Here is a 51,858-nt window from a genome sequence, read left to right on the forward strand (position 1 = left end):
AATCTCAATCTTGGAATGAATGGAGCTTGGGGAAGCTTAACAGAAACCTCTTGATTGACATTTGTGCTAAAGGAATGAGAGACAAGGGGAGTGTGGGCTGTAGACAAACCCAGGGTGCAGGGTCTGGTTCTCTGGTTCTCTCGCAGGCTGCAGCAGGAACCCTCAGTGCTGCCGAGAGCCAGCAACTCCCCACCCTTCTGGACTCCACCTTTATTTGCAGAAAGGGATCTCCTCTGGCCTGGTCTGTCTCAGGACCAAAGATTCCTTGCCATCTATCATGGGATCTGAGGAGCCTTCTTGGTCAAGTGCCTGCCATTGGTCCTGGACTAGTCAGCTATGCTATGGGGACATGGTTACATAGCATTGTAACTGTACGGTGTGTGGAGGGTGGGGACAGAAGAGGGAGAGAGTCAGAGACAGAGAGACAAGGAGAGAGACAGAGAAAGACAGAGACACAGAAAGATAGAGACAGATGCACAGACGAAAAGAGGCAGGGGAGGAAGGAGAAAGGGGGGAGAGAGAGAGAGAGAGAGAGAGAGAGAGAGAGAGAGAGAGAGAGAGAGAGAGAGAATCTTAACTAATACAAGGCCAGATGACTGAACTTCCTGGTATGGAGAGTTAAAAATGTTGCAGACAGAGCCAAATTATCTTGTGCTATTTTTAGTCCCCTTGAAAGCTATTCATTGGGCTGGAGAGATGGCTCAGCGGTAAACAGCACTGACTGTTCCAGAGGTACTGAGGTCAATTCCCAACAACCACATGGAGGTTCACAACCATCTATAATGGGATCTGACGCCCTCTTCTGGTGTGTCTGAAGACAGCTACAGTGTACTCAAATACATAAAATAAATATATAAATCTTTTTTTAAAAAAAAGAAAGAAAGCCATTCACTGTCTACCCCTATGTCTGACCCAGTCTTGTGACTATTCAAACCTTAAAAATGTATTCTTAGCTACATACTAGCTTCCACCAACCCAAAAGCTAAGAATGTCACCAGATGGCTGTAAGGCCTATGACAGATTTCCCCACTGTGCTGTACTCACCCACCTGATGTTTCCACCCCCATAGTGTGTGTGTGTGTGTGTGTGTGTGTGTGTGTGTGTGTGTGTGTGTGTGTGTGTGCATGCACGTGGGTGTTTTACCTGCATGCATATCTGTGGAGCCCAGAAGTCATTAGATCCCCTGAGTCTAGAGTCACAGAGGATTCTGAACCTCCATGTGCGTGCTAGGAATCAAATCTGGATCATGGAGGAGCAGTGAGTACTCTTAACTGGCAAGGAACCTCTCTAGCCCCTCCACCAATATACTTTAAAGCTGTCTTAACTTAAAGGCTGGGGTTATAAATCAGTTGGTAGAGTGTTTGCCTAGCATGCATGAAGCCCTGTGCTCAGTCCTGACCACTACATAAATAAGGAATGCTTTTACAAACCTATAATCCCATCACTCAGAAAACCGACTCCTACAAATTGCCCTCTGACTCCCACGTGTGTGCTGTGCCATGAACATACAAATTAAACAAATAAAATGTAAAACGTTTTTATCTTTGAGATATTTTTAAAGTGACCCTGGTTGGTCTGAGACTCGCTATGTAAATCAGGCTGGCCTCAAATTCACAGAGGACTGCTGCCTCTGCTTCCCCAGTGCGGTGGTTAAAATCTGCCACCATACCGAGTGAATTAGGACCAGAGAAAAGGTTCAGTGGTGAAGAGCACTTGTTGCTCTTGCAGAGGACCCAGGTCTAAGTCCCAGCATCCACAAGGTGACTCACAGGGTATCTGATCTCCACTTCTAGCTTCCAAAACCACTGCATGCACTTGCACGCATAGACACACACACACACACACACACACACACAAATAAAAATAAGCAAATCTTTTGTTGATGTTGGTTTTGAGGCAGGGTTTTTCTGTGTAGCCCTGGCTGTCCTATAACTCACTCTGTAGACCAGGCTGGCCTCAAACTCAGAGATCCCCCTGCCTCTGCTCCAGAATGCTGGAATTAAAATCATCTGCTGCCACCACTGTGACCTGGCAAGTAAATCTTTAAAAAGTAAAACAACTGTAAACAGATCTACCACATGGCCTGCTCTACCACCTCTCGAACTCTGTGCTGACTCAGTGCAGATGTGTGCCGGTTGTCTTTGCGGCAGCACTGTTCGTAACAACTGTCACCAGCACAGGAGCCCAGGAACAGAGGAATAGATGAAGAAAGTGGTACACACACAAAGGGATTTTTTAAACTTTACTGAAAAAAAAAAAGATTATGTCATTTTAGGGAAAATAAATGCAAGAAGCAATATCAAGTAAATTAATATATTTTTTCTTATGCAGTTTCTACATTTTCTTTTTTCTTTTAAAGATTTTGTGTATATGTGTACACTATAGCTGTCTTCAGACTCACCAGAAGAGGGCATTGAATCCCTTTACAGATGGTTGTGAGTCACCATGTAGTTGCTGGGAATTGAACTCGGGACCTCTGGGAGAGCAGTCGGTGCTCTTAACCTCTGAGCCATCTCTCCAGTCCCTCTAGATTTTCTTTAGACATATAAAAATCATGTATGGGCCTATGACAGAAAGGAATGAAGCTGTCCAGGGGAAGAAAGGGGACGACCGAGGGAAGAGGTGACAAGGAGGCTGACTGGCGGACATGCGTTCAGTGTGATATGTGCCTATGTGAATCCGTCATGCAGTGTAGTGCCATGTGCAATGAGCTCACATGTAGTTTTTTTTAAGTTTTTTGAGACAAGGTCTCATGTAGCAGAGGCTGTTCTAGGATGACCTTGAACTCCCTGTATTCCTGCTTCCACTTCCCAAATTCTGGGATTATAGATGTGGCACGTCATAGGAAATGACAATCTAAAAATAAAGTAAATGGCTGGGTGTGGTGGCACACAGCTTTAGTCTTAGCACGCAGGAGGCAGAGGCAGGAGGATCTCTGTCTGTTCTAGGCCAGCCTTGTCTACATAGGAAACTCTAGGACAGTCAGGACTACATAGAGAGACCTTGTATCTGCCCACTCTGTCACACACACACACACACACACACACACACACACACACACACACACAAAAAGGGGAGAGGAAGAGAGGGAGAGGAGAGGGAAGAGGGAGGGGAGAGGGAGAGGGAGAGGGAGAGGGAGGGAGAGGGAGGGGAGGGGAGGGGGGGAGAGGGAGGGGGAGAGAGGGAGGGAGAGGGAGAGGGAGAGAGAGAGGGAGGGAGGGAGAGGGAGAGGGAGAGGGAGAGGGAGGGGAGAGGAGGGAGGGGAGAGGCTCAGGTTTCGCTGGGAGTACAGCCTCCCTGTGGCGCTCTGAGGACTTCCCAGTAAGCTTGTCTTAAGTAAATCCAGCGAATCTCTAAGCTGGAGGCTGGTGTGTGTTGAATCAGCCGAGCTCTCTGGAAATGAAGGTGAGACTGACAGGCCGACTTCTGGCCTGCCTTTGTTCTCCAAGCCAAATGCCACTGCTTTTGCGCTTTCATGAGTGGAGGCCAATGAAGGGAAATAAAAGCCAAGAGCAACATAAGGTCTAGAAAACAAATTCACTGTCGGGGAGGTATGAAGTCTGGGACTGGGTTCTACAGGGGAGAGGACTGAGAGGACTGGTTTCTCCCCTAGCACTAGCAGTGTGTGGACACTTGGTCAAAGGCTTTGTAAATGTTATATTTAATTCATTTTTTAAAAAATGGCCTCAGCATGTCACCTACGCCAAGTTCATGTGCCCATGTGCCAAAGCACACAGGACATACTCAAGTTCTTTATTCTCTCTCTCTCTCTCTCTCTCTCTCTCTCCTCTCTCCTCCCTCCTCCTTCCCCCCCCTTTTCCCTCTTCCTCCCCCTTTCCCCTTTCCCTCCCCCTCCCTTTCCCCCTCCCCCCTCCCCTTTCCCCCTCCCACTTCCTCTCCCTTCCCCCTCTGACAGAGACTCAGCAAACTAATTGAGGCTGACCTTGAACTTTCAATCTTCCTGCCTCCATCTCCCAAGTGCTGTGGGGCTTACCACGTGTGCCATCATCACACCTGGCCTCTTTCCCCTTACACATGTTCTTATGCTGTCACTGTCTAACCCAAGCTGGCCTTACCTGCAGTAGTTCTCCTGCCTCAGTTTCCCGAGTGCTGAGAATACATGTTGAATGAGCAGACCTTCTGGCCCTTGACTGACTTCTGGAACCTTAGCCTCTCCGTTTCTCCCATACTACCTGCAAACATGTCTGCTCATCTTGTTTTGTGTTCCTTCCTCCTATCTTTTTTTTTTTTTTAATTATTCAAACAGTTTTATTATAAAACTAAATTCTGAAGGTGTCTACAGAGTTGGCTTTTCTTTTTTAATTATTCAAACAGTTTTATTATAAAACTAAACTCTGGTTGGGGATTTAGCTCAGTGGTAGAGCGCTTGCCTAGGAAGCGCAAGGCCCTGGGTTCGGTCCCCAGCTCTGAAAAAAAAAAAAAAAAAAAAAAAAAAAAAAATTTTTAATTTTTTTTTTTTTTAAAAATTTTTTTTTTTTTTTTTTTTTTTTTTTTTTTTTTTAATTTTTTTTTTTTTTTTTGTCCTTCCTCCTATCTTGAGACCAACCTCACACAGAGGAAAAGTGTAAAGGTCAGAACACGTGTGCCACTCATGGCGTGGATCTGAGGCCTCTCCGTGGGAGAATGTGAGCCAAGGTATGTGTAATCTCTTAGGTGTGCCAGGATGATACACCAACTATACAAACACTGAGGCAGCTGCAGGCACTGGCCACTGTCCCAACCCTGACTCCCTCCAGTGCCAGCCAGGATGCAGGCCTTCCACCTCTGCTTGTGATTGAAGTTGACTTTCTGCACGGAGTATTGCTTCCTTTCAGTCATTATGCACCCTCTGGCCACTCGAGGTTGGATATCTTATAGCTTCAGCTTTTGTGTTAAACCAAACTCAACCTGCCCTGGAGCCCTCCAGCACAGCTCACACCAGCAATAAGTTAGAGGTAGGGACTACACCAGGGGAGGAGGGATGAGCTCTTCCTGCTCATCTCTGGGTACCAAGGAGTAAGAGAGAGAGAAGAGATTGCTTGTCAAAAAGGAAGAGGGAGTCAGCTGCTAACGGCAGTCCCGCCCTCCATCACCAGCTCCTGTGGCCACTCAGAATTCAGGGATTCAGAGTCAGGGACAGCCATGGGGACGGCAATACCTAAGACTCAAGCACAGAGGCTAGGCACAGAGAAGTTGCACCAAGAACTAAGAACACCGATAGGAGGAGGATGTGACAGTGCCCTGAGGAGTTGGGGATTTAGCTCAGTGGTAGAGCACTTGCCTAGCAAGTGCAAGGCCCTGGGTTCAGTCCCCAGCCCCGGAAAAAAAAAAAAAAAAGAAAAGAAAAGAAAAGAAAAGACAGTGCCCTGAACTGGTTGCTGAGATGGAAGACAGCAAGGCCAATAATATTTTTATTGGATTTTTTTAAATTTACATTTCAAAAGTTATCAGTTATCCCCCTTTCCCCCCTGAGCAAGAGAAACTACCCCAGACCCTTTCTAGAATTGGGGGTCAATTTCTAGAAGAGGCCAAACCAAATGGCAGTGACATCCCTCTCATTTCCCTCCCAGTCATTGTGCACTGTGACTCTCTGATTCTCTCTCTCTCTCTCTCTCTCTCTCTCTCTCTCTCTCTCTCTCTCTCTCTCCTTTCCTTCCTTCTTTTCTTCCTCCCTTCTTTTTCTTTCTTCCTTTCTTCCTTTCTTCTTTCCTTTCTTTTCTTCCTTTCTTCTTTTCTTTCAAAACAAAGACTTTCCTTATATATCTCTGGCTGTCCTAGAACTCCCCAAATAGACCAGGCTACCCTCGAACTCCTAGAGTTCCACATGACTGTGCCTCGAGTGCTAGGATCAAAGATTGCACCACCGTGTCAAGCCACTGCAGCTCTTGACTCCCGTGGCCAGGGGCTTCTTACCCTTCATCTGCTCCTTTCTTACCATGTCCTACTCTTGTTTGTTTGGTTTTCTTGTTTTCCAAGGCAGGGTTTCTCTGTGCACCCCTGGCTGTCCTAAAACTCACTCTGTAGACCAGACTGGCCTCAAACTCATAGAGATCTGCCTGCCTCTGCCTCCTGAGTGCAGATTTCCTACGGTTTCCTACTTTAAAAAAAAATATTTATGTATCTTAGATATATGAGTACACTGTAGCTGTCTTCAAACACACCAGAAGAGGGCATCAGATCCCATTACATATGTTTGTGAGCCACCATGTGGTTGCTGGGAATTGAACTTAGGACTGCTGGGAAAAGCAGTCAGTGCTCTTAACCACTGAGCCATCTCTACAGCCCTATTTCCTACTCTGTCTGAACAAAAACAGAACTTTCTACTTTTTAGCAGTTTACTGCAGAACTGAAAGCCCAGAAGTGGAAAAGACAAGGCCAGCAGAGTGAGTGAAAGCACCCTTAACAATAATTGTGATTTATACCACACCAGCTGGCTTGCCTGCTCCACACATGCTGAACTCTTACCCTTAAAGTTCCAAGGGGCTCATGCACCCTGGCACTCCTAGAAAACCCATCCACTTGGCAAGGCCCTTCCTCATCTTTCACGACTGAGAGGAAATGTCAGGCATAGTCACTTCAAGATGTGTACTGAGCACACAGGGGAAGTGGAGGAGAGTACCTTGTTTGTATTATTTTATTTTGGAGTGTTTTTGAGATGGAATGATGTGTTCTAGACTGGCCTTGAATCCATTCCCCTGCCAATCTTCAAGAACTAGGATTAGATGCTCAACAGAAACGTATGTAAGTTTGCTTGCTGATTTTTTTACACTTGATTATATAATGTATGTGGGACAGGGCTCCAGACCTTAGTAGGCCTTGAGACCTTCACACAACTGAATCTATGATGGAAGTATCATCCATCCAGGGTGTAAAACCCAGCATGTGGACAGCACCACCTGCCAAACTAAAACAAGCACCTAGTCCATCAAAGTCCATGGCTCTGGGGAACTCTCCAAATGACTAACCTTGCTTTTTAGCTTCTGCTTCTGGCTAACTGTTCTTGTTAATTGAACTATATCAGCCCAGGATGTGGCTTAGCTTTTGTGTGTGTGTGTGTGTGTGTGTGTGTGTGTGTGTGTGCGCGCGCGCGCGCACGCGCGCGCGTGCGTGAGCACATGTGTGTTTAAATAAAGCTCACTTTGAGAAAGGTTCAGTGCTTCACTGGGATCCCAAACACTCAGTACAGTTGTTTGCCAGCTAATGAAGACTTTCTATTGGTTTGAACCCATGTATGAGCAGTCTCCTCTGGAGAATTCCACACTACAGCATGCATTTTCCTAAGTCATTAGAACTCCTTTAAGGGTGGGGCTAGAGAGATGGTCCAGCAGTTAGAGCACGCACTCATCTTGTAAAGGGCTGGAGTTCAGTGCCCAGCCCGTATGGAGGGCATTTCACACTCAAGTGCAGATACCCAATTGCATTCACATTAAAAATACTGATATAGGCTGGGTGGTGGTGGCACATACCTTTAATCTTAATCCTAACACTCAGGCAACAGAACCAGGTGGTAGACAAGGCCAGTCTGGTCTACAGAGCGGGTTCCAGGACAACCAGGGCTACACACAGAGAAACGCTGTCTCTAAAAAAAAACCCCTCACAATAATCAATAATAGTAAAAATATTATACCTGGGCAGTGGTGGCCCATGCCTTTGTTCCCAGCCCTCAGGAGGAAGAGCCAAGAGGATTTCTGTACGTTTGTAGCCTGCCTTCTCTCTATGAGTCCAGGGTTACACAGAGAAACCAACCAACCAACCAACCAACCAACCAAACCTTACTGGGCATGGTCCCACACAACGTTAATTCCAGCACTCAGGAGGCAGCAGTCGACAGATCTCTGTGAGTTCAAGGCCAGGCTGGTGTACGTAATGAGTTCCAATCCATACAGAGCTACATAGGGAGACTGTGTTTCAAAAGCAGATGAACAGATGCTGACAGATGGTGCAACGATCAAAGAGCATGCCCTGTTCTTGCAGAGGACCTGAGTTCCATTCCACCACCTCTAACTCCAGCTCCAGGGAAATCCAGTGCCTCAAGCTCCTGAGGGGATCTACACTCACACACACACACACACACACACACACACACACACACACAGACACACACACACACAACCCAACTCCTTTAAATGGTATGTTGCAAATCTGGCCAAGAAAACCCATGGTCTAAGAACTCATAGGTTTGGGGTTGGGAATTTAGCTCAGTGGTAGAGCACTTGCCTAGCAAGCGCAAGGCCCTGGGTTCAGTCCCCAGCTCCGAAAAAAAAGAAAGGGAAAAAAAAAAGAAGAACTCATAGGCCTTAAGGGAGAGACTACTAATATTGCTATGGACAATATCAAAATGCCTTTATATACCTAACTCTACTCACAGACTAATGCAGATCTCAGTCCTCATCACAGAAGCATCTTGGTGCAGTGGATACTAGACACACAGCTAGTCAAAGTGCAGTTGGTCTGTGGAGGTGTTCAGCCAAAAGTGGGAGATCCATGTCATTCTGTTAGGCTCAGAAAATTTCAGAGAGAAGTGGGGGCAGAAAAAATTTAAGAACCAGAGGCCAAAGACGACTGGGACAAAACAGTGTCTTCTGACTCACGGGACCTTTGCACACACATTAGAGTTTCCAGCGGCTTCAGTTGCCTGCATCAGATCAAGGCAGCCAACAACATTCCAGCATGGGTGGGGGAGGGGTACATGAGGCCCCACTACTAGCTGAAGATTTTTGGTGAGGGGAGAGGATATTGAAACATGGTTTTCTCTATGCAGCCCTGGCTGTCCTGGAATTTGCTCTATAAAGCAAGCTGGCTTTGAACTAAGATCCACCTGCTTTTGTCTCCAGAGTGCTGGGACTAAAAGCATGTATTATCATGTCTATCTCGAGGCTGAAGAGCTATTGACAATTGATAACTTCTCAGAGTCAGTTCTCTTCAACAGTGTGGCAACTGATATATTCCATGCTGCATCAGATGACCCCACACCCGTGCACATATGGTCAGCACTAACTGAACTCAATGGATTAAAAATGAGAGCGAGAGAAAGAAACAAAGAATATGAAGTTGGAGGGGAACTGGCAGGGTAGATCCAGGAGGATCTGGAGGTAGGTGCAAGAGTAAATTAAAAAAAATGTCAGGGGATGGAGACATGACTCAGAGGTTAAGAGCACTGACTGTTCTCCCAGAGGTCCTGAGTTCAATTCCCAGCAACTACACAGTGGCTCACAACCATCTGTAGTGGAATCTGATGCCCTCTTTAATTTAAAATAAATATTTAAAAAAGATGATCAAGATGCATTGTGTGGAATTCTTATGGAGTTAATTTTCAAATTAAAAACAAAAAACCGGGGTTGGGGATTTAGCTCAGCGGTAGAGCACTTGCCTAGTAAGCGCAAGGCCCTGGGTTCGGTCCCCAGCTCCGGAAAAAAAAAAAAAAAAACCTCCTTTAAAGAAACGAGCGTACCCAGAAAGATTTCCACCCCCTTGCTGAGAAAGGTAGCGGTGGGCCTGTGCAGCATCCCTCCCTGCACATTGCTTCCAGGAGCGCCATCCTCCGTTCCCGCGGTGGCTCCTGTGGTGACTCCTATTGATGGCACAATTTCCAGCTGCAGAGAGGGCTTCCAATTGGGATTCCTCTCTGACTTCCAAGTTTGTTTTCCACAAGGATCCCTCTTCTGGTCATGCTCACAGGACTTGCTTTGCCTTGTGCTGAGTGCTTCAACCCAAAATTCTAAGTCTGAATCCTGACAGTACAGCTGTGTAACTTAGACAGACATCCATCTTAGCTGTTGTGGATCGCTGTGACTTTTGTCTAGGATGGTGACTTGTCACCGAGTTCTATGAGGAAAGTACTTGTCAAACACTGCATGGTAGCTGTTGAGATGATCACAACAGATTCCCCTCTAGCTCACAGCCCTCCCGCTTACTTTGCCTTTCCTTACCTATGCTTCTTAAAAACGACGTGGACCTGTCTCTATTTGATTGGTTTCTCTCTACACCCAGCCTACTGCCTGCAGTGCTGGCCCATCAAAGACCTAATAAACTTTAGTGTTTTCTTAGACCTTTGGGTCATTTCTGAATTGTATTACTCAATTTCTCCTTCCAATTTTTGTGGTCTGCAACACTAATTGGCTTCTGGTTTTCCTAATTCTCGGATTGTTCCTTCCTTATTAACACTCACACATCCAGAGAAAGCACAGCAATATCCAAGTTAGAATTCTCTCTACTTATTTAGTTTCTATCCCTAAATGATTTGAACCTCCATATATTTAAACTTTTAATGTATATGTGTGTGGTTTTTCTGCTTGTCTATGTAAGTGTCCAAGGAGGCCAATAGGGGGCATCAGAGCCCCTGGAGCTCTACAGGTCACCAGCCACCCAATGTTGCGCTGGGAACCAAACTTGAGTCCCCTTAACTGCTGAGCTATCTCTTCAGCCTGAGCCTCTATACTTTTGCCGTCACAAAGGTGACCCCTTCATGAAAATCATCCACAATTATCACACCCTGAACCCATTTCATGCCACAGGATGTCAGCACTCAAAACAGATACATGCTCTTTGAAATATTTATTAGCTATATAAAACTAAACAATACAGCGTCTGTTTCTTCAAGGTAATTTTCTTTGAAGGCTGGAATGGCTGAGGTCTCCCAGACGCTTAGCTTAATGATGTTTTGACAGAACATGTCATCTTTTCCTGGTAAATCTTCCTAGAGCATACAGTTATTTCTCCTCACTCCACAGACCTTTGAACTGCATTGAAAATTAGGAACATCTGCCACACACAGAAAAAAAGAAGAAGAAGAAGAAGTTCAAAGATGTTCAGAGGAGTGCTTCTCCAAAGTTGTTGATGCTAAATGTTGGGAGAGGGACAGTTCCAATGATGCCATCATCTTCCATTTATATATTTATTTTAAAACTAGAAATCGACTGATTTTAAGAAACTTCTCTAAGAGTGCTACCAGGTTTGAGGGAAAAGACCCACTCACTCTGTAAATCATTTTAATGGTGCTAGTCCCAGGCTTCACTTAAGATTATCACAATATCCAAAAACACTTCCAAAACCTTTCTCAAGAATCCTCTTCCTCAATGGCTTTAACTCATTCACAAATTGCTTGGAAAGTTCACACTCACAGGCCAGGTGAAAGTGGCAGCACGCACCTTTAGTCTTAGCACGTGGGAGGCAGAGGCAGGCAGATCTCTGAGTTCTAGAGCAGCCCTGGTTTACAGAGTGAGTTCCAGGACAGCCAGGGCTACAGAGAAACCCTGTCTGGGTGGGGAGCAGGGGGAGGTGCGGGGGGGGGAGTTTATAATTAGAGGTTAGAGAGATTAAGAACATGTCCTATTTAGAGAGGACTCAAGTTCAGTTCTTAACACTACATCCACATGAGGTGTCTCACAACTCTAACTCCAGTGCCCAGCTATCTCATCACCTTGTTGCCACCTCAGATCCTTCACTTATCTATGCAGAGACATAGGCACATTAAAACTGTTAAAGATTTTAGCTTTAGTTTGGGGTGGGTTTTGGTGTTTTTTTTTTTTTCCAAAGATTTTATTTATATGAGGACACTGTAGCTGTCTTCAGAAACACTAGAAGAAGGCATCAGATTTCCTTACAGATGGTTGTGAGTCACCATGTGGTTGCTGGGAATTGAACTCAGGACCTCTGGAAGAGCAGTCAGTGCTCTTAACTGCTGAGCCATCTCTCCAGCCCCTGGTTTGTTTGTTTGTTTTTAAAGATATAATTCATTTCTGTTGCCCAGAGACAAGAAGAGTCAGATCCCAGGACACTGGAGTTAGAGGCAGTTGGGAGCCACCTGCTATGAGTACTAGAATTGAACTCAGGTCCTCTGCAAGTGCAGCACAAGATCTCAATCACTGGGACATCTTCTGGTACTCCTGATATGTAGGTCCCCTCTCTCTGTGTGTATCTCTGTGCGTGTGTGTTTGCGCACACATGTGTGCATGTTGCAATGAGACAATGTGAACTGTCATTTCTTTGGTAACATTGACCATGATTTTGAAGATGGACGTTTCTCATTGGTCTGGAGAGTTCTAAGACACCAAGGCAAGCTTAGCCAGTAAGCCCCAAGAACACATCACCACATTTGGCTTTTTTTTAATAAGAGTTCTGGGATTGAACTCAGGTCTTTGATCCAGCCTGGGAACCTTGCTAATTCCATAATTTCTTGACCTCTGGAACAAAACATACTTTTTAAAAAAAAATCAAAGCTAGAAAATTGTTTTTTCTGGGGCTGGTTCAGTGGGTAAAGGAACCTGGAGACCTGAGAGTAATTTCCAGAAGCCACATGGTAGAGGAAGGATGCTTGCTGACTCCTGCAGGCAGCACTTTGACCTCCACAGGCATAAACATCATGGTACATGAGTATCTCCCCCATCCCACAAAATAAATAATCAAAAAGTATAAAGACATTAGCTCAAAACGAAAGGGGTACAACTCATAATTTAGCATCAGTCTTTTTTTCTGGTAAGAAAAAGCAACAGTTTTAATTGAATTGTGTTGATTCCTTCTACTTTTGGTTTTTATTAAAGTCAGCTTTCAAAAGTTTTATCAATGGTAAATATCTGCCTCAAACAATAATAGAACTTTGTATCTTACACCCTGGACATCCTGGATCTTGCTCTGTGGACCAGGCTGGCCTTGAACTCACATAGATCCACCTGGCCCTGCTTCCCCAGTGCTGTAATTAAAGGCATGCACCACCACTCCTGCTGGCTAACAAAAACTATTTTTCCCCCAATTTTTGGGGAGCTAGAAACATGGGTTTAGTTAAGAACATCTGTTGCTCTTACAGAGGGCCTGGGTTTGATTCCCAGCGCTACACATGATAGTTCACAACCATCTGCAACGTGTAATCAAAATAAAAACAAGGGGGGTTGGGGATTTAGCTCAGTGGTAGAGCGCTTCCCTAGGAAGCGCAAGGCCCTGGGTTCGAACCCCAGCTCCGAAAAAAAAAAAAAAAAGAACCAAAAAAAATAAATAAATAAAAAAAAAAAAACAAGGGCTGGAGAGAGGGCTCAGTGGTTAAGAGCACTGACTGCTCTTCCAGAGGTCCTGAGTTCAAAGCCCCAGCAACCACATGGTGGCTCACAACCATCTGTAATGGGATCTGATGCCCTCTTCTAGTGTGTCTGAAGAAAGTAACAGTGTACTTATATATAAAGATAGGGGGTTGGGGATTTAGCTCAGTGGTAGAGCGCTTGCCTAGAAAGCGCAAGGCCCTGGGTTCAGTCCCCGGCTCCAAAAAAAAAAAAAAGAAAAAAAAAAAAAAAAAAGATAGATAAATAGACCTTTAAAAAAAAAAAAACCAAGCCCAAAAACTAAAATAAAAAATTTATTAATGAGTGCTCTGCTTACACATAGGTAATCTCTCCTAGCACATACTTAACCGGTTATCTTTAAAATCACATTTATCTCTTTGTGTGTATGCCTGTGGTGGTTCGTATATGCTTGGTCCAGGGAGTGGCACTGTTGGGAGGTGTGACCTTGTTTGGAGTGGGTGGGGCCTTGTGGGTATGGGCTTACCCTTGTCCTAGCTGCCTAGGGATCAAGTATTCTACTAGTGGCCTTCAGATGTACCATGCCTGCCTGGATGCTGCCATGTTCCTGTCTTGATAACGGACTGAACCTCTGAACCCAGCAGCCAGCCCAATTGAACGTTGTCCTTCTAAGAGTTGCCTTGGTCATGGTGTCTCTTCACAGCAGTAAAACCATACTAAGACTGACAGGCTGTGCAGGTGACTTCTCTTCTACCATGTGGATCTGAGGGATTGAACTAAGGTCACCGCACTTGGGTGCAAACACTATATGCTGAGCAATCTTGCCTGTTCCCCAAACCACTCTGTTAACAGATTAAAATGACTCAACAAAAAAAAAACTTCCAGATGGTTCAAGATTTCTCTTCAAATTTTAGCTTTTTGAGGGACAGGATTTCATTGGCTGTCCTAGAACTCTCTGTGTAGACCATGCTGGTCTCAAACTTAGAGATCTGCCTGCCTTGACTCCTGAGTGCTAGGGTTAAAGCTAATTTTTTTTTTTAATTTTAAGATTTATTTTTATTTTATGTGCATTGGTGTTTGACTGCATGTATGTCTGTGTGAGGGTGTATGGAGTTCCAGTTGTAAACTGCCATGTGGGTGTGGGGATCGAATCCAGGTCCTCTGGAAGAGCCATCAGATAACTGTTGAGTCATCTCACCAGAGCCCTCCAAATAAGTTTTTTCTTGAATATCAAAAATAGCTGGAGAGATGACTCAGCAATTAAGACCACTTACTGCTCTTGCAGAGGACCCATGTTCTGTTTCGTGAAGCAACGTGGTAGCTCACAATCACAGGGAATTCCAGGCCAGGAATCGGATGCCCTCTTCTGATCACCACCGTACCAGGAACATACATGGTACACAGACACATGGAGGCATAATGTAATACAAATAAATCTTTAGTAGATTGGGTTGGATGTCTCGAGGAGCACTTGGCAAGGCCCTGGGTTGTCTTGTGTAATAAATGTACACATGAGGCAGCCTCCTAACATAGCGAGCTTTGCTGTGACTCAGACTAGTTAGAAAGCTGAGTTGCATATTTTATTCACTTAACCTGAACCTTTAAAATTATACCTCATTTCTAGTGTCATGTGTATAAACATGTGATTATGCTTAAATGTATTATTTAGATTGATAAAAACAATCCAAACTTTCATGGGCTCTCAAGATGTAACTAACATGTACGAAAGCACATCATCAAAGTCCCACATGGCATCATAGGTCCTGGAGTTCTAAGTTGAGCACTGGATGGTAAAGGAGGCAGCTAAGTTTCAGGCCACCCTGGAAGGTGAGATCCTATCTCAAAGAGCCAGCAGCAAAGAGGAAGTGCACTCTGCTCTCAGCAAGTCATATATATTTATCCACATTCTGTAATGAGCAGTGAGGGGATGCAAAGTAGAAAACAGGCACCGTGAAGATTTAGACAATTAAGGTAAGCACAGAATGACTTTTAATACGCCAGATAATGTTAATAAGACACAAGTCAAACAGACAAGTGCAAATGTGTTTCAGACCAAAGTTAATAGAAAAACAAATGAGACATTTCCCCCTACTTTTGGAGGGCAACATCTACTAGCCAAACACTGTTAGTCAAATGGCTAATCACAGGTAAAATGTATTTTGTGAAAAACTTGAATAGTCAGAAGTCATTCTGGTATTTTAAACAGCTATGTACAGTATTACCAAGATCAGTTTATATACACAAATATTGAAGAGAAACTGGGCAAAACATTTAAAAATAGGCTAACCATACAACCAAGTACAAGACTTGACAGGAGGAAGGAAACATGTTTTAAAGTCAGAGGACATTATAAGAAAAATTTACAAAACCAGTAATAATTATACTACATTAATACAGCATTCGAACAGGGAAGGGGTAGGTGCACTTTTTCAATGCACTAGCTTCAAAGTCCAAAGAAAAGGAGGCAAAGCTGCTTTTCATGAAGAGCAGCTACATATTTCACATAATTGTTTTGAAAGAAAGCCTATTAACAACAATGATTGTTTAATGCTAGTTTTACAGCAAGAGGAAACTAAAATAGCAGCAAATTCACAAGGCAAGGCTTCCACAGAATGACCATCCCATGGTGCACATGATGCCTAAAGTGCTCCCAGTTGGATATACAAGTATAATTCACAATAGAAAAAAAGAAACGTTAAGATTGACACAGGTACATTGGAGGCTGAGTAGTACTGAGTCTCTGAGCATTTCCCTTTTTGAAGGGAGAGGATGATCGCAGTAAAGCCCTTGAGTCCTTTCCACAGTCAAAACAAGGAAAGACACCTTTCATCACACGGCAACAGTGAATGAGAAGCAGCACACCACCACAGTGGCTCACCCCGCAAAGGGTCGTGGAACATCCAACAGTGACTGACATCCTACATGAAACAGACGGGAAGATGAGACAAAAGCCTGACAGAGCCAAGTCAGAATACAGCTCTCAACTGTAATTCACAAAGTCACAAAAGGCATTTTAGGAAAACTACTGACACCAATGGCAAAGTAATTGCAAAGTGGATTCTAGCAGTGATTTCAACCTAGCTTCCTCTTGTCACAGTTTTTTTTGTCCTTTGAGGGGGAAGGGCTGGGGAATGTAAGCAGTTCAGTATATAGTAAGGCTGACAGAGCGGTTCATTTTCTTTCCAATAAGTCGAGAAGTTCTATTACTCTGGGTGGTAGATCTAGTGGCCATCCGATCTGTGAGGAGTGCCCGTTCCTCAGCTGCAACTTTGGCTGCCATTTGGGCTTTCTTGAGTTCTCTACAAAAATAAAAAAAAGAAAGCAAGACTTTAATTTACCTACTGCATTAATTCTATGAAAAGAGTCTAAGAGGCCAAATACAAACTGAATTGTTGCGCTGGCTAGTTTTATATCAATTTGACACAAACTAGGATCATCAGAGAGGAGGAGCTATAATTGAAAAAATGCCTCTACAAGGTCAGGCTGCAGGGAAACCTGTTTCTTTTTTTTTTTTTTTTTTTTTGGTTCTTTTTTTCGGAGCTGGGGACCAAACCCAGGGCCTTGCGCTTCCTAGGTAAGCGCTCTACCACTGAGCTAAATCCCCAGCCCCGAAACCTGTTTCTTAATTACTGGAGTATGGGGCCAACCCATTGTCAAGATGATTCTGGGATGCATCATGATGGGTACATGACACACCTGGGGCTGGTGGTTAAGATTCATCAGCGAGAACACCTGCCACCAAGCTTGACAACCTCAGTTTGATGTCAAAATTCATACCCTAATAAGATCAAATCATGGCATGTGCACATAAACCCAAAAAATAAGTGAAATGTAATTTAAAAAAAAAATAAACAAAATAGGAATGAGAAGATAGCTTAATGGGTAAAATGCTTGCTGCACAAGTATGAGGACCCCCAGCATCCACCCAAAAAGCAGGGTGGGGGTTGAGGATTTAGCTCAGTAGCAGAGCCGTAGATAAGGTCTTCAGCTATGAGGGTGAGCCGTAGTATGGGCGTGACAGCACATGCCTGTAATCTTGGGGTTGGGTAGCAGATAGGAAATCCTGAGGGCTCTCCCAGACAGCCAATCTAGCTGAACTGGCAAGATGCAGAGACCCTATCTAGAAAATTAAGACTGGTACTGTGGTGCACACATTTGATCAGAGCCAGAGGCAGGCAGATCTCTGAGGCCAGCCTGGTCCACAGAGAGAATCCTTGTCTTGAAGAAGAAGAAGAAAAAAAATTTGAATAGAAACATTAAGGTGGAGAGAGGAAAACCACCTGATATTCACCCTGAGTCCCTGTACACGTGTACATATATGCACGCCACGCATACAAATAAACTTTTTTGATCAACTTTATCTTCCCAACCAGCTCTCTGAAACTGCCAAGTCCCTCGTCCTTAGATCAAATACAAGAATCATTTACAAGAGCTAAGCGCTCTACCACTGAGCTAAATCCCCAACCCACACTATTTAAGACAGTATCGCTGACTAAATTTGGAGCACCATGATTCAGCTGAGCTGGTAGGAAACCACCTATTTCTGCCTTGCCAGCACTGAGACCATAGACCCGCCTCTGTGCCCAGTGTTGTACAAGTGGCCGGGGTCCAGTCCTCCTAAGTCACTGCCTCACTTTGGTTCTCTCGCACAAAATTACAAAGTTTAACAAAAACCCTAAATGATCTCTTAAAATCTGAGAATCAATGAGAAAGGCAGAGTAAAAACGATAAACCCTTACTTCTGCAAAAGAGAATTTTTGAATTTTTCAGCATTCAATTCTATTCGTAACTGCTCTGCGCTCTTTCTAGAGGCAGACAGCAACACTGAATGCTTCACCAGCACCATTGCTGAAGGTCTTCTCTCTGGATCAGGATGAATCATAACCTAAAAAACAAAAGGAAAATAAAATAGTGGTTAAAAACTACTTAGAACCCTATGTGATGGGACATATGGCTCTGGAGGCACAGCCCAGCCTGGTCTACAGAGCAAGTTCTCAGAACAGCCAGAACTACATAGAGAACTTATCTCAAAAAAGAAAAAAGGAAAAAAACCTATTTAGTAAAATACTGAGGTGTTAATATAACACTCACTTTTAGCAACTCTGTCAACTCCTGGGAAAGCACTTGTGGAATCCGAGGTAATCGACCCTGTCGGATTTCATGCCACTGGTCTCCATTTCTGGGAAGGGGTTCAGCACCAGCAGCACATACGACTGTGAGAGCAAGAGCAAAAATATCTGCTTTCGGTAGATGGCTATAGTTCTGTAAAATTTAAAGAGAAAAAAAATTAAGGTAATAGCCAAAATAATAGATTGCACACCATGATGGTCTCTGTAAAAAATTATGTTAAACACTTTTGAATGCCACATTCAAGCATCTATTTGGAAACAAGCTGCTAACTGTAGGAAGATGGTGTAACTACAAATACAAATTGGGTCTGGGTTACCTCGCTTAGGATGGTATTTTCTATTTCTATCCATTAGCCTGCAATGTGGAGAGCTCTTGGTGTCCCTTCAAGGATATTAGCAAGAACTTGACATTGGGCTAGAACAAGAAAGCTCAAGATCCAAGATCTTGATCATCTTGGTAAGTCACTGAATATTTTGGGGCCTTTGTTTATGCCTTGTTTGTTCCCTTGTCTTTGACCTAGAAGTGATCTTATTCTTTGCATGTACCTAGAATGGTACAAAGGCAGACTGAAAAAAGGTAAATCCACCTTAACACTTGCTGGGGTCATACTATGTTGTCTAATTTTCTCTTTTTTATTTAATCCTCCCTCCCTCAAGAACTGTTTGATTTTGAGTTGGCTTGGTCACTACAAAATTCATGATGTCCTCATTTTTAATACCGAATAGTATTCCATTGTGTAAATGAATCATATTTTCTGTATCCATTCTTTGGTTGAGGAGTATCTGGGTTGTTTCCAGCTTCTGGCTATTACAAATAAGGCTGCTATGTACATACTGGAGTGCTATGAACATGTGTCCTTGTTATACGTGGGAGTAACTTTTAGGTATTTGCCCAGAAGTGCTGTAGCTGGGTCCTCAGGTAGAACTATTTCTGGTTTTCGGAAAAACCACCAGAGTGATTGCACTAGTATGTAATCCACCAGTAATGGAGGAGTGTTCCTATTTCTCCACATCCTCGCCAGCATGTACTTAAGTTTTTAATCTTAGCAATTCTGATTGGTGTAAGGTGGAATCTCAGGGTCATTTTGATTTGCATTTCCCTGATTACTAAGGATGTTGAACATTTCTTTAAGTGCTATTCTGTCATTTGAGAATCCTCTGTTGAGAATTCTGTTTAGCTCTGTACCCCATTTTTAAATTAGGTTGTTTTGTTTTTTGGAGTTTAACTTCTTGAGTACTTGTATATATTTTGGGTATTAGTCCTCTATTGGATGTAGGGTTAATGTCTTGGTGTTTTACTGTTACTCATGACCAAGGCAACTTGTAGACAATGTTTAATTGGGGCTAGCTTACAGGTCCAGAGGTTCAGTCCATAATGATCAAGGTGGGAGCAGACATGGAACAGGCAGAGCAGAGAGTTCTACGGTTTCATCTGAAGGCTGCTAGAAGACTGGCTCTCACATGATTAGGAGTCTTAGAGCCCCCACACACAATGACACACTTCTAACAAGGCCACATCTCCAAACAGTGCCACTCCCTGGGCCAACCATATTCAAACTACCACATTTTACTCCCTGACCCCCGTAGGTTTCTTCAAACTCATAAGTCTATGGGAGTCATACTTAGCTATAGCACAATAAAAAATACATTTAGAGCAACTTCCGAAGTTCCCACAGTCTATAGTAGTCTCAACATTGTTAAAGGGCCAAAATTCAAAGTCTCTTCTGAGATCCATCCAATCATTTAACTGTAATCCCCAAAGCAAGACAGGAAACCAGCTGGGTAACTCCAAACTCTGCACTGTCATGACTGATGTCAAAATGGTCTTCAGATTGCTCCTTTCTCATCTTTGTTAACTATAACAAAGTTCTCTCTCCTGGGTTGGCCCAATTCTCTCAGAGCAGCTTTCTTTGGCAGGGATCCAACAGCTCTGGCATCTTGAATTGGAACATCTTGGAGTCTCCAAGGCAACGTCAACATTACAACTTCTTGTTCCAATGTCAGGTCTCCACTAGAGAGGGCTTGCATCATTTCTCCAGCTCTGCCCTCTGTAGCATTCTAGGCTCTGTTGACTCCACTCCACTGCTGCTGTTCTTGGTGATCATCCTATGGTTCTGGCATCTACAATATGCTGGGGTCTCCCACTGCAACTAGGCTTCACCTTCTCCCATAGACTCTCTTCATGGTGCCAAGCCTCAAATCCTTTGCATGATCCCTTCAGTCCTGAGCCATCAACTACAACTGAGGCTGCACCTTCACCAATGGTCTTCCATAGCTTCTCACACTGCCAGCCTCAGCTGCTCTTCATGACCCCTTCATGCCTTCAAAACCAGTATAACCGTGGCTATGTAACCTGCTCCTTTTCATGAAAAGGCTCTTCATAAGAGTGAACTTTAGTAACCACACAACAGAATTTATACCAGGCTGTTTTGAGACTTCCTTTTTCAAAGAAATTTAAATCTCTTCGCCTTAGCCTCAGGCAGACCCTTTAGAAAATGGCAAAGAGCAGCCACATTCTTCACCAAAATACTACAAAAACAGTCTCTACACCACATACTGAAACCCCTTCTCCACTGAAACCTCTCAGGCCACATCTGCACAGTTCAAATCATTCTCAGCAACAAGGTCTTCCATATTCCTACTAGGATCGCCCATTAAGCCCCACTTAAAGCATTCCAGTGCTTCCCAAATACAAAGTTCCAAATCCATTCTTCCAAACAAAAGCCTATACAGCACAAAGCCTATATAGTAATACCCCAGTCCCTGGTACCAACCTCTGTCTTAATGTCTTACTAGTGTGAACAGACACTGTGGCCAAGGCAACTCGTAGACAACATTTAATTGGGGCTATCTTACAGATTCAGAGGTTCAGTCCGATACGATCAAGGTGGGAGCATGGCACCATCCAGGTCCAGGTAGGCATGCATGGTGCAGGCAGAGCTGAGAGTTCTACATCTTCACCTGAAGGCTGCTGGGAGAAGACTGGCTCTCACGTGGTTAGGAGGAGGCTCTTAAAGCCCATGCCCACAATGACAAACTTCCTCCAACAAGGCCACACCTCCAAATAGTGTCACTCCCTGGGCCAAGCATATTCAAATTTCTTTTCCCAATCTATAGGTTGCTGGTTTGTCCTACTGGTATGTAGTCATTGATAAGTGGATATAAGCCAAAAAGTACAGAATACCCGTGATACAACTCATTGACAGTATGAAGTTTAACAAGAAGGAAGACCCAAGTGTGGATACTTCAATCCCACTTAGAAAAGAGAACAAAATTATCACAGGAGGCAGAGGGAGGGAGGGACCTGGGTAGGAGAGAGGAGGGGGAAGAGGAAAGGGAGGTAGAATTGAGTAGGGGGAGGGGGGAGACAGGAGAGAAGCTCAGGGAGCCAGGAGGATCAGTGGAAATATGTAGCAGTGTGAGGGTGGGGAGTAACAGAGGGAACCTATATGAAGTCCTGGAGACCTGGGATGTGAGAGGATCCCAGGACTCAATGGGGATGACATTAGCCAAAATGCCCAACAATGTAGAGATAGAACCTGAAGAGACCACCTCCGGTAGATAATGGCCCCCAGTGGAAGGATGGGGAATTCCCACCCATCCTCAAAATCTTTGATCCAGAACTGTTCCTGTCTAAAGGAAATGCAGGGACAAAAATGGAGTGAAGACTAAAATGGCCGTCCAGTGACCAGCCCAACTTGGGATCCCATGCAAAGGCACCAAACCCTGACACTATTATGATGCCATGTTGTGCTTGCAGACAGGAGCCTAACATGGCTGTCCTCTGAGAGGCTCTACCGGCAACTGACTGAGACATGGAGATATTTACAGCCAACCATTGGACTAAGGTTGGGGACCCCCTATGTAAGTTAGGGGAAAGATTGAAGGAGCTGAAGGGGATGGCAACCCTATAGGAAGAACAACAGTATTAACTAACCTGAACCCCCTCAGAGCTCTCACAGACTAAGCCACCAACCAAAGATCATAAATGGACTGGTCCTTGGCCCCAGGCATATATGTAGCAGAGGATGGCCTTTTCTGGTCTCAGTGAGAGAGAATGAGCCTAATCTTGTAGAAACTTGATGCCCCAGGAAAAGGGAATGCTGGTGGGGGTGAGTAGTGGGGGAGCACCCTCTCAGAAGCAAAGAGAAGGGGGAATGGGGTGAAGAACATGGGAGGGAGAACTGGAAAAGGCGGCAACATTTAGAAATGTAAATAAAATAATTTAGTAGTAAAAAGTAGATAGATAGATCTACAAACAGATGCTGCTTTATCAGTTGTTCATGACATAATCAGAAGCAAGTCTCAAGCCTTTGGGGATGCATATGCAAACAATGTACCTGCAGAAATACGAGCTTCACATATGCATTCGTTCAACAAGGCAGACCAATGTGCACAGAACAATGTGCAAGGAGACTCTATTAGACTTTATGTGACACAACATCATAATTTACCTTTCATTTCCATAGTAAATACAACATTTTCACATTGTTCTCTATGCATATATGATCATTCTTATAGAAAAAACTTCTGGAACAAAAAAAATTCTAGGTCAGTGGAAATGTGATTTTATTTTATTTTTTAAAACTTACTTTTTGGGGTTGGGGATTTAGCTCAGTGGTAGAGTGCTTGCCTAGGAAGCACAAGGCCCTGGGTTTGGTCCCCAGCTCCAAAAAAAAAAAAGAATTTACTTTTTATGTGCATTGGTGTTCTGTGTGAGGGTGCCAGATCCTCTGGAACAGATAGTTGTGAGCTGCCATGTGGGTGCTGGGAATTGAACTAGGGTTCTCTGGAAGAGCAGCCAGTGCTCTTACCTGCTGAACCATCTCTCCAGCTAGAGTCTGACTTTTAAATATGAATATGGTAACAATATGGTCTCTAGAAAGGCTTTACAACTTTGAAGTTCCACTGGTAGTGAATGGAACAACTTTCAATGCCATCAGAAATAGGTTTAGACTTTTTACTTTTAGTTTACTAGTTAATTAATTTTCAACATATTAGAATTCAGTCTTCTGTCAACTGGTACTAAGCAAATACTATAACCCAAGGAGGAAGAAATTACCTCTTGTAAAACTTCATTTGCCAGAAAACGACTATCACCTTCTTCAACTTGTGGACTAGAGATTCTTGTTACATGCCCAAGATCACCTAGAGGTATTAGAAGAGTACAGAAGCTCAGTTAGTAGACAACTTATCTAACATGCACAAAGCCCTGACTTGTTATCTATAACCATATAAACCAACTATGACAACACAGGTCCATAATCCTAGGATTCAAAGTCGAGGCAGAATCCTCGGCTTTCTGGGCTACACAACAAGCTCAAGGAAGCAGACTTGGGATAATGTATACCTAGGATACAGAAAATCCTGTCCCAAAGTAGATAAACATGGGCTGGAGGGATGATGGCTCACAGACAAGAGCACTTGATGCTCTCACTAAAGACCAAAGTTCTGTTCCCAGCATCCACACAGTAGCTCCCAATTACTTGTTACTGAGTTCCTGGGGATCTGATGCTTCTCCTGGCTTCTTTGGGGACCAAGTATCCAGTGGTGCACTTACATGAGACTATGGAAATGTCTCAGTGGATAAAATGCTTGCCTCACAAGACTAAGGACCACCGTTCATATCCCCAGAACCCATGTAAAAGCCAACATAGGAACACATGTTTGCAAATCCAGAACAACATCAAGATGGGAGCTACAGACAAAAATTTCAGAGGTTCACAGGCTACCTATCCTGGGTATCCAAAGCAGTACACAGCAAAAGACCCCACCTTGGAACAAGGGGGAATATGAGAACACTCAAGCCTGTCCTTTAACATCTACACATGCTGTAACATAGTCTTTCCCATCATGCCCACTACACCTATGCACACACCCACCCCTAACACCAACTCTTCTTAAAGATTTATTTTATTTATTCCATGTATGTAAGTACACTGTTGCTGTCTTCAGACACACCTGAAGGGACATCGGATCCCATTATGGATGGTTGTGAGCCACCATGTGGTTGCTGGGATTTGAACTCAGGACCTCTGGAAGAGCAGTCAGTGCTCTTAACCACTGAGCCATCTCTCCAGCCCCACACCAACCCTTCTTAATTTTAACAGTTATCCCTAATAGTTAACAAAATAGTTTTACCTATTTTAAACATAACTTTGTTGGATATCCAGTCATCTTCATCTCCTTCTTCAGAGACTGCATTTGGGATTGAGGTTCGAGATATAAAAATATTACCTGTTGAATAATAATAACTATATTTAACAAACAAGGCTGAAGTGGAAACTTCTAGTTCTTTGGAAAGTTAGTTATGTCAAATGTTTTGCTGGGGCACACAAGTGAAAGAATGCTTGATAAAGTAAATACCTGAAAGAATGTTTTCCTGAAGCAGACACAGGTGAAAGAATGTTTTGATATAGCAAACACATAGAAGGACCTGTGATGGAGTATAAATATGACCCCACAAATAGTGGGAGACTTTGGCATTAACGACACGTGTATTGATTGCCTTGCATAGCATTGTTGAGCTCACAACCTGTGGTAACACACCAAGAACTGCTTGTGGGGTTCCTGCGGCAGCTTGCTGCTTTCCTAGCTTCAGGGTCTGCCTGCTAAAAGAACTGGACTGTAGCTGCCAGTTTGTGCCTGGGGTCTGCCTGCCTAGTGGACTGGTCTGCACCCGCTGAGCCATATTTGGTGTTTGCTAAAGGACTGAATTGCTGAAAAAGAAGATCAAGCTTGCCCCTCCCCCGCCCCTCAAAGAACTATTGCTGTACTGGTCGATTTCTCCTATAGCCTAATAACTTTTGTCTTCTACTACTTTTGCTGAGTGGTGGTGAAGAGGAGAGGTTGAACCCTTATTAAAAGCAGGTTGCAGGCTAGAGCGATGGCTCAGTGGTTAAGAGCACTGACTGCTCTTCTAGATCTGTAATGAGATCTGATGTCCTCTTTGGGTATGTCGGGAAGACAGCTACAGTGTCCTTATAACTAATAAAAAAGAAGTAGAGGGGCAGGAGAAATGGCTCAGCAGTTAAGAGCACTGGCTTCCAAAGGACCAGGGTTCAATTCCCAGTGCTCACATGGCAGCTTACACCTGCCTGTAACTCCAGTTCAGGGCTTCTGACATCCTCACACAGCAGGATGGATGGATGGATGGATGGATGGATGGATGGATGGATGGATGGATAGATAGATAGATAGATATGCAGGCACACACCAATAAACATAAGATATTAAAGAAAAGAAAAAGTAGCAGAATAACACCTGAAAAGGGTAATGATATAACCAGATGTGCAGCATAGTCCTGAAACAGATAACAATGTAAACAGACCAACTATGAAAGACTTAAAACACTACTTAGTAATCAATGAAAAGTAGTAAGACGCTTTCACAGTGCTTTCACATTGTTACAATGAAGTCCTTTATTTCCTATATCCAAGTCACAAACAACACAGCCAAAGCTTACTTACTAGGTTTTATATCCATGTGAACCAAAGACATTGAATGTATGTATCTCAAGCCCCTGCCAACTTGCAAAAGGAGATCCTTCAGCTCTGCTTCAGTAAAGTAGCTCATGACTCTGTAGTTCTCACTTACAGCATCAGCTAAACTCCCACCTAATGGAGACAGCAATCATCAAACATTTTACTTTCTCATCTCTCTACAGTCCACACCCAGAACATGGTATTTAATAGAATCAATCTCTTGCTTCAACTTTCTTGGGATATCAACTTTTATTTATTGTTTTTGTATGAAATGTATCTGCAATTATAGAATATAAAATTTAATTGCCAGGCCTAGTGATCAGGCACATAATCCCGGTTTTTGGGAGGCTAAGGTAGGAGGACCACAAATCTGAACCCAGGTTAGGCTACAAACTGAGTTTAAGGTTACCTAGCCCAGACAACTTATTAGGACAGGAGGCAATGCTAGCTAGCTGAGCATGTATAGATCCTAGGTTCAATTCTCAGCACTGGGGGAAAACACAATTTAAATTCTCTTTTAACCTATCAACCTCAGCAACCAATTTTTGTTCACTTTCTCAGGATAGATTGTCAAGTTTCTTTTTCTGAGAGGATGGGGCAAGTAAGGCCAATGTACATTTGTTAAGTGAAATGGGGGAACTGAGAGTAGAACAAGAACCAAGCCATTTTACACAAATCTTTAATCCCTCTGGAGGTAGGGACTGGTAAATATCAGTGAGTTCAAGGCCAGCCTGGTCTACACAGCAAGTTATAGACCAGACTGAGCTACCTAGCAAGACCCTGTCTATAAATAAGAAACTGATTTAAATCAGTAAAGAGTAGAAGGCTATACTACCTACCTATGTCATTTATTGGTCCACAACTATTAGACTGTTATTTATGAAACAAACCTTTACTATCAAGTGTTATTTTTTTTTTTAACGGAACGCCTCATGAATTTGTGTGTCATCCCTGTGCATGGGCCATGCTAATCTCTGTATCGTTCCAACTTTAGTGTATGGGCTGCTGAAGCAAACACTATCAAGTGTTTCTAAAACTTACATTTTTTTTTTCTTTTTTTGGAAATAGGGTCTCTATGTATCCCTGGTTGGCTACAAACTCAAGAGATCAGTTTACCTCTGACTCCAAAGTACTGAAATTAAAGAGTGCACCACAACAACCAGCTAGGTTTCTTTAAAAAAAAAAAAAAAAAAAAAAAAATAGAGGGGTTGGGGATTTAGTTCAGAAAAAAAAAAAATGTAAAAAGAAAAAAATAAAAAAAAAAAAAAAAAAAAAAAAAAAAAACAAAAAGTTAAAAAAAAAAAAAAAAAAAAAAAAAAATATTTATATTTATATAAATATATATGAGCTTATGTTCGTGTATAAGTGAATGCTCATTATGTGTGCACATGTGGAAAATCAGGAATGCTGGTGTCTCTCCACCTAATTCTTTGAGGCAAGGTCTCTGGTAGAACCCAAGATTCATTCACATTTTCTCTGCTATGCTGCAAACCAGAAGCCCCAGTAATTCTCCTGTCTTTGCTTCCCTGGGACTTGGGGATCAGAGGCACATTCAGGAAGCCCAGCTTGTTGCAGAGATTCTGGAATTTGTACTCTAGAGCTTGCTACTGCCAGTAAGCACTCTTAACTACTGAGCCATCTCCATGACTTCCTAAGCCATATATTTCTCTAGTCTTTATGGAAACAATTTAAAAAACAACCTATTATGTGTTAAAAGGTACGTTTAACCAGAATGAAGTGGTGCATGCTTTGAATCCTAGCACTTGGGAGGTAGAAGCAGGCGGATCTCTGTGAGTTGTCTATAGAGCAAGTTCCAGGACAGCCAAAGAGAATACCCTGTCTTGAAAAACAAAAAAACCCCAAAAGGGTAGCTTGTAATAATAACAGATTCCTATAAGGATCAGAATTCGGGTGTTAAGGTAAAGATTTAAAGAAAAAGGAAAGTGAAAGACTTGTGAAAGCTATACAAAGCTGACCTTTATTTCCCTGTTTTGTTTAAACTGAGGTAGGGGAGCATATAGACAATTAAAAAAATATATAACTTACTGCAGTGGTTAGAATAGATTTGGCCCTCATAGAATCATGTGTTTGGCCCACTGGAAGTGACACTATTAGGATGTGTCCTTTTTGGAGGAAAATATGTCACTATCGTGGTGGGCTTTGAGGTCCTATGCTCAAGCTCTGCCCAATGTGGGAGGACCCTCCTCCTGGCTGCCAGTGGAAGACAGTCTCCTGCTGCTGCCTTTGGATCAAGATGTAAAACTCTTGGCTCCTCCAGCACCATGTCTGCCTGGTTGCTGCCATGTTTCCTACCAAGATGATAATGGACTTAACCTCGAAACTGTAAGCCAACTCCAGTTAATGTTTTCTTTCACAATAGTTACCTTGGTCATGATGTCTTCTCACAGCAATAAAACTCTAAGGCACTTAATATTAAAGTGAATTATATGTAAGTATATATAAGTATAAATATATAAGTATTAATGACTTATAGCAATAAGCTAGACTGGACAGATGGTGGGAATAAAGCATGATTTTAGAATGTCTTCAAGAAATGGCTAAATTGGGGCTGGAGAGATGGCTCAGTGGTTAAGACTACCAACTGCTCTTTTAGAGGTCCTGAGTTCAAGTCTCAGTAACCACATGGCTGTAATGGGATCTAGTGTGACTGAAGACAGCTACAGTGTACTCCTATACATAAAATAAATAAATCTTAAAAAAAAAAAAAAAAAGTCTTAACAAGGGGACTAGAGAGATGATTCAGCGGTTAAGAGCACTGGCTGCTCTTCCAGAGGGCCTGAGTTCAAATCCCAGCAATCACATGCCACCTCACAAAGTCTGTAACTCCAGTTCCAGGGAATCTGACACCCTCAAACACCAGTGCACATAAAAATAAATCAATTAATTAAAAAAATCTTGTTCAACGTACAGGAACACCACACAGAGGAAGCCAAGGATGTATCCTAACACATATGAGGAACTGACCCCCCGCCCCAAAGGGACAAAAAGAGAAAAACGTAAGATTGCAATAAATATTCCCATGGTATTTATTATGAATGACGATGAGATCACTTACCGTTACAGTATTCATTCTGTATAAGCATATGGTCATCTTCTGCCCAGGCAGAGAAATAACGAACCACATGGGGATGCTGTCCAAGCACAGCATGAGCATACACTTCTCTCAAAGCATTCTGTCTAGAAGAACAATATGAATAAGATGTTAAATCATTTCTACTCAGGAATAATCAATTTATCTGAAGCACCATAAAGTAAACCCAACCTCTTTAAACTATCACTATGCTAAAAGATGATTAGTTAAGAGAACTAAGAATTATGCAAACTGGCATGGTGGCACACACTTTAACCCTGCCCTCCGGGAAACTGAGGCAGAAGAATGGGAATTCAAAATCCTCAGTACATAGTGAGCTCACCCAGGCTAGTCTGAGCTACATAAACCTATCAGGGTGCTGGCAAGTTTGCTCAGCAGTTAAGAGCAATGGACTTCCAGAGGTCCTGAGTTCAATTCCCATCAACCACATGGTGTCTCACAACCATCTCTATTGGGATCCAGTGCCCTCTTCTGATGTGTCTGAAGCCAGCTACAATGTACACATATACATAAAATAAATCTTTAAAAATAAATAAATTAAAGCATTAGGTGTTTGGTTACATAAAACCTTAATGTTTACTAGTAACAAAGGAGATTAAAAAAGCAAAAGACAAAATGTTTAATACATACTCATCAACAGAGCCAGCCAATGGCTTTTTTGATCGTTTAATGGCATAAATGCATCCATCTAGCCTCTTCACACATTTAAACACAGAACCAAATTCTCCAGAACCAATTTTCTCCAGCTCATGAAATTCAGTTGTATATCGTGACTTCATATTGCTTTCAGTAATTGTAATTCTCTGTAAAAGGAGGGTATCCATGTATAATACAAAGATATGAAACATGTAAATATATTTCTACCTTAGGTTCTGCTGTTTACTTAAGAAGCAAACATATAATAACAACGTTTTAAATAATAAAGTTATTTACTTTGGCAGGTCTTGTTTCATCTTCAAACTCATAATCACTGGCTTCCATGTCTTCAGAGGAACTAAAAAGTAAATATGTGGGTTTTACTAAAACATCAACTTGAAACTAAAAGCCTTACCTAACTACATACAGAGTGAAATGCATTTTTGATGGATACAATTAAAGGAGAAGCATTTAATTTTGTAACCCTAAAATTTGACTCAGATGAGGAAAATAAAGTTCCTATGGAGATAAGCTCACTAAGTAGACTGCTCACATGGACAAAAACTAAAGCATTAGAAATGAAATCTCTGGCCACAGAGGTAGCTCAGAACAGTGGTTCTCCCCTTTGGTTCTTTTTTTTTTTTTTTTTTTCCGGAGCTGGGGACCGAACCCAGGGCCTTGGGCTTCCTAGGTAAGCGCTCTACCGCTGAGCTAAATCCCCAGCCCAGTGGTTCTCAATATACTCACATTACAATGCATAACAGTAACGGAATTACAGTTATGAAATAGCAACTATGGATGAGGGGTCACCATAACAAGAGGAACTGTATTAAAGGGTCAAATCATTAGGAAGGTTGAGAAACACTGGTTCAGAAGGTAAAGGCTCTAGCTACCTCTTGACACCTGAGCTTAATGCCAGAGACCCACACAGTGAAAGGAGAACCAACTCCTGAAAGTTGACCCCGCCATGTGTTAACCTCACATGTGTGAACCTCATACCCAAAATAAATATAGTAACAACTCTCTCCCATTAGTTGCCACCATAAATCTGACACAAAATCTAGACTTTTCTTAAAGATTTGTATATAAGTGTTTTGTGGGTATGAAAGTCACATGCATGCCTAGTGCCTGAAGAGGTCAGAGGGTCAATAGATCCCCTGGAACTAGAATTATAGCCATTTGAGTGCTGAGAACTAAACCCCAAGAACAGCAAGAGCTCTTAACACCTAAGCCACCTCTCGGGTCATAGAATCATGGTTTCTTTTCTTTCCCTTTCTCAGACAACTACTTTCCTACAGCTGATTACCCCGCCTCCTGAGAGCTAAGTGCTAATATAGCCGTTCCTGCGATTCAGTAGAAGCCTAATTTTGAGAGTACACCTTAGATACAGAGGAACAAACTATACTTACTCATTAAAATATGCTCTCTTTCTCCCACGACACTGTCCTGAGGAATGAAGCATTACAGGATCCGGAGTAAAGGGGTTAATATTCACTTGAGGAGTTTGCCGTGTGTCGAATTCTCTTTTTCCTGATTTTTCAGTGTCCATGAATAGAGAACTACCCCGGAGTTTAACAGAGCTGGAATCAATAACTCGAGCTTTGGAAAGCAAACTCTAGGAAAGGGAAATACAATCCTCAGGATCCAGTCTTCTGGACAGTCTTCTCAATATAACCTCCAACTTGCCTTTCTAAGTGGCCGAATATGTAGCCCAAAGCAGCACATTGTGAATGAAGCTCTGTACTAGAACCCATGCAGGGAGAGGTTCCGTTTCCCGACTTGGGGAAAGAAAAGAACAAGGGAAGGGGCAACACACAAGCCTTAGTTATACTTCAAGTAAAATAAACAGTGGCTGACTTAGTGGTCAAGTTGAATACTAACTACTTATCTGTAAAAGACAGCAAAGTAAAAACCGGTACTTAATCCTAAAAAGGAACATCTGTAGTGACTAAACTACAAAAAAGTTCCTATCAGTGGCTAAAAATTAACAGGCTCTTTTAACATTCTAAAAATAAAAACTATCACTCTCATAAAAAAATTCCCACATCCACCACAAGAAGGCTTTTTGGGTCTGTCGGCCTATAAAATAGCAAAGCACAAAACACATGTATACTCGAGGTTTATGACTAAGGTTGCACGGAAATCAGTAATAGACTCCCTTTAAAAGGCCTATTTCGGGGTTGGGGATTTAGCTCAGTGGTAGAGCACTTGCCTAGCAAGCGCCAGGCCCTGGGTTCGGTCCTCAGCTCCGAAAAAAAGAAAAAAGGGGGAAAAAAATGCCTATTTCGAGGGGCATGGTAGCGAGCCTTTAGCTCCAGCACTTGGGAGGCAGAGGCAGGAGAATCTCTGAGTTCGAGGCCAGCCTACTCTACAAAGTGGGTTCCAGAACAGCCAAGGTTGTTACACAGAGAAACCTTGTCTCAAAAAAGGGAATTTATTTCTCGTGTTAAATTTATAGATGCCATGCTTGTCTTTATTTGAGGAACTGTCTACTTTTAATTTTTTTGTGACTTGTCAAGAATTACCAGTGACAACATGCATATTCACGGGCTATTCCGGACGGGTTCTAAACACATACACTTCTTTAAGACACATTAGTTTTGACACACAGGCCAACAAAACCGCAGGGGAAACCCCAGAATAAACACAAAGCTTCCCTAATACTAAGTCCCGAAAGACAATCAAAAGCTACCTGGAATATTCACGAGTTCACGACAGTAAACGCAGTGACAACTCCCCAAAAGGAAAAAGCAGAATTCTAATACCATATAACACGGAACCACAAGTCCAGAGGGTTGGAATAAAACCTTTTAATAAACCGAACTCCTTCTATCCGTGCCCCCCAAATTACAGGCCCGGACACCGGGTTTAACAGGCACCATATGGCTCGGAGTGTCAGGTGGCCAGCAGCAATCCGGCATCCTAGCACACCGCGCCACCGGGGCCAAATACTCAACCACCTGGACAGTGGGGACCAGGCCCTTTGTAAAGTGGCGTAGTTACAGACCAGGCCCATTGTTCAGTTACATAATCTTAACCGACAACTTCTGGGCAGAGCCAAAAAAGTGGGCTGCCAACTTTTTTTTTCCAGTGGCGGCACAGGACGGCGAGCGGGGTGCGGCGGGGCGGTTATGTAACCGAACCCCGGCAGTGGCGCGCAGGGCAGCAGCGCCGCGGCCTTTTTTTAAAGGCCCTGGAGCCGGCTCCTCCGCCCCCTCCATTACCTTGGGAGTGTGCGGCGTGTCGAACAGGCGCAACTTGCGGAAGGTCTTGTGCGGAGGGGTGCTCGGGTAGTCGGGCTGCGGAGAACAGGGGTCGTCCATGGCTCGCGGGACCCCGCAGCCCCGCGGGGAGGCATCCCCAGGGCCGCCGCAGCGCACCGGCGAGAACGAGCTGCCCAGAAAGTAGGCAGTCGTAGGTGACTTGACGGGCGACGAAGAGCCGAAACCCTCCTCCTCCCAAGAGTCGCCCTCGGCTCCTCCGCCCGCCGCTTGCGCGCCCCCGCCGCCGCCCCGCAGCAGCAAGTCCTCCTCCAGCTCTCCGGGGCTGCTGGGCTCCGCGCCGGGCGAGCGGCGGCGGCGCTCGGCCTCGGCCTCCGCAGGGCTGCGTGCAGAGGGCAGCGGCGAATCAGGCTCCTGGAAGGCCGAATCCTCCCCCGTACTGTGGCCGCTGCCTTCCTCCTCCTCCTCTTCCTCCTCACAATCGCTGCCGGGTGAGAAGATGAGCTTCTGCCGCAAACTGCAGGCGGCTGCGGCGCGGCGGGTGGGCGGCGGCTGCTGTCGGCTCAGGAAGCTCATTTCCCGGCTGCAGTCACGGCGGAGCACCGGAGAGCAGAGGACCGGCGAGCACAGGCCGGCGGCGTCCAGGTCGCGGCTGGCACAGGGGGCGGGTCCGCCACGTGCGATCCGGCGCGCCCGGCTGAGGCTGCAGCGGGCCTGCGCGGGGTCAGCGGCGGCGACTCCGAGGCCTGCCAAGCTCCCGACGCCGCGACGGCGACGACTGCGGCGCGATATGTCCAGCGGAGACTGACCGGTCCACTGCTGGTGAAGGTCTCCGCAAGTTCGGCCGCAAGTTCGCGTTCCGCGGCTTCCCGCGACCGTTAACCACGTGAGGGCCCAGCCCACCAATCCCCGCCCAGCCCCGGTTTGAAAAAACAGGGAGGGCGCGACGTAGCCCACGGGGATGGAACCGGCTACGCGATTTTGGCGGGAACTCGCTGGCTCCGCCCCACGGCCTAGGCGCGCCGCCAGTCCTGGGCGGGTCGTGGCGTGGACGGCCAATGAGTGGGCCTCGATTGCACAGAAGCCCGCCCAGAATCTATGTGAAGTGGACCGGAGCCTGCCGGGAGCCGCCCGACGAGGAGGGGCGTAGGGAGCACGTCTACCGCCCTGTGCTGGGCGTGGGTCAGCCTCCCGGTCGCCCGGTTCAGAAGCATCCGGGCACTGTGCAGCCTTTGGGGACGGCTAGAAGCCTGGCCCAACCCCACGTTCTGAAGCCCGACCCCTTGGCGTTCTGGGCGTGGCTGTGTCCAGTCACGTTCCAGAGTCGCGGTCTGAGCCGGAAACAGTGACCGAGCTCTGGTCCCCGCGGGGTGTGGGACTCAGATAATGAGCTGCTGGACAAGGACACTGGCTATAGGAGTGTCCTCTGAGGTGGCCTTTCCAGTCCTGACTGAGTCCCTCACGACCGAACTCATCCGTGGCAATTGGTCCTGCCACAAGCCCGAATGCCCTCCCTGCAACCGTAGTGTTTATGTTTGCTCGCTAACACGTGAGAATGAGCTGACCAAACTGATTGGTCCCAGGAGAAAAAAAACAAACAAAACCTAAAAGGTGTGCGCTGGCGCACACACCTTGATTCCAACAGTCTGGAAACTGAGACAGGAGGATCAGAACTTCAAAACCCCTTTGCTGTGTAATGGTCCTGTCTCATAATTTCCAGGAAAAATAGTTTCCACAACCTTATCAACCGTAACTTAATCTCTTTACATACAAGTGTGCTCCTATTTTGTATGCTATGATCTATCATTTCTCCTTGTTATTTTGGAGCTTTTGGTTTCTAGCATTCTTTGCTGGAGTGGGAATTGCTGAGGCCAGTCTGTCACACAGAAAAGTAATATTCTTTTTCACTAGGAAATTAGAACCCACTTTTGGGGAACCGAGATTATCTGAAGAAAACTTGATGTTTTTTAATGTTATCTGGATAATAGCTGTTTATAACTTTTCTATTGTCCTTATTGTATTTAAAGGAGTATTGATGTGTGTATATTAACACACACACACACACACACATTTTTTAACACTTCAAAAGCTTAAAAGTCAAACTGATTTTTGTTTTTGAGACCTGCCTTTGCCATGTAGCCCAGATTATTTGAACCACCTCCAGGTGCTGCGATTATAGACCTGTGCACCTGCCAGTCCAGGATGATTGATTGGTCTTTGTTTTTAGTTTTTATTTTTTCAAGATGAGAAAGCTGTGTAACTCACAGGGATCCATCTGACTTGGGAGTTCAGGCATTATTGTTAGATTGGGATTGATCAGGGTGACCTGAAGCTAAGAAAGATTGAACTCAACAGAAGCAGATTGTCCTTTAGTTAGAACAATGAAGGTCAGCAGTATGTCCAGTGGAGATGAGGGCTTTGGCAGTTTCAAAGGGAACTTCTGGGGTAGAAGTTTCCATATGCAGATCTGTTCCACTTAAATTGTCTCAAAAGTGTAAAAACAGAAGGAGGTTAGTGTGGTGATCTTCTTGTGGGCAAATCTTATCAGCTTGTCAACATTTCTGTCCTGAGTTTCTCAGTTCATCTGTGACTTTTTTTTTAAAGCCCTTCAATTATAAGTGTGAGTCACAGGTGCAGCTTCCTAGCTAAGGTTTAAAATTACTATTATTGCCAGGCTGTGGGGCACACATTTTTAATCCCAGCACTCAGGAGATAAGGCAAGCAGAAACTACCAAGAAAGACCCTATCTCAAGAATAAATTATTATTAGCATCTGTGTACATGCTACCATGAATGTGGGTATGTATGTGTGGTGTGTCTATGAAGGTCACTAACCTTTACTTGAATCCCAGTGATCAAACTCAGGTTGCCCGGCTTGCAAAGGCCTTCACTCTCTGAGCCATCTGTCAGTCCTGTCAAGCTGAATTTTTAATAAAAACCCACTTTAGTTCCTAAAACATGACATGAAGGTTTTCCTGAGGTCCCAGTTGGTGCTTTAAAGTAACCACAACTGTCTAAATGTCTCTTTTCATATGCTAACCCGAACTGTAATTATGTTGATCTGATTGTTCTGTGTGTGATAGTAGGTGTCTAACAATGGAGTTTCAGGATTACAGGGTGCATCGCACAAACACTTGCCTTTAATCCAGTGTAAGATAAGAGCTTACACTTGTCCATTTCCTGGAGAGGTGCTGTCTGAACTACCATGGCCAGAGCCCTGGAGGGGATATCTGTCACCTCTCTTCACACCTCCCTTTCTCCACTCTTTTTTATGGACAGTTAACCTTTCCTTCATTTTACAGGACACATAAATAAAAGTAAGCTTAGAAAACTGCTTTAATTTATCTATAATATGAACTAAATCTTAAATTGTGCTTTTTAGGTAAAGGGGAACATCAGAACCTCTTGCATACCTGTCCCCAATTAAATAGATGTTTCTGAGCCCCTCCTATGTAAGAATTCCATTTACAACCAGCAAGATGTCTCACTCAGTTGGTAAATAAAGGACAAAGCACCCGCCATCAAGCCTGACAACCTGAGTTTGATCCCCAGGATCCTGTGCTGAGAAGAGAACCAACTCCCACCACAAGTTGTCCTTTGACCTCCACACATACACTATGTGAGTTACACACACACGCACACACGCACACTGTCAATAACGAGTATGAAGTAACAATTCTGTTGACTGGCTTTGCTTTAGTGCCTTCTCCAGCTTACATCCATCTGCGAATCATTTGCTACTACCCCTGCCCTCGGGCACTCAACAGTCTCCTTTATTACTGCAGCTTCTCTTGTGGCTTCGGTGCTCCTTATCTTTTAACTGATAAGAGCCCTTAATTGTTTGATGGTTTGTTTCTTTGCCTATTTAAGGTATTGAACAGACTATTACTACTGTGTTCAATGAACGCTTCTAAACAGATAGACTTTTTTTCCTCCATGTTCTTTCCCCCCTTCTCTAAAATAATGAAGTTTTAAATGTTCAGAAGTCTCCCAGATATTCCTCATTCCCAGCCCAATTTTCTGGAGCCAAACAGTGTTAATAGTGTTTGTTTTGACTTTATCTCATACTTTGCCACCTGCCCACCTCCGTAGACTGGGAGGTCCTTGAAGTAAGGCTGGATGGCCTAAAGGACACTGGTTCCTGATAGGAAGAACTCTTAGTCTGTAGACCCAGGGATTTGGATTCCTGCCACCCAGGTAGTCAGGAAGAATGGGAGAGGCCAGTTCCCATTGTTGTGTGGTAAGATAGCATGAAAAATACCTGCTGGCCAGCCATAGATGGCTCCACAAATACAGGTGCTTGCTGCCAGGCCTCTGAGTTCTCTCCTCAGAGCCCACAAGATGGAAGGAAAGAACCAACTCCCAGAACATGTCCTCTGACCCCCGAATTTGCTCACACACAAATGTAGAAAAGAAAAAAGTAGGGAGGGAGTGGGCGGGTGGGGGAGCACCCTCATGGAGGCAGGGGGTTGGGGGATGGGATAGGGGATTTCCAGAGAGAAAAAAAACAGGAAAAAAAAAAAAAGAGAGAGAGAGAGAGAGAGAGAGAGAGAGAGAGAGAGAGAAATGTAGATATAGAAAATGCCCATAACAAATGAAAAAAAATTTTAAAGATTTATTTATTTAATGAATATGAGCACACTCTGTCTTCAAACACACCAGACCCCATTACAGATGGTCATGAGACACCATGTGGTTGCTGGGAACTGAACTCAGAACCTCTGGAAGAGCAGTTGGTGCTTTTTTTTTTTTTTCGGAGCTGGGAACCGAACCCAGGGTCTTGCACTCCCTAGGCAAGCACTCTACCGCTGAGCTAAATCCCCAACCCCTTTTTTTTTTTTTTTAAGCTTTATATATTTATTATAAGTATACTGTAGCTGTCTTCAGACACACCAGAAAAGGGCATCAGATCCCATTACAGATGGTTGTGAGCCACTATGTGGTTGCTGGGAATTGAACTCAGGACCTCTGGAAGAGCAGTCGGTGCTCTTAACCGCTGAGCCATCTCTCCAGCCCCCGAAAAAAATTTTAAAAATTGAAACATATTTACTACGCTCTAATAAAGAAAAAGAAAAATATATACGTGCTAAAGAGAGAAAGAAAGAAGGAAGGAAGGAAAGGAAGGAAGGAAGGAAGGAAGGAAGGAAGAAAGAAAGAAAGAAAGAAAGAAAGAAAGAAAGAAAGAAAGAAAGAAAGAAAGGTCAATCAAGACTCAGCTGGGCAGTGATGGTGCATGCCTTTAGTTCCAGCACTCTGGAGGCAGAGGCAGGAGGCTCTCTGAGGTTGAGGGTATCGAGGTATACAGAAAGAGTTCTAGGACAGCCAGGGGTACACAGAGAAACCCTGTCACAAACAAAAACTGAAACTCAGTGGCTCATACCGATCTATAATTCTAGCACCTTGGAGACTGAGACAGGAGGAGGAGGAGCCCCTTGAAAGTGCGATGGCAGGGCTGGAGAGATGGCTCAGTGGTTAAGAGCACCCAACTGTTCTTCCAGAGGTCATGAGTTCAAACCACATGGTGGCTCAGAAAGAGATCTGCCTCTTCTGGTGTATCTGAAGACAGCTACAAATATAATAAATAAATAAATCTTTAAAAAAAAAAATTTTAAAAAAAAAAAAAAAGAAAAAGAAAGTGCTGGCATCCTGGGCCAAGAATGAGACTCCACAAAAAAGCCAAAACAGCAGACGGGGGTGCTGCTTGGTTGGCAGAGTTCTTGCTTAGCATGAGTGAAGCTTTGGGTTCAATCCCTGGTAGCCATGAGCTGAGTGTGGTGGCACACACCTGCATTCCTGGGAGGAATGTGCCTGGAAAGTAGGGGCAGAAGAAAATTGAGAGTACATAAAGCATGGGAGGCCATCTTGGGTTACACGAGTCTGTCTTTAAATAAATGTCGAAACAGTGCTCAGGAGCAGTGTACTGTTAAACCGACATACAGTGTGCTTTTATATAGATTATGAAATGTTCTTATCAGCAGGGATACTGCTCAATGGTAGAGCACCCACTTAGCATCTCTCTCTCTCTCCCTCTCTCTCTCTCTCCCTCTCTCTCTCTCATGCACATGCACACACTAGTCTGTTAAAACCTGTGTGTGGCTTTCCTTGTGCCTGAAGGACAGCTGAGCATTTATTTTGTTCCCTTATCTGTTCTCCCACCCAGGGCTGGAACCAAATTTTGTTTCTACAGCTCCATTGACTTTAATCCTGGGAACTTTATTTTTTTCCAGAGCTGGGGACCGAACCCAGGACCTTGCGCTTGCTAGGCAACCCAACCCCATCCTGGGAACTTTTAAAGGGGTGATCTTTGTGACAAAAGTCCCCAAATAACCAAGATACCCAGACTCCACTCCCTCCAGCTAAGCACAGGGCATGCTGTTATGGTTTAATTTCAGCAACATCCTAACTGAAACAATCCTGATTTTTTAAATTTCATGCTCCTCCAAGTACAGTACAAAATGTACTAGAAGGAAGGGTCCCACCCACTTGCCCCAGGCTAGAGAAGTCAAACCTCTAGTTCTTTCCCCACCCCTTTGTTCCTAACTGTAGTGTTGCTTGGCAACTTCTGCAGACTCACACTCTGGGTTAGCTGAGGGATCCAAAAAAAAAAAAAAAAAAAAAAAAGAAAAGAAAAGAAAGACAAAGAAAAGAATTTAACAGCAGAGTATGACTTAGCAAATAAAAGCCTTGAATGCCCCTACTCATTCAACTTCCTTGTCAGCAAAATAAGATTTTAGTTGAGACAGGAGACACCCTCTCCAGTGCTTTAATACACAGCAGTACACGAGCCCGCGCCTGTTATATAAGCTCTGCCCTCCAGACAAAGTTCTTCAGAACTAAGAACTATTATTTTCTCAGTGATGTAATCAGAGGAATGTTTCATGAGACTAGGGGGGCTTTCCAAAAAGCAGTCTTTTCTAGTTTGTGTTTAAGCCCTGAAGAAATAGTTCACCTCTGATAGGTTTCTGGGGTTTTTGCTCTGTTTTGTTTTCCTCTTTTAAAGTTTTCCTTGGGGCTGGGGAGATGGCTTGGCAGACTAAAGTGCTCTCAACTCAGTCTGATGACCTGAGCTGAATCCCCAGAACTCACATAGTAAGAGGAAAGAACCTAAGTTGTCCTGACTTGGACAAGCCACACACACGCTATAGAGTCCACGGTGTAGGGCCAGAGAGATAGCTCAACTGGTAAAGGTGCTTACTACCAAACCTGACGACCTGAGTTCAATCCCCAGTACCTACTGGATGGAAGGAGAGAGCTAATTCCCACAAGTTGTCCTCTGACCTCTACACATGTACCTTGGCTTATGCACTCCCACACACATACAAATAAATCATAATATAATTTTTAAAGCTTCATTAGTCAAAACTCAGAATTACAGAAACAATTGTGCTAGAGCTGAAGAGATGGCTCAGTGGTCAAGAAGACTGGCTGCTTTTCCAAAGGGCCTGGCATTTCCTAGCACCCACATGGACGCCCACAACTCCCTGGAACTCCAGTTCCTGGGGATAGGACACCCTCCCTGGCTTCCATGGACACCAGGCATGCATGTGGTTTACAGACATGCATGCAGGCAAAACAAAACAAATAAAAAAAAACCCACCCATAAAGTAAAATAATAATTAAAAAAAATAAAATTGGGTTTGGAGGGCTCAGTGGCTAAGAGCACTCACTGGCTGCTCTTTCAGAGGTCCTGAGTTCAATTCCCAGCACCCAGAGTGGCTCACAAAAATCTGTACTATGATCTGATGCCCTCTTCTGTCATGAAGGCATACATGCAAATAGAGCACTCATACCTATAAATAAATATTTTTTTAAAATGTGCTAAATGACTTAGCTCTCCTGACCTCTTTCTTATCTGTACCTTTTGTCTCCTGCCATCACTCACTCCACCCCTCAGGGAAACTTTCATCACCCCAGCTCTAACTGCTACCAACTGCCACAGGGCCAAGAAGCCAGACCTCAGCTAGAAAGAGACCAACCCTAGGGCTCCTGGTTGATTTTTCAGGTGACAGATTTCCTCACTTGTTACTGCCCTCCACAGTCTGCTGAGTGTGGTTAGCAGCTCACAGTGCAATGGAATCAATGCTTCTGAGGCTACTCAACAGATCAAATGTGACACTAGCAATTATCCTTTGCCAGAGACATTTCATAAATGCTGTGTGCTCTGACTAGAGCAATGTTGCTTGAGAACAATGACTTGTCACTCAGATACAGCATGGGACTCCTGATGTCCTCCCACCAAGAGTTACTTCATATTCACAGGCAGTTGAATTGTGCACAACTAGTTGAGAACAGAAGTAGCATGCAGATAATATGAACGGGAGAGTCTAAGGAGGAAGGGGGAAGCTTGAGGTTTAATGTGAATTAGTATTTCTTGTCTAAGTAGTTTGTAGGGACTATTAACACAATGTCCACTTAATCTGTCTAATGTTTGAATAAAGTAGGTCAAGGGCAGATATCAATATATCCTTTAGATATACATATATCACTTATACATGAATTCCATACAAAAGGTTTCAGGATCTGAGATTCTCCTTCAGTAATTGCTTAGGGTCAGAAAGCAGGGGCAAGACTGCATGAGAGTATTACAAGGGGTGTCCGTGCATACACAAAACCTTGGAAGTAGAAGCCAGTGAGATGACTCAATGGATAAAGGCACTTGTCCCACAACCCTAGTGGGCTGGGTCTGAGCCCAAGAACCCAGATAAAAATGGAAAAGAGAGAACTGACTGTATACAAAATTATTGTTTGATCTATACGCACCCACACACATGCACAAACACACACACTCTTGGGGTTCCCATTGCTGTGAAGAGATGCCATGACTAAGGTAACTCTTAGAAGGGACAACATTTAATTGGAGTTGGCTTACAGTTTCAGAGGTTCAGTCTATTATCATCATGGTGGGAGCATGGCTGCATGCAGAAAGCTGGAGAAGAGGCTAAGAGTTCTGCATCTTGATCAGAAGGGAGACAAGAGAAGAGTGTCTTCGGGCAGCCAGGAGGCAGGTCTCTACTGTTGGAAGATCTGGCATTCAACAGCAGCTGTAGTCAGGTCAGCCTTGGTAAGAGGAAGTCCATGCTGTTGAGCCCAAGTTTAATCCCATCTCTGCCACCATGCCCATGTGCCCACTGGGCAATAAAAGGGGTGGGTGGGGCTGGAGAGATGGCTCAGTGGTTAAGAGCACTGACTGCTCTTCCAGAGGTCCTGAGTTCAATTCCCAGCAACCACATGGTGGCTCACAACCATCTGTAATGGGATCCAACACTCTCTTCTGGTGTGTATGAAGACAGCTACAGTGTACTCATAAAATAAATAAACCTTAAAAAAAAGAGAAAGGTATGGGTGGAGAAAGAAGTTGACTGTCTACAGAACGGGTCATCTTATCCACTTGATTACTGAACTCCTCCTCGGCTGAAGTCACCTTTTGGTGAGCATTTACATGGGACCCAAATATCTTCACATCCTTTGTCCTTTTGGAGAGATCTACCTACACACTTCTTTCCTACATGTCGCACCAATTTTCCAATCGTGATCTTTCCAAGTCCCTGACCATCCAGCCGATACATTGGCTACAGTCCACGAGTCAGTAAACCACCGTACATCTGGCCAGTCTTGCAAATAAACGGTGAAGATTTCCCTTCACCAGTGTCTTTCAGGTTGTCCCACAAAGAGGTTATAATACTGTAGCTGTCCACTTCTGGGTGGTGCCTGCATAGAGTGCAGAACCATCAGTAAACCAGATCCCAGTCTTCTCTTCCTCAGTCAACACCCCATGAGGCTACAGGGGCACACTTGGCAGCAGACAGCATTGTAACAGGAGTAAAAACCATAGGCATTTGAGCAACTTCTTCATGGAACTTGCCTGTGCCTTCAGGACCTGCTTGGGCCTGATCATGTATATACCATTTCCATCTGATAATAGACTGCTGCTGTGGGGTTGGGGATTTAGCTCAGTGGTAGAGCGCTTGCCTAGGAAGCGCAAGGCCCTGGGTTCGATCCCCAGCTCCGAAAAAAAGAACCAAAAAAAAAAAAAAAAAAGACTGCTGCTGTGCATGTCCCACTTTAGGACTTGGAAGGTCTGATAACACTCAGCTCATGTTGGGCAGTTCAGGTTGAATGATAACTTGGTGTCCTATTGTCAAACATTCGGTTTCCACTAAGGCCCAATAGCAGGCTAAGAGCTGTTTTTCAAAGGAGAAGAGTTGTCTGCAGATGATGGTAGAGTTTGCTCCAAAATCCCAAAGGGCTTTTGTGTGATTCATCTATAGGGGTCCAAACAATATTTCTATCTGCCACTGACACCTCAAGTACTATCATCTGCTGGTCTGCTGGATCATATAGTCCAAGTGGTAGAGCAGCCTGGACCTGTTGAAGAGCCTTCTTCTCCTGTTTGAGGTTCTACACAAAGCTACCAGCTTTGCAAGTCACTTGGTAAATGGGCCTGAGTAAGGCACCCAAGTGAGGAACATCTCCAGAATCCGAATAGACCCACTAATATTGTGCTTCTCTCTTGGTGGGAGGGGCCAGGTGCAATAACTTGTCTTTCACCTTAGAAGGATATCTCTGCCCGCCCCACACTGTCGGGGGGGGGGGGAGGAAGGGGAGTTACCTGGCCTTAAGGGAATGAACTGAGGTAGAACACAGAGTTGTTGAATGAAGACCAAAGACTGATGATCTCCAGCCTTATAACTCTAACTGTATGGAAGGCTAGAGGCCGATGGCTTCTGGGAACTTCTGGAAACACTCTCTTGCTTATTCTGTGGCTGAAAACTGCTAGTTTTTGGTGATTAACACATGCCATTTAGTAGTGGGGAATCAGGTAAAGGATAACTCTTTGTGATCCAAGGAGAAAAGAAAGAAGTCATCCACACAGACAACACACATCAGATGAAACAGAAAATGGCTACATACTCTTTTTCTTCTTTTACTACTTTCAGTTTTTTATAGCCTTTAGACAAAAGTTCTCTATGTAAGAAAGAATTGTCTTATAGATAAAATGTTACAAAGAAATATGCACAAACACATGCATTCATACGCACACATTCTGGTCAGGCCCAACTGCCTGTTTCATCTACTCCACAAGTGTTCGTGTTCATACAGACAAACAGACACACATATACTTTTGGTAGCTGGGGCTGAGTTCCAAATGCCATATGCATACATTTGAATGAATGAACAGGACAGAGTCCCCCCAAACCACCACCTTATTTCTTTATCTTGTGGGACATAAAACCATGCAAGGAAGTTTGAGCAGGTTGAGACCCTGAGAAGCAGGGGACGCACACCTGAGGCTTAGATGCCTCCCAGCTCCTTGCCAGACTCCTGACTTGGAACATGTACCATGCTTCTCACATAAAAGAAACCTGTCCTATGGTCACATAGGCTCAAAACAGAGTTCTCCATGCTCATGATGTGCTTAGCCAATAAACTTCCCTTCCCAGACATTTGTCTCTGCAAAACATATTTAATCTCAGGCCCACCCTGAGAAAGAGGGTATGGTTTTATGCATTCATTTCCCACCATGACAATAAACTGTTCAGAACCTTGGCCTGTCTCTTTTCACCAAGATGCACCATGGGAAGCCATGAAGAAGGCCTTCTATAGAGCTGCAGCCCAATCTCCCATAGAAGGCCTCTCTGTGCTCCCAGCCACAACTGCCATCAACCCTGCATACAATCATCCTCACTGGAATAAGCCAGAGCTCCTCTTCCTCCCACCCCTCATCCCCCCTACCCTGGCCTGGCCCAGCCTTTGGGCCCCTGACTCTGTTCTCTGCTCTGCTGTGACTCCCAGAGGGGCCTAGATGTCCAAGAGCTTGGGAACCCCACATTCCAGAGGCCCAGACCCGAGACAGCTCCAGCTTTCCCACACCTAAGACAGCTCAGCACAGCTCTGGCATAACTCCCCATGTTCTGCCTCCCCAAGTGGCCCTGCCCTGTGTGGGAGCAGACCGGGACCTACATTTTCTCTGGTGTTTTTATAGACAAAAGTTCTTAGATAATTACCTCATATATAAAATGTTACACAAAAGGGGAATTTCAGAAAGTTATTATTAACAAATTCAAAGCAGTGTTTCATACTGTAAGCTCATTATAAGTTCAAAGCAACAGTTTTTACATGGTCATAGTGCTCACCTGTGACTTCTCCTTGGACCTGAATGTTTTTCCTTGAACATAAATTTGTCCCAAGCCTTTATCTCTTTTTAGTATAATTAAGAAAACTCATAGTATTTCTTATTGTGCAGCCATTACTTACTTTTTATGAGGAGTGGGCACATTCTATTGTTGATTCTAATTTTATTACAACTAAAATCATCTCTTAAAATTTTTAAATTATTTTAATCAAATCAGGAGTTCTATAAAATCATTAATTTATCTGAGCAGCATTAATTTATGAAAGTTCATCTTCATGTTTATCTATAAGACATTTGCCCAATAGGGAGGGCTAATGCCCAGGAATTAGACCATGTAATAGTGATAGGAGGAGCATGTCAATAGTAAGAAGCAATCCTGGAAGTCTGAATAGTAAGAAGGAATCCTGAAGTCTCTTGGGGCCACAAAAAATGGTGGGTTATCATAGCCTTAGCCTTTCCTAGATGGCTCCTGACACCACACCACAAGACTTCTAAGAATTTCACTGAGGTAGACTGTCCTTGAATTTCAGTTGGATTTATTTCCCATCCTATGATTCACATATGTTACTAATGATCCCAAAGTGGTGGCTACCTCCTGCTCACTTGGTCCAATCAGCTTTATGTCAGCAATACTGTGCATCAATGTGTTTGTTATTTTGTGGAAGAGATCAAGATCCTTTCTAACTATGTTATGACACAGGGCAAGAAAATTGAGGCAAAACTGTAAGGGTATACTGCTGGCCTTGTTAAATGAAAGCAAATTGCTTCTGGCGGTCCTTAGGGACAGATACGGAGAAAAAGATATTTGCTAGATCAATAGCTGTGTACCATGTACAAGAGATGTGTTAATTTGCTCAAGTAAGAAAACTATGTCTGGCCCTTCTCTCTCTGTCTCTCTCTCTTTCTTCCCGCCCCGCTCTTACCTGGCTCCTCCCTATACCCACCCCAACCCCAGGACTGGCCTGGCACATTGTCATCTGTTGAAGATGAGATAAACTGAGAAAAAAAATGAGAACGAAACAAAAAAATTGTATGGCAGTTTTTACTTTTTATCGCTAGTTTTTAACTTCACAAATAAATGGTAACAAAACAAAAAGAGAGAGAGAGAGAGAGAGAGAGAGAGAGAGAGAGAGAGAGAGAGAGAGGAAAGAAAGAAAAAAGAAAACTACAACTGGTACAGCAGCTGCAATTGGAGTTACTACCTGATTTAGTTTTCAATAGTCAACTGTTATTCTTTATGATCCATATGTCTTCTGCACTTACTGGCCAGATAGGAGAGTTAATGGGAAATGTGGTGTGAACCACCACCTGAGTCTTTCAGATCTTTGATAGCGGCAGTAATTTCTGCATTTCCTCCAGGGATATGATACTGGATTTGATTCACTATTTTCTTTGGCAGAGGCATTTTTCCAACCATAATAGCCCTCACTCCAAAGGTCAAGGAACCAATGTGAGAATTTTGGCAATTTCTAAGTATATCTATCCCAATTATACCTTCTGGGACTGGGGAAATAACCACAGGATGAATTTGGGGACCTACTGTACCTACCTACTGAGTCTGACATCAGCCAAAACTCCATTAGTCACCTGGCCTCCGTAAATTCCTACTTTAACTGGAGGGTCACAATGTTTCTTGGGATCTCCTGTTATCAACGTCAATTCTGAATCAGTATCCAATAGACGCTGTAAAGTCGGATTATTTCCTTTCCCACAGTGTACAATTACCCTTATAAAAGACCATAGGTCCCTCTGGGGAAGAACTGGGGAAAGGCTAACAGCAAAACTTTTAGGTGTCTCATCACAGGTTCTTCCTTAGGGGAACCTGGCCTCCTCTTCCTTCAAGGCGTTCTGGGTCTACAAAGTGGCTCAAGTCTAGAAATTGATTCACTAGCTGAGATTACCTTTTACTATAATCCCATGTAGCCTTTCTTTCACTTGTTTGAGAATTCTGCTTCTACAGATCAATCAGAAGTGCAGTAGGCTTCTATTTCATACCTGGATTCACCATGCAGTCCCATGAGGCTGGGTGCTTCAGCCGGTCTTCTGTATAAGCTGGAATCCTGAGGAAGTAGGTCCCAATGTATGTCCTGCCAAACAGTCCAAGAGTGAGTCTTCCTTCTTCCACTCTTTATATAGGCCTCCAGCAGAAGGCATGGCCCAGATTAAAGGTGTGTAGCACCACGCCTGGGCCTAAACTGCTCTTTACTTGAAATTTGCTCCCCCAGGCTGATCTTGAACTCAGAGATTTGCTTGCCTCTGTCTCCTGGGATTAAAGGTGTGTCCCAGGGGTTGGGGATTTAGCTCAGTGGTAGAGTGCTTGCCTAGGAAGCGCAAGGCCCTGGGTTCGGTCCCCAGCTCCCAAAAAAAGAACCAAAAAAAACAAACAAAAAAAAAAAAAAAAAAAAAAGGTGTGTCTCTCCTGGGTCTAAATTTTCCATGACTACTATGCCTCAAGATCCGGATAAAATTCTTCTAGCTTCAAGATCTGGATCACATTGTTTTGGAGAGATGGCTCAGTGGTTAAGTGCACTGACTGTTCTTCCTGAGGTTCTTAGTTCGATTCCCAGCAACCACATGGTGGCTCACAACCATCTGTAATGAGATCTGATGCACTCTTCTGGTGCTAAAGTGTACTAATATGTAATAAATGATTCTTTTTTTTTAAAAAAAAAAAGGAAACAAAGCCAAGATCTGGATCACAGGTTCATTATAGTCAAGTTGACAACTGGGACTAGCCTTCACACACACCATGGTGTGTACAACCTCCAGATTGCTCTATTTTACTAGTCTCTTGAAATTTCTTTGTCTCTTTTTTCTCTCACACACATATCCTGCATATACCCAATGGTAATAAATTAAAAACAAATATCAGAATGGTTTCCAACAAATAATGATACATCTTAGGATCTTGGAAAAATTAAGAAAAGGCATGATTGTTTGTGTTCAGCAGTTAAGAGCACTGACTGCTCTTCCAGAGGACACGGTTCAGTTCCAGGCACATCCCACATGGCAACTCACAGAGTTCCAGGGGATCTGATGCCCTCTTCTGTCTTCCACTAACACAAGGCACACATGGTACACAGTCATACACGCAGGCAAAACACTCATACAATTAAAATGAATCCACAATAGGGCATGAGGAGGGGTGGGAGGGAGGGGAAAGTGTCTGCACACACAGCATGGATTTTGACAGTAACCTAGCATATTAATGGAAGGAGGCTTCAGATCCAATCCCAGTTATCCTTTCAGCTCTCAGCGGAGTAAGGCCCCAGTCTAGGGAGACTTGACCATCTCCAGCCATCAGGCAGGATCCCTTTCTCAGGAGAAAATGCAGACCCCACTCCCAACCTTAGTCACATCACTGCAGCATAAGAGGAGCTCACAAGCAGCAAATTTCAGACTTGCAGCTCTATGAAGCCCCAAACCATTTCCTATTTGCTTTCTGTGGTCATTTCAGGGTTTGTCCATGTATTCCTGTCTGTCCTAGAACTCAATCTTTACACCAGGCTGGCCTCAAATTTACAGAGATCCAACTGCCACTGCCTCTGGAGCCCTAGAATTAAAGGCATGCACTAACATTGCCCAAATTAATTTTTATTTTTTTATTTTTTATTTTTTTTGGTTCTTTTTTTCGGAGCTGGGGACCAAACCCAGGGCCTTGCGCTTCCTAGGCAAGCACTCTACCACTGAGCTAAATCCCCAACCCCTAATTTTTATTTTTATTGCAATACGGGGGATGACCCAGAGCCCTGCACATGCTAGGCAAGTGCTCTGTAATTCTGTAATTCTAGTCTCATAGTAGCAATTCTGTAACACCTCCCCCTCCACCACCACTCCTTGAGCTGGGGAAAGTGTGTGGCTGGCATGTACAAAGCTCAGGATTCAACCATTCTTCACAGAGACATAAAGGGCTGCCTTTTTTATTTTTAAGTAAAAAGATCACAGAAACGCCCTAAACAAAGAATCCTGAGTCCCAAACAGAGGATCAGCCTCTAGAAAAGCAGATAATTGAATAATTGCCTGTTCCTGGGGTTTGTGACACATACAGGAAATGATCTGGGTGACCACCAGGAGCACCAAGAACCAGTCCTGTTGTCTGGTCACACTGTAATGAGTTAATCGGGCTTGGTTGAAGTTGGAGCAGTACATAAGACGTGGTGACCTCTTCAGTGAGTCAGAAGCCTTGTTAGGGATGGAGAGGGGAAGGAAGGCTGCCTCCCGGGCTCCCCCGGCTCCTGTGCCTCCTATGCTGGTTTCTAGCAGCAACTGAACAGTGTTTGGCTTTTGTTGTTGGGGCCTGATGACTCATTGATGAGTCAGTTTTAAAGTTCTGTAAAAGGCCCTGCTTCACCTCAGATAGGATCAAGATGAACTCATGCTGCAGCTGGCTAGGTAAAGAGAACATGGCTCTGTGACACGGTCAGGCAGTTGGAAGCCTAGATGCATACACACAGGAAAACAAACGCCACTTTCCAAGTGCAGCATCATGTTTAAACATTGCTCATCGCCTACCAGCTCCAGGCTGCCTTGACACAGACCAGAGCAGGAGACACATCCCACGTACTACAGGACGTGTTACTTTGGAGGAGCTGAGAGGGCAGAAAACATTCTAGGGACAGCTACAGGAAACGCTGTCCTCAGACCACCCTCCTTATGTGTGTCCCCACACATACAAAAAAAAAAAAAAAATTAAATTTAGTATAAGAATGTTTTATTGACTGGGTTCGGTCCCCAGCTCCGAAAAAAAGAACCAAAAAAAAAAAAAGAATGTTTTATTGAAAAAATATTTTTCTACAATATATTTTTTGTTTATTTGTTTTCAGGACAGGGTTATACTGTGTAGTCATGACTGTGCTGGAACTCCCTCTGTAGACCAGGCTAACCTCGAACTCACAGGGATCTATCTGCCTCTGCCTCCCAAGTGCTGGGATCAAAGTTCTGCCACCGCCACCATCGCCACCGCCACCTGGTACAATCTGTTTAAAAATGTTTTTAAGACTTTTTTAGTGATTTCTGAGATAATGTATTATTTGATTCAGAGCCCTTACCCTTATTGAAACATTTCTGCAGATTTGCAAAACACAAACAGTGCGTATAAAAGTAGTTCTATTACTGCCTTATTAGTTCCTTTAGTAAATCCATACTGAGATTTGTCGACAGGCCAGACAGCCTTTGGATACTGGGAACACTAAAGCGATACACTACAAAGTCCTTTTGTGACTCTTTTGGAGAGAAAGGTTTGTGACAGAGTCTGTCTCTTTAGCCCAGGCTGGCCTCTTGCCTCAGCCTTCTGAGTACTGGGATTACAGGTGTGTGGCTCAAGGCATCTGACAGCAGCTTCCAGCACATTTCCTGCTGTCTCCTTTAAGGACTGTGTGATTACATGCACCTCACTGGGAAAGCCTCTGTGTCTCCCAGTTACATCTTCAAAGGCTCTTTGGCCATGTAAAAGAAGAATAAAACCTCTGGGAGTTATGATCTGACCACATTGAAAGCATTCCTCTAGTTAGCTACCTTACAGGCAGCATTTGCTGGCTTTCCGGAGCCACCAGTCCAGGACCATCCCACAGAGTCCTGCAGGAGCACCAGACAGCTGAGCTCACACAGTTTATGTTCTCTTTTTAGGCTCTTTCCAAACTGTAACCACTCTCCTTGACATGATGGCCTTTCCTTTCTCAAGCGTGTCCTATATCCATAGGACACATAAGTATGAACCAGTTCGGTCAAAGGCATGTGTACTCAAAACTCATTTCCGTGTGTGTGTGTGTGTGTGTGTGTGTGTGTGTGTGTGTGTGTGTGTGTGTGTATGTGTGTGTGTATGGTGTGTGTGTGTGTGTGTGTGTGTGTGTGGTGTGTGTATGGTGTGTGTGTGTGAGTGATGTGTGTATGGTGTGTGTGTGAGTGATGTGTGTGATGTGTGTGTGTGGTGTGTTTGTGTGTATGTGTGTGTAATTTGTATGTGTGTGTGTGTGGTGTGGGTGTTTGTGTGGTGTGTGTGTGTGTATGTGTGTATGTGTGGGTGTGTGTGTGTGTGGTATGTGTGTGTGTGTGTGTGTGTGTGGTGTGTGAGTGTGTGTGTGTGGTGTGGGTGTGTGTGTGTGGTGTGGGTGTGGTGTGTGTGTATGGTGTGTATGTGTGTGTGGTGTGTGTGTGTGTGTGTGTATGATGTGTGTGTGATGTGTGTGTGTCTGTGGTGTGTGTAGTCTTGGGTGTCCTGGAACTCTCTCTGTAGACCAGGCAACTTTGACCTCACAGAGATCCACCTGTCTTTGCCTCCCGAGTGCTGGGATTAAAGTCCTGCACCACTGCTGGCCAGCTTTATGTCTTTGATAATGGCAGTGTCTAACTTTTTGGTGCAGGAGATTAAACACAGTTTATGTTCTCTTTTAAGGCTGTTTCCAAACTGTAACCACTCTCCTTGACATGATGATTGTGCCATTGTGCATGCCACACCAAGAGCTCTGCCACCACATTTTAGTTGTTTCATTTTGAGACAGGTCTCACTTATAGGTCAGGTCGACCTCCACCTTGCTCCGTAGCTGACGGCTGACTTTGAACTTGATTTTCCTGCCTTCTATACCTGACTTGTACTATACAGAGAATCATCAACCCCGGGGCTTTCCGCAAGACTCTACCACTCACCCATACCCCAGCGCTGTTGTGAGCAAGCATGTGAGGATCAGAGGAGGTAAGCCATCCCACTGGTCTTCATCTCTCTTATACCTATGTTCATATGCCGAAACACTCATTTCTTGCCAAATGTGACAGGCCAAGCCTGCAATCCTCGCTCTCAGAAACTGAACAGCAGGACTGTGGCAAGTTGAACACTAGCTTGGTCTACTAACCCCATCCCAGCCCAGGCTGCAGTGTGAGCCTGTCCCAACAAAACAAAAAAAAAAAAAAAAAAAAAAAAAAAAAAAAAAAAAAAAAAAAAAAACCAAACAAGCAAAACAAAACAAACTGTACCCACCAGGGCTAGAGAGATGGCTTAACAGATAGGACCACTGACTGCTCTTCCAGAGCGCAGTAGTTTGGCTCCCAGAACATGGCAGTTGACAACCATCTGTAACCAGGGATCTGACAGCCTCTTCTGGCTGCTGGAGGCCCAAGATACATAGATGGTGCACAGAGACACAT

General features: G+C 44.0%; 1 protein-coding gene and 1 non-coding gene across 3 annotated transcripts; both read right to left on the reverse strand.

The window, feature by feature from the left end:
• Nucleotides 1-10,542: 10,542 nt before the first annotated feature.
• On the reverse strand, nt 10,543-33,500 carry Wee1 (WEE1 G2 checkpoint kinase). Of its 2 annotated transcripts, XM_032892916.1 has the most exons (12): nt 32,593-33,500; nt 30,778-30,983; nt 29,666-29,726; nt 29,363-29,535; nt 28,697-28,818; nt 25,606-25,752; nt 24,278-24,373; nt 23,199-23,284; nt 18,099-18,269; nt 17,747-17,892; nt 16,215-16,306; nt 10,543-10,761 (listed from the first exon to the last, which is right to left on the reverse strand). In XM_032892916.1, exons 1-12 carry the CDS (start codon nt 33,163-33,165, stop codon nt 10,697-10,699), a joined length of 1,938 nt encoding a protein of 645 aa, XP_032748807.1. In that variant the 5' UTR covers nt 33,166-33,500; the 3' UTR covers nt 10,543-10,696. The 2 variants fall into 2 exon arrangements, with proteins under 2 accessions (XP_032748807.1, XP_032748806.1); XM_032892915.1 differs by lacking the exon at nt 10,543-10,761 and having other exon boundaries at nt 14,884-16,306; nt 32,593-33,499.
• Nucleotides 26,535-26,638, reverse strand: LOC116894886. The gene has a single exon (XR_004387095.1). It is a non-coding gene; the product is annotated as a U6 spliceosomal RNA (small nuclear RNA).
• Nucleotides 33,501-51,858: the final 18,358 nt, after the last annotated feature.

This window comes from Rattus rattus, chromosome 2 (assembly GCF_011064425.1).
Source record: "Rattus rattus isolate New Zealand chromosome 2, Rrattus_CSIRO_v1, whole genome shotgun sequence".
Classification (NCBI taxonomy): domain Eukaryota; kingdom Metazoa; phylum Chordata; class Mammalia; order Rodentia; family Muridae; genus Rattus; species Rattus rattus.

Bases quoted from the DNA above. Each gene is read 5' to 3' on its own strand.
- Wee1 (XM_032892916.1), bottom strand. From the start codon at position 33,165: ATGAGCTTCCTGAGCCGACAGCAGCCGCCGCCCACCCGCCGCGCCGCA. The intron at 29,727-30,777 runs GTAAGTATAGTT...TTTACTTTTTAG, and splicing joins AAGAGAGCATATTTTAATGA to TTCCTCTGAAGACATGGAAG. The intron at 28,819-29,362 runs GTATGTATTAAA...TTGTTCTTCTAG, and splicing joins TTGGCTGGCTCTGTTGATGA to ACAGAATGCTTTGAGAGAAG.